The sequence below is a fragment of the Saccostrea echinata genome, unplaced genomic scaffold, assembly GCF_033153115.1.
Source record: "Saccostrea echinata isolate AGI-Se365-2 ecotype Australia unplaced genomic scaffold, CSIRO_AGI_Sech_v1 ptg000011l, whole genome shotgun sequence".
NCBI classification, from domain to species: Eukaryota; Metazoa; Mollusca; class Bivalvia; order Ostreida; family Ostreidae; genus Saccostrea; species Saccostrea echinata.
In genome coordinates this window covers 815,001-880,581 of record NW_026889760.1, presented here as the reverse complement: position 1 = coordinate 880,581, position 65,581 = coordinate 815,001, and the positions used below count along the sequence as shown (strand labels likewise).

The 65,581-nt window shown below is 32.3% G+C and overlaps 1 protein-coding gene across 1 annotated transcript; it reads right to left on the bottom strand.

Moving 5' to 3' along the window:
• Positions 1–30,470: 30,470 nt before the first annotated feature.
• LOC133184788 (neuroglian-like) lies at positions 30,471–53,916 on the bottom strand. Its single transcript, XM_061319847.1, has 17 exons — positions 53,847–53,916; positions 51,879–52,002; positions 51,113–51,289; positions 48,093–48,283; positions 43,551–43,679; positions 43,002–43,104; positions 42,523–42,707; positions 42,083–42,214; positions 41,782–41,940; positions 41,370–41,551; positions 40,925–41,015; positions 40,420–40,707; positions 35,538–35,911; positions 34,271–34,508; positions 31,736–31,875; positions 31,247–31,478; positions 30,471–30,646 (listed from the first exon to the last, which is right to left on the bottom strand). Exons 1-16 carry the CDS (start codon positions 53,905–53,907, stop codon positions 31,248–31,250), a joined length of 2,805 nt encoding a protein of 934 aa, XP_061175831.1. The 5' UTR covers positions 53,908–53,916; the 3' UTR covers positions 30,471–30,646; position 31,247.
• Positions 53,917–65,581: the final 11,665 nt, after the last annotated feature.

Genomic DNA, 65,581 nt, shown 5'->3' with positions numbered 1-65,581 from the left:
TAGCAAAACTTACCTTCTTTTGGCTGATAATTTCCAGGTTCGCAAAATTTGCAAGAATCTATGGATAACAGAATATAAAGTATTAGCCCAACCTTTGACAAATCTATAGTTAGATACATGTGTAATAAAATGTAGTTATACTGACTTTCAAATACAAATTGTATATAAATGAAAAAGAACAATGATTAATCTTTATTGGGGATGAAGTGAATTAATCTGTGAAATCCGAGGCACAAAAAAAAATAACAAATGACCAACCTTCATTTCCTGTATGGTGAATGTTTTGATTTTGTTTCTTACTGTTGATGTAGTTGGCCTGTTTATTTTAGGTTATATAAGTAATTGCAAACGTAAATCGTAGTCGTTATCATGAAGTAGCTCTAACAGTACATGCACTAGTATTTCTATTAGTGCAGAACTGTAGAACTGTAGCTCTCTGGTTGAAAAAATGAATAGACAAACCAGGGAGCTACAAATCAATGCATTGTAAAACCCTTCGATTTGTGACAAAAATGTCTTTTTTAGTATGGGGGGTTAACGTTGCAGCCATTACAGAAAAAAAAGATTACAGTAACCGTTTACTTTTATTTTTTCTGCAACAGCTGCAACATAAATTCCCATACCAACAACCAAAGAAAGCATTTTATTGTATAAATTTATCACCCGGGCTTTATTGGTGATGCATTGATAAATCATTATAATCATTGATAATATGCATGTATATACCAGCAATTTTGCAATTCTCGATATTGGTTTTAATTAAAATTGTATAATTATTTAACAATGAAATGTGGAGGTAATGAACAGTAAGCAAGCTCAAAAGTCTATCGGGTGCCATGAAGGAGTAAGCATCCTCCGTCGACTGGTCACACTCGCCGTGTGCTCCTTGTTATGATAGGGCAACAGAAAAATCCGTAGACAATACAGTATCTAAATAACGGCCTAACAATTATGAAAAGCGTCAGTCAGCATTCGATAGACTGTGCTAGCTGACAAGGTCATTGTATCGACCATAGAACTTGCTAAATCATGACTTTTGATATTCTCTTTTCATCAACTTGTTTTTCAATAGTTTGCCTCGTTTTAGAAATTGTTCGTAGAGCATGCCCTTGCGTTGCTGATCAACTGGGAGAACTCCATGTACAGGTGAAAGGTATATTGCTACATAAATAAGGGAAGCTGCCGATCACGTTTATCAAAAAATTTTGTTGTTATGTTACCAATAACGCCTTTTTCTAGTAAAATATCCAAGTATGAAATAGATGTGTCAGACTCTGTGGTATCTTTTTTTTTTCAAGTTCACTGGGATATATCGAGTCAATATATGTTATTGAATGGAAGCAACTATTGTGAATTGATAATACGTAGTCGATATATCTAAATGTCGAGTTGAAGGCCACAGAAGGTGTCTTCTTCTTCTCATGTATAGTTTTTGAATAAATTCTGCTTCATACAAATGCAAAAACAGGTCTGCTTATATGGGGGCGAAATTGGTACCCTGAGAATTCCGACAAATTATTGGAAGACTAGATCACCAAAAACTACATACATGTAGATATTGTCAATCAGAAACTCATGCATCTTTTGAATATCAACTTCAGAGTACCTGTATTTTCAATCAGAATGTTTTTAACAAAATAAATGTGCAAATGACCAATGACAAGGTAAGTAAATTTACGAGTTCCATATTTTATTGAAAAGCAGCTGTCTATGATGTCAAAAAGTCTGGACTTTAATTTATCGGGGGTGTGGGCGTGTGATTGTATGATGTGTTGAAAAGTCGTACCTTTTGATGTTATTGATTTTGGTAAAATTTTGTGATTTCAAATTTTCCAACAGTTCCTTGGAGTTTTTATGTATCCACACACTTCTCAAATATATTGTTGCACAGTACTCCTAAAGTTTCTCTTTCATTGCTGTTAATATTTTAGTGAGTAGTAAAGAAAGAGGCTTAATTGGTAGAACATCTATTGGAACCCGCTGTGTAACTTTGTTTGTAAGGATTTTTATGTAGTTTAGGAAACCAGTATATGTATGGTAATTCAAATTCAATTTGATTGATCGGAATATTGAAAATATTTAAAACTAATGTATGATTTTGAAGAATTCCTCCTTAGAAAGGGAGCTCAGGTATATATTGGGTTACAACCTGCAGAATTAAACCTCAACTCTTCCAGAATACAATTAAAATAATGATCCTTACAAACAAACACAATGTTGTTACGTGCTTTGTCAGCTGGGATCAGTACAGAATGATAGTTTAATCTATCTAATTTTTTTAACACACTTGCGAGTTATTGAAGACAGAAGGATAGATGATTATCATATTGTCGCTCAATCGCTTAATGCGATTTCAACATCCATCTGATACTTTTAATACATTCTGACAAAGTGTTAAGGTCTTCTTTTCATGTGGGCCCATCGCCTGGCATAATCTTTCACATGATTTATAATGTTAATAAAATTATGACGCCATTTTGGAAGATCGGAGTTCCCATAAATTTTGGTCCTTTTAAAATACGTGAAATTTAAGGTCCTCGTTAATAAATATCTTTACGTCACCAGTAATGACGTGTCCAACGGAACTATATAGTATAAGTGTAAAGAAGAACATGAACAATCGGAGAAAATATGTTTTAACAAATAAATACATGTATCTTGAATGTAAAATCAAACATGACAAATGACCTGCAGTTTCCTCTTCGTAATTAAGTTGATAGGTTCCAGCAGGACAAAGTTTGCAATGGCTCGATCCCGTTGCATCCTGATAAGTCCCAGGAGGACATTCAAGACACTGCCAACTACCACTTTCTGCACTATACCGACCAACAGGACAGGACAGACACTAGGAAAAAGAATTCAGTGCATGCATGGTTACATGTAGAGTTTATTTTGAAACTAAAGTGAAAGTAAGCTTACAGTTGTCTCCCCTTCATCAGGTTGATAAGTGCCAGAACCACAGGATTTACAGTCACTTGATCCCGGTTGATCCTGGAAGGTCCCTTTTGGGCATACAACACAAAACTGCATGCCAGTTTGGTTGTTATAATGACCAATAGGACAAGATGTACACTAGAAGAAAAAAGAAAAGTGTTAGAGAAAATAGTTCAAGTTTAATGTCTAAGTGTCGCCTACATGTAGATATGCATCTATCGTAAGTGATATTCCTAATTTCCTTGTATTATGGTTAGGAATTACAAAGCATTGTTATAAACAAAATGATATGGTTGTAAAACGTAATTATACCCTCAAAAGTTAATGCAGAGTATAATATCCAAACACATGCGCACGCGCGTTAACGTTTTAAGACTAGCACATTTTGCATATATACAGTACAAACAGGCTGTTTGGACAAACAATGTTTTGTCTTATTAAGCTTAAGGTGCAATATATAAAATATTCATCATTTAACAGCGGGAGTTTTCACTTAAATGTTTTTATACTTAAAGTTTCACAATATCTTTTCTAGCTTTGTTTATCTTTGTTTTATTTATTGGTTCAATCGTTTTACTAGTACATGTATTTTATACGTTTCTAGAACAGCCACGAACATAAGTTCTATATCACTGATGTGAATACCGCGCCCAGAATTGAAGGTTCATTGCTTTTAAGTCATGATCATATCAAGTTGTAATAAATATTATAGAATCAATAGAAATAAAAAAAAAAACAATTTTAATCAAATATGCAATGAAATACTTTTGTGTATGCATAAAATGATTGTTTGATTGATTATTGTTGTTTTACGCCAAGTCAGCAATATTTCAGCCATATTTCGGCGGAAAATGAAATATACTGCAAAATGTTCGTATACCTTGCAAAAAATATAATATCGTGTGGTGTGCAGTGAAATACCGCCAACGACAAGTTTTTAGTTTGCCATGCAGTACTGAGTCAAACTCTCCAATTTTGTGAGCTACAGTATAATGATATGCAATGGCATAGAGGAAAAAATAAAATAATAAAAATAAATCATATTAAAGGGGCATATTGTATCATGAAAATGTGTGCACAGTTTTTAGATCCTATACCAGCGTATAAGATTGATTGATTGTATATTGTTTAACGTCCAATTCGAGAATTTTTCACTTATATAGAGGCGTCATCGTGTGTCGGTGAATGGCTTCAAATTTAGGCCTATACTCGGCACTCAGGGCCATTGAGCTGTGAGGGTTCTTTATCGTGCCAACGCCTACCGTGACACGGTACCCACGTTTTTAAGGTCATATCCGAAAGACCCGTGACTTTCACTTCTAAGGCCGGGCACTTGGCGAAGGAACAGTCACTACCTATGTTTACGTCTTAGATTTGACGCGGCGCGGCGAACAGGAATCGAACCCAGGCCTCTCGATCACGAAGCGAATGCCCTACAACTAGGCTACCGTGATCGGTACCAGCGTATAAGGAAAGCAATCCTAAAACAGAATTCCAAGCAAGTAAACATCAATTAATGAATGTTAAAGTGCAATATTGAATGCATTTGTGCATGTTACAATATAACTTACAGTCGTTTGTCCTTGTTTAGTTTGAAAAGTCCCAGTGGGACAGGGCTGACAATAGCCTGACCCAAGCTGATCTTGATAGGTTCCTGGCTGACACATCAAACACCACTGCATGCCACTTCCGGTGCTGTACTGACCAACTGGACAAGGTACACACTGACCATCCTTACCATATGTTCCTGCTACACAATCTTTCCAAAGAGGATAAATAAGACTTCGTTCATGAACGTAAACTTGATATTATAGAAATCTTTTGAAACTACATACATGTATAACATCAGTGTATCTGGACATGTAAAGATTTCGTCCAGCAAGGTTAAGGAAATAAGTATAAAGCAATACTGCAATTCCAAACTTTCATTACGAATTAACATATGAATTTGTTTAAGAAGATTAAGTTTCTCATAGAATTGTAATTGTTAATGAATTTTATTATTTTGTTTAAACTCATTTTAAAGAGATATGACTAAACACATTTTATACTGTATAGTGTATTGCGATCACATTGCCCTGTGATCCTATTTTTTGCAGTTTTATATTCTCAATAATTTTGAAATATATCATGATTTATTTATTTTTTTTTAATTCAATTTATTCGGATTTATTATTAAAATAATTCTACCGAATTGCTTTTAGAATGATGTTAAATAATAAAGTTATCATAAAAGTCGAATTTTTTGAATGACCCTCGTACATGTATGCTTACATGACTATGGTGTGGTATTTATGTAATTTTGATATTGTCACAAAGTTGTGTGTTAATAAGACTTTAGTGTTATCTATTTACATGTATATCTGTTATTTTATCTAATAATTAATACTATGCTGTGATACTTCACTTATTCGTCATAATTATAAGCTTATATAATTATGATTATTATAATTATAAGCTTATATATATTTATATTCTTTCATCTAATTTCAAAAACGCACGATTAATAAAGGTTAATTCTAGTTGAGCTGCCAGACATTATTACAGTAACCCTTTGTATACTGTTTTCAGAGTTCTACATGTTTGGACTTGATTAAAACAAAATTAACCAGAAAGAATATAAATACATGTACTAATATCAGAAAATATGATAAATGTGTTACCTGTAGATAAACACGTGGCACTGTCGTGTGTATTTACACACTTGAATAAGGATGGACATATGGAATCCATACATTTTCCCAAAGTTACCTACATTTGTATCAAATAGAAATACAAACTTACCATCATTTTTTAGCAAAGTATCCAAGAATATAAATTTTAAACTATTTAAGATACATGCATGAATCATTGAGAAAGATACAACACAGTTTAGATGAGGGATTCTGTTCACGTCGTTAATGAATGACTGATTTTACATCAAACAATACGATAAACTGTATATATAGTTAACTAGTAAATTCCTCGGCTCCGCTCAAGAATTTTGACATTACCACAAATTTCCACAAAATTTGAACAATCCCGGATATTACCTCTTATAAGGTTTACCACTTAATATGTTTATACACACGGGTATGTTAAGGCTACACCCAGAGATATCCTACTTGCTTTTACAATATGACGTCATAGTAAGCTGTATGACCTGAACTTTAGATATAATGATTTCTTAATATCTATCTTCAAAGTCTAATTTCAGGTCCAAGAAAAGAATGGAATCACTCAAAACATAATATAAACTAAATATTGTCGTTTTTGGGTGGTATAAATAGCTAATTATTTAGTACGGGGGTTAAATACCAAACCCATGACGTCATAACTATTGATCAAATATTTGCCGAGTGAAATTAAAGTTGGCGAGAATTCATGTAAACAAATATATGAAATGGGAGTTTTAAGGCATATAACATGAATGTTATGTGTGATTCATAAGGAATTAAAGATTAAGAATCAGGTACGCTGATATATTCTTAGCATGTTTTCTTATAATGAACAGAGGCAGTGTTTTGAAATCCCGATCAGTCTTTCCTCTGTCGTTCTATAACAACAAAGATGCAAAAATTCAACACTACGCCGCATACTTTGAAATATAATTTTTGTTTGTATCGAAAGCTTGTATTCTATAGTACTTGGAAAGTGCTGCTAGAATCGTGTGGTTAACATGAATTGATAAAAATTCCTTGATCGTATGTATAAAATGTAAAAATTTTGGTAAGGTTTCATGCGAAACTTTGGAATATTTTTTTCTGTGTCCGGAGAGTAGGATTCTAGCAGCACTTTTCATGGCCCAGTGATGTTTTTACACAATTATTTTCACTAAGACAAATGAATTATCTCCGGGGTAGTGTTGAACTTTTCACTTTTCCATTAAGGCAATTTTTCTATTTATAGACGTCACGTGATGACGTCGCAGTGGAGTGCTTCTTTTAGCCTAAGACTCAATGACGTCTATACAATGGATAATAATAGTAAATGTTTTATCTATGGTTTTTCCGATTTATCAATGTTACATTTTACGAAAAAAGTCTAAATTCGCCGAAATATGATCTGGGTACTGCCTTAACATACCTGCGCAGATTAATAATACTGCAAATTAAAATTTGTTCTTGGATAACTTTTTATAAATTACACTACTGAACAAAGTCAAATAAAAAAAAATCATCTTGGTATGACTTACGTTATACCATTTTCATATCAAAGTTATAAAAAAATACTAGATGCAAATAATAAACTTTAACCATTTTCACAAGCACAAAATCAATGAAAAATTACCTCGGAAGAATTCACAACATTGGCGAAAATGTAATCAGTATGCAGAGCCCCTTCCACACTTATTTCAGCCGATTCAGTATTAATTTCGCATGAAAACTGTTTTTTATTATAATTGATAGATTGGCAGTGTTTGCGTAACAGACAATCTTTAATACAGGCATGTACGCCGATATTTGGTAACTTCTCGGTAGTAAAACCATCCAGACGGTAACCATCAAATAAGTTCTCAGAACAACACTGAACAGAGAAGACAACAAACCCAATCACGAAGAGCATAAGTGTTATCATCATCTTTCTCTTATTTTAAGACTTTCTTAATTTGAGTGCGTTTTAAAGAGTTTTTACCGACGATAATTATCCCACAGTTGAGCATACCTGATAGTCGATATGCTTTTAGCATCTGTAAATAAAGAAGGGTATTTTATGTTATAAAAAATATTTGAGTTTTATCAAATAAGCACTTATAGCACAAACGAGTTAAAGTTAAGCAGGGGGTACAGATTGATTTTGTTTTTTAATCGTAAGTAGTGGCTTTTACTCAAAAAGGCTTTGCTTATCTAAAACGATGCTTTTTAATCGATTTTCTAACCTACTCATCAAAGAAAATGTACCGAAACAAATAGGAAAGAGAGCATTTATAGAAACAAAAACCTGTTTTCATTGAAAACCTTGTTTTTAAGTTTATTAAACTTATCAAACTAACATTTATCTTTGCAAACAATGACGAAAATAATAATACATGTACGAAATTTCAGAGACAAGATGATTGACGCAAAAACGGGAAAATTGACAAAAGTAGAAATTATTGCATGGACCATGCAATTTTTTTTCAATTCCTAAAAGTAAAAGGTTTCATGAAATTATAGGTCTCGGAATCTAAAAAAGACTTATTTTTATGGAGAAAAAAAATTATTTGGCCCAAAATGAAAATATTGTTTCACTCCTGCCTTCTTATTGTTCAATTGGGTAGAAAAATGTAACAAGTTACCACCATCTCAAGTCTAAAAAAGTGGTATGTTGGTAGACCAAGAAATTTGATAAAACCTTAATGATAGTTAGAAGGTATTACATTTTTTTAAAAATATTTTTGCATGCTTCAATTCAATGTCGTCTACGAGTTTTACACTAGATATAAATTAAAGTTGGGTAACCTTGACATGGACAATAACAATTACAAGGTGCAGTAGGTACAACCTTTGTTTTTTTTCTGGCACATATCTTTTGCACTCTTTACTCTCTCCCTTTACATTGTAAAATTCGCTAAGCTTCCATTATTTTATAAAAGTTTTGATTCATGAAACAAATAACATAAAGGTAATACATTATTTTGACTGAATAAAATGTCGCATTAAACTTTAGGGTAACAAAGGTAAGAATTCGAAAGATTCATGGAAATTTTCCATTGACATACCTTCAACTTTTAGAGAAAAACCGGCCGGTTGAAGATATATCAGAATAGCTTTGTAAGAAAATCATACGCTTATGTTCAAGATACATGGATATGAGATATTGAGAAAAAGGGTTTTCAACGTAAGAATTATATCAGAAAAATAAATTATTATTAATCTATAGTACGTAAATGATTCTACTTCCACTTAAGGTAGTATGAGTGTGAGATCAAAGTAATGGAAAACAAATGATTTTGGTATCAATGGATACACATATGTATAAAGAATGCTTGATTATAAAATAAATTGAAAAAGTGTAGCCGTTTGCCATCTAGGGGTTGTCAAACTAAGGGAGGTAATTCTGTGTAATTTATTCCTTAAAAATATAGTCCGTATATCAATTTAAATAAATAAGTCAAAGATGACGTAAAATTTTAAAATATTTATTTTTAGTAAACATGTAAAATCTGTTCTAACATTTAAAACAATAAAAAGAAATTATAACAAATTCTACACTTTACTTGCAGCGCCACCTATGATGTCTAATTTTTAACAGCAAAATACATAAATTGTGGATCTTAATCAAATTGTAAAGCACAGACAGAGTAATGGAAATAGAAAAAGCGATTTATTTTCATAAAATATAATAACAATCAATCAATGTGTCCAAATTTCAGAAAAAAGAGTGGAGCCATTTTTAAAATATTCAGCCCGAATTTCCTCTGAACAGCTTTCTCTGCAAAATTTTCATGTTTACCACTGTTCTAAATTTGTCTTCAATTACAATTCAATAAAAACAAATTAAATGGAAAATGAACTTAGTGCAATATTTCGAGAACTATATTACCTGAACAACTTTCATTTGTAACATTTTAAAAAAGCCAATGTTTCATAATGTCCTCACAACGCCACCTATATAGTCCATTGACTCACAATGAAATATGGAAAATGTAAATAGTTATCTCATATTTTACAACATACAGAATAATGGAAATAATAAAAGCATATTTTATTTTTATAAAATACAATCAATCAATGTGTCCAAATTTCAGAAAAAAGAGTGGGGCCATTTTGAAAATATTCAGCCCGAATTTCCTCTAAACAGCTTTTCTCTGCAAAATTTTCATGCTTACGATTTACAGTAAAATGATTCCATTTACATTTCCAGATTATACATATATGTTTTGAAAATGAACATGGAACAAATTGTATGAAATAAATATTATACCTAAACTTTCATTTCAAGCAATATAAGTTCAATTATTTCATGTTGTATGATGAGCTTAGGCAGCATTAACTTTTTTCGAATATATTTTATGCAAAATATAACAAGTGTGAGTCAAAACCAAGTTTGACAACAGAGTAGTGGAAACATTAAAAATAACTAATATCAGCAATTTCACATATGATACGTATCCCAAGTTACATACCAAATTGGGTTAAAGAGGATAACAATTTAACAATTGTCTAACATATTTGACAGACCACACTCCAATGAAAAGTGAAACAGTTCCGTAGCTCAGTTGGTAGAACGTCAGCTCGGTAAGTGAGAGGCCTGGGTTCGATCCATGGAACGTGACGTACATAAAGCATGTGTTAGGTAGCAACTGTTCCTTCTGCAGACACTCAGCATTTGAAGTGAAAGTTGTGGGATTGTTCGGATGAGACCATTATCCTCGAACATCTACATTATAAAAATAGGTCATGTGTCACAATATATGCTGGCTCAAAGAAGAATTCGGAGAATATTTTACTCTAATGGAGATGTCACTGAATTAATTAATACACACCAGAAGCAAGCTTAACGTTTGCATCCCAAATTCTGTCATACCTCTTCCCGGTTTGTATATTGTTTACCAGTTTGCAGGATGTATTACTGCAAGGTATCTGCAATTGAACAATATTGCATTCAATATTACACTACGAGTGCTCAATGAATGGAAATAATATATACATGTATATATATATATATATATATATATATATATATATATATATATATATATATATATATATATATATATATATAGAAAGCAAGAAGAAATTCACTTTTATAAGGATACCCACTTCCGCCCCAGCCCGGGGTTGAACTCTCGACCTACGGAATCTGTCTCCTAGCAGTACAGGAACAGCGCGCTAGACCGCTCGGCTATCTAGGCAAGTCAAAAAAACTTGCTTTCGATGCCGATGGAATTCTCGCGGCGACACTACACGCTCATTGAGAATGGAAGTGAGATACAGTTATAGGACATTAGTTTTATTAGAGGATCGTTACCAATACACGTTGTAATGAAATTAATTTTTATTTATAAAGCACATTTTTCAACAACTCTTAAACTAACATAACTGCCCTAGTGAAGAAATATGAGTGAAGAAAGAATGAAGATATGAAGAAAGAAAGTGAATGAAATTAACTGCTAGGAGACAGATTCCGTAGGTCGAGAGTTCAACCCCGGGCTGGGGCGGAAGTGGGTATCCTTATAAAAGTGAATTTCTTTGTGCTTTCTGTATTAATATTTCTTCACTTAGGGCAGTTATGTTAGTTTAAGAGTTGTTGTAAAATGTGCTTTATATATATATATATATATATATATATATATATATATATATATATATATATATATATATATATATATATATATATATATATATATATATATATATGTCATTTTATTTCTCATATCAACATTTCATACTAAAACCATAATAATAACAAGAGGCCCAATGGCCTCCCCAGTCACCTGCCTACCACTTGCCCAAGGGGCAAGAAAATTACTACAGCTTTCAAATCACCTACAACCATTTCAAAACTATTCAAAACTTATACATTTTTTTTGTAATCAATATAATTGAACAAATAATTCACTGTAAATTGAGTTTTATTTCCTCTAAAAATGTAGTTAGATTTTTCTGTATTAAAAAAATTCTTGATAATATCCCTTTAAAAGTGGAGCTACTGTGAAGCTACTGCTTAATTTAGACAAAATTGAATCCCTTCGACCTTATAAGGATGCTTTGTGGCAAGTTTCAGTTTGGTTGAAATTGGCCACATAGTTTTGGAGAAGTTATGAATGGACGACGCACACACCTACAGAAATCGGTTACCTGAGTAACACAGGTGACCTAAAAATTCTAGATTCTTATCTATGCCCACATTTATTTGTCTTTGCTTTAGTTTTTATTTATATGTTTTCAAATAACTAGAAATAGCGTTGAACTAAAATTAGGCATCTTCGCAAGCCAAGGGTTTCCAATCCGAAATCTACTCTACAACCCTTGCTAGCGAAGATGAAATTAGGAGATATCCATATTCTGTGGGATATTGGTTTCATGATGAACATTCTTTGATCACTGCTAGTTATGCTGTTTTTCGGTGTTTCACTAGTACATTATTAAATAAAATGTACGTTCAATTCCAATTAATTACAATAAATGTCCAAATGCTAGAGCAAGTTTTGTAAGACTATAAACAGACTTGTAAGGCAAACTAAACAGCCAATTTGTTTTAACTTGTTATGTAAGGCAAACCTTACTATGTGTACCGGCTTATATGGATAAATATAAACAAAATAAAAATCTATACTTATAAATTAATAAATTTTGCAAATAAACTCCGAAACGGGTGCACCAGAGTTCTTAATTACTCCTCTTACAATACACAAGATACAAGATGATGTCCGTAAACTATATTTAGATTTCACTCGCATAGTAAGAATCGTACATTAAATTAAAAGTCTACTTTTATTTTCTAAAAACAGCCATGAAATAGCAAAAACTTGAGTACGGTGGCGTTTCCGGTTGGCGGATCTAAGTTACTGGCAATTTTTAATGAAACTGACAACAAGCAATCGTTATTTATTTCATAAAACGTCATCACTGAATTATTCAATCAAAACTTGATTTAAATTATATAAAAGAAATAAGTTGTGATAACCGATTAAAAAGGGAAATATGCAAATTATTTTCGTCATTCACCGATCTTAATATTGACGGAAGCTTCTAGAACATCATACAGCATCGAGTCCGATGTAAAAAAAACAAAAAAAAAAAAAACAGAGGCGCTTATAGCTGCGTAACATAAAAAAACTTTTCTGTGATTGGTCATTGAAATCATCATGGTAAATCATTGATAACACTATAAGTTGTGAATATATTTATATATCGAAAGACCATTACATATATATACATGTGTGTAGTAGGTTTTCCTAATAAATTTGTCGGTAAAATTTGTATATATTCCTTACTTAGAGCGTCGTGGCAACGAACCCGAAGTACAATTTGTACTTCGTAATAAACTTGCTTACATGTAAAGAGAAAATTAATGAATAAGGTATTGCTCAAAAACAATTAAAGATGTAAAATTTTGTGCTTTAATCAATACATTTCATTTTTTTTTTTTTGAAAACAGTCTTTTATATCAAATACTCGGCCTATTTATAGGGCATTAAAAACTAATTTTACACAGGTACTTGAGTCTTGGTTTATAAATATGTACGTACCTTATTGATATGTAAAAAAGTATAGTACATTATTTACATATCAGTAAGGTACAAACATATTTATAAACCAAGACCCAAGTACCTGTGAATTTTGACCCCCCCCCCAATCAATTTATCAGTAAAATGTGCAGATTCAGTGCTTTTATCCTTGACGGAAATGAAATAAGAGCATCTGAAGTACAATATCCATAACATAATATAACAGATTTCACAATAAACGTCAAGTTTTTACAAAGGGGGGTGGGGGGTGGAGACGTATCTTTACTTCTAGCGAGATTTTGAACAAAGTATTAAGCCTGTAGGCTGTCAGTAGAAACTACAAAATATTTTCTGTCGGTAGTAGTATAGATTCAATTCCCCGCGCTTGCGCGGGATTTCATCTAGTACCTTTAAAATGACGGAGAGATCGTATGTTTGAATTGTGGTTGAAAGCGCCAACTGAAGAGGGAGACCACACTTCTTGCAGGCTCATAAGACACCAAGCTCCACAATTCTCCGACCCTCTGTCCATCCAATGCTTTTGTATGAGCTGGTACAATCTCTTCATGATCCACAACTTGAAAACTGGGAGTGCCACACCCTTCATCTTTTGAACATTTATTTAAAAACAAACTTGAAAGTACTTTTTAAGATTTGAGAATTTTTTTCAAATGTAATTTGTATATAAAACTAAAATTGTATGCATTTATTAGCTCAAGATTTGATACTTAACTGCATGATACTGATACAGAACTGGTTATCTTTTTTCTTACTTGTATGTACAATTATCTGTAATGAATGTAATATATAAATATTTTAACATTAAGTTTCTTGCCGTTTGACCCAAAGTATACTGATATGACCTCGAATGTGATCCTGACTTTCACTATGAATTGACTTTGAATTTTTTTTTACTTTCCATTCAAACTTTCCATGGAAGTTATTAATAAATCACAAGAAACTGTGTTGTCAAATGATCTTGAAATAAGACCCCTTAACGTAATATATATATATATATATAACATCACTTTTTTCATATGTACATTTGTATCCCTTATCAATCCTCACAGTGTATATAAACAAAGATAAAGGAATTAATCTGAAAATAGCAATATTAAAATCCTTTTGCAATGCAAGTTTAACTTTGATGGTCAATTAAAGTTTAACATTTGACTTGTCTACCAATTTTGCACTGCACTGCATGCCCATGGTCTTGACCCATGCAGTATTGATATGTTTTTTTTGTTCGAAGTTTTCTACACAATTTGAATTAATATTATGAATCAAATTCATTCAATTTTAAAGGCATGTTTTCCAACAGAAAATCTCTCCTATTTATACTTGGGTCTGAACTTACAAGTGTATGAGTTGACCGCTAGTGCTACCCAAATTGGGGGGGGGGGGGGGTAGCTCAACGAAGAATCTTGGTTTCTGATGATATCACTTGGCGTTTAATAGTTTATCAACTTGCACAAATATTGATTAATTCAATAAAAATATACATCTCCGAACTTTATAGATCACAGGTACTTGGGTCTTGGTTTATAAATATGTATGTACCTTATTGATATCAATAAGGTATCAGTAAGGTACATACATATTTATAAACCAAGACCCAAGTACCTGTGTTACAAATTAGTTTCCTTGCAATCTCCGGGCATTTTGTTTCCATAAATGCCGGGGCTACGTATCATTAATTCTCATTATATCGCGGGTTCCATTGTATCGCGGTATTTTCCAAAAATTAGGATACATAGGTCAAACACAACGCCCTACCAGGGCCCAGACTCAGTTCTTCAATACACAATCTATTCAAAGATACATATGAAAGAAGAGCAAAAATATTTAACATGCATAACAGCTAGGTTATTTGGTCAATAGCATTTTAAAAAAGAATGAACTAAACAATAGCACATACTATGTACATTAAAACTTAATTTAAACCAAAGAAAACCATAGGAATTACTAATAATACTAAGAATGAGGTTGTATTTGGAGAACTGTTCTTATTGTGTCAAACACAACGCCCTACCAGGGCCCAGTCTCAGTTCCCCAATACACAATCTTTTTCAAAGATATATAAAACTTAGTATACATGTACTTTTAGATATTTTTGTCACAAATCAGTTCTATAAGGAAGTAACACAGATAGATGGGTGGTTAAGGTCACAAATCACTCAAGTCATTATCAGTCTTTTTGTTACAAATTGATCACAGATCTTTATGTTTCTGTCACAAATTGTTCACATATGGGTAAAGTCATTATCATGTGAATTTCATTTTAAAAGAGAGAAAGGAAGAACAGTTTTAAAATAACCCTGGATGTAACATGTCTCCCTAATGATCAAAAATTTCATTTGTAAGCTAATTTATTTCATTTTACTTGCCAATTGAATCTGAGGAAAAATCTTCATTGCTTCTGTGTTCAAGTTCATCCCATCGTTCTGCCAAATGTTCTTATTTGTTCTCATTAAACCCCTGCTTTTCCAGAAAATAACAGTTTTTGATTCACCATAGATCATTTCAAGACTGTTATCAATTTTATTTACTATGTAATTATATTTCCCTGGAGGCATATTCCCACTTATAATTTGCCGAAATAAACTTCCAATGAAAATTTTCTGAACAGATATGATGCTCAACAGTTTTTGTTCTAATTGTTTTATTCCCAGTATTGAATCTGATTCTGTAAAATGAGAACTAATGTCATGTTCCCCTATTTGTAAGAAAACTTTGATGGGAAGAAATTCAACTGCATTTTGAAAGCAAGGGCTGTGAATTAAAGATTAGTAGTTGTCCCTCTTTGACTGAAACACCTGCTTACATAATTGTTTGGAAAATTTAAACTTACACTACCCTTTGATATATTTTCCTCAAGTTGTGAAATATGAGTATGACCTATAATGTTACGCGTTCTGTTATCTGTTGAGGATGAGGAATAGCTGTAGTTGTCTGAATGAAGACAGATGATGGGACGGTGACAGAAGCTGTTGTTGATGTCAATGATGAAGTCAATGAGGATGTATTTTTTGAGTCTGAAGTGGACACTGTTGGTTATGTTGATGATGAAGTCACTTGGGATGTATTTGTTGAGTCTGGAATTGACACTGTCGCTGATGTTGATGAAGAGGTCACTTGGGATGTATTTGTTGAGTCTGGAATTAACACTGTCGCTGATGTTGATGAAGAGGTCACTTGGGATGTATTTATTGAGTCTGGAATTGACACTGTCGCTGATGTTGATGAAGAAGTCACTTGGGATGTATTTGTTGAGTCTGGAATTGACACTGTCGCTGATGTTGATGAAGAGGTCACTTGGGAAGACACTGTTGAAGCACGAAGCGGGTAGGACCGAATTGTCTTGCCACCCAAAATAGTGGTACATGTATACCTAGGCTTAATATACAATGGTCTCAACTTCGCGCCCAGCAGGGCTATTAACAACGGTTTTGGGGAATGTTTTGTTGTGGAAGTATAAATATATATGTTTAGAGCACAAAGTTGATATTAGTTTGAGATGGCAGCTTAAATATATAAATAAATCGAGAAACAGTGCACTCTTTTGTACACTTTTTTCCATGGTTGGCAACGCAGCTCTCTGGTCGTCCATCCAATTTTTTTTTCAGACCAGCGAGCTGCAGATCTGCATCTACCACAACCTCTGTTACACCTGCTTCATATTTGGTTGTTTTAGTAGAGAAAGACATTAATTGATGGCAAATTATAATAAACGTGATTTCAACTTTTTTATGATTGCCAACTTCCCTTGTTTATGTAGCAATGTACCATGTTCACCTGTACTTGTTTCCCATGTAGTTCAGTGATTTGATAATTAAGCAAGAGCATGTGTGTGTGTGGTTGGTGCGTGTGTCCGTGGTTGTGTGTTATGAGCAATTTCTAAAACGAGGGCTAGGTAGACTACTGACAAAGAAGTTGATGAATCAAAGGTATCAACAATCTCCTTTAAAGTCAATATTTGCAAATTCCGTGGTCGATTGTTTGCAAATATTCTGTCATTAGGTTGACTGTTGACTGACGCCATTCATTAAAACATGTTTTTAAACGTCTCGTAGAGCAATACACGATAAAAGATTTAATATATCTAGTGAGGCTGATTAGCCTTATGCAGGGTTTGCATGTCTCCATGTTTGATAACGTTTGAGTACGGTAAAGAACATATTCAGATTTCTTAAACACATGGTGCAATAAAAATTTGAACAAAAAATAGATAAATCAATAAATAAATTAATACAACAACACAGAGACTTAAAAAGTCTAATATCAATTTTTCTTATAATGAAAAACAAAACTCAACTGTTACAACATTTTTCTCATTGAATTGGTAATCTGTTCAACTGCCTCAAACAACTCCATACATAACCGAAAGAATTAATTCTGTGTGTCGTTATAAAATTGAACATTTATTTAGTTTATTTTTTCAACCATCCTATTTTAACTTAGTGATGCAATTCTTTTATTTCATCAGAGCAATGATCAAAAATACGGAAGCCCGTTGAGGCCAGTTCAGAGAAAGAAATATTTTTTATTGCGTTTAAACGCAATAAGTATTGCGTTTAAACGCAAAACATTGCGTTTAATCGCAATAATCATTGCGTTTAAACGCAAAAGATTGCGATTTGCGGTTAAACGCAAAAGATTGCGATTAAACGCATTTAAATGCAAAGATTATTATTTAATCGCAATAATTTTTGCGTTTAAACGCAATTATATTTTTGCGTTTAAACGTAATAATTTTTGCGTTTAAACGCAATAACTTTTGCGATTAAATAATAATCTTTGCATTTAAATGCAATAATCTTTCCTTATAAGGATTTATTTTGCATTTAAACACAATGATACTGTAGTTTCAAAATCAAACATGAATTAGTCAAAGCTTATAATTACATGTTCATGTACTAGGATCCGACACTTCAATTTTAAGAAGATCCGATTTGTTCTGTGTCTTTTTGCAAAATTTTCCAGTTTTTGAAAATTGTAGTAACACAATGGCATCCTAACAACCTGAATGTCTTAAACATATCAGAACCCAAAACTCTTAATGAAGTCTCTAATTGCTTACGTATATCACAAATTATAGAGAATGTTTCAGTTGTATTAATGGCACTTGTCAAAAGATTAATCTTTTGCGATTAAACGCAATATATTTTGCGTTAAAACGCAATATATATTGCGATTAAACGCAATCTTTTGAGTTTAAACGCAATGATTATTGCAATTAAACGCAATGATTTGCGTTTAAACGCAATACTTATTGCGTTTAAACGCAATAAAAAATATTTCTTTCTCTGAACTGGCCTTAACGGGTTTCCATACAAATATACTCTATTAAGAAATAAATTTGAAAAAAATATTCAATTACTAATTTGGCAATACTAGTATTCTGTTTTTATTAAATATTTGTAAATGTGATTTTTCTACCAAGCAACAGCTTGGACATAATATCATAACATGGTTAGCGCCATAACGGACTTAGACCCAGGCATGGCACGATTACTGAAAAATGTAATCGATTAATAATCGATTACTTAGAGGAATTTGTGTAATCAATTATTAATCGATTGCATTCATTTTTTTACACGATTAAGGGGTATAAAATGCACAAACGTTAAATCAAAAATTGCACGAGCAGAGGAAACTAAAACTTACAAAAACAATTTTACTGCGCATATTATTATTATGCACATAGAATATTCATTGTGTTCTTGGTTTTCTGTACTCTTTATCTCTTCATGAATGCTGGATGTAATCGAGAGAAAATGGCGTTGAAGATGACATGCATATTTGTTTGCTTCTTTATATCTTTGCTGAAACTCGATCTGATTTCTAGCTAATGCCAATCGAACGAATGAAGTGTTTTCTTTTGAAGTGAGTGAGAAAAATTTAATAGCTGTTCGGAGATATTAATAATATTTTTCTTATATTGACCGAGATTCTAGCCAAAATATGGAGGTATTATATGATTCCGGACATAAATTGTGACGTCGACAAGAAAGGAATCGCATGTTTGTGCTGTAATGCGGGGGAGAAAAGTACCCGACTCCGAACTAAAAGTAATATTCAAAGACAAAACACAGCAAACTCTAAATTCCTAACGATAAACAGTACGGCTGACTATGATCTTGATTCTTAAAAAAATGATAGAATTACACATGTGTATTTAGGTGTGTGTGTGTGTGTGTGTTTTAAAATAAACGCTCCGTGACCTTTGGGGATTCTCTAACTTATAGATACAACTTTAACGAGAAGTACTTATATAAAATAAAATTAACACATGCCTGATAAAACGATTAATAAAATGGATTCTTCATAAAAATGATGACAGAATTATTTTGATTATAATCCTTAAATCGTAGAATTTATTTTGGTACTTTTCATTTGTACTAATTATGAATTTATTTGGGCAGATTTTTTTTTTTCGTTTAGGAATAGGAAATTATTCAGTTGGTTGGATATATTTTTTTTTCCAAAAAGCTTAAGAAGTGGGGATAACCAGACCTTAGATATACACATTATGTATTTTAAAGTCAAACATAACAAAATATTTTATTTCTAATCATACATATACATGTATCGATACTTATAAAATATGAGGATATCAGTTTGGTTGGATATCTGTAGCCTACACTGTTATGAATTCCTTCCATGATATCGTATATTTTCAGTCATAAACTACTCAATAAAAAACAGACATTCTTAAGGGTAAGCGTTACCCTCATTCGTAATGGCCATTACTTGATAAATGTTTTCACTTTTAATAAAAAGGACCAGGTAAAGGGTAATATATATACTTTATGAGCTTGATGTACATGCGGTTTTGTTACTTAGAATTTGTCCAAATGAAATAACAAAACTCTACTCAAATGATCCTGGCACCGAGAAAACACGTTTAGTGGCGGATCTGGTTTGTGGATCGATTGGAGCCACAACATTTGAATCTATGTATCTATTAAAGTTTCAAATCGTTGGACCATAATGACACATCAGAAATGTTAAAACATATTGAATTACTAAATACATCTACGTACAATGTTACAAATAAGAAAATGGGAATGGATATGATAATAAATAAAAAGAACATAGAACGTGTTTTATCACTCCTGAAAAATGCAAATAAATCATGTTCTTTATGGAACTCGAGGTTTAACAAATATTTTCCAATATAACAAATTCTCTTTACATTTCAAATTCGTATGCATAAAATTTTAATTATTTTCCAAATACTAAGTTTCTTGAATAACATCTATGCCCATTATAAAAAGAACCTGACTGTATAAGTATAAAATGAAAATAATCGTCAATAACATTCAGAGAACATATTTGATACAAGATCCACTCTTTGAAAGATTATTCATGTGCATATCTAACACTTTTGAAAATTCAGATTATGAGTAAAAAAGCCTAATCTATGCAATATGAATTTTGTACGTATATAAAAGGTTTGCTTTATAGCAATATTGTACATGTGTATCAATGGCATCAACCAGGTCTTGTTTTAAACTTCGAGCATGACTACGAATAAATATAAGAAAACATTTGATGAATATAAACCTCAAGAAATCTTTGTTTTACTACCATGTGCAAATTTATTATTGTCAAAATCTGCATTGAAAATAAATATACATGTGTAGCCAAGACCCAGCTTATTAAGTTCATTTTGTATGTCTTCTGAAATTTGGTCTTACAATATCGTTACAGTTCAGTTGAATTGCAATCCTGATTTCGATAGACTATTTGATGTACCCTTAAATTCTTAGAAAATATTTCAAGCTGTAACATAAAGAGAGGCCTGTCCCCCTCCCCCACTTTTTTCCCAAACACAACCTACTTCTATTGTAAATGTTCACTGAAAAACTAGTTGCCCCACCCATCCCTCACTTTTTGTTGAAGGAGAGTTTAATTCAAAGTAATTTGGTAATATGTTTCGAAAAGAAGGTGGAAGGTGGACCCCTCTCCCAACACGAAATAAGATTTTCGAGTTTGGACTCTTTTTTTTTTTTTTGCTTGTCAAGTTTTTTTCAGATATTATCAAAAAAATTCTGCCCCCCCCCCCCCTTTTCAAAAACGATACTACATGCCTGTATTTTCTAATTTTAACTCCTCTATATGTATTTTACCTATTGAAAATAGACTAAATTTAAAAAAAAAACAACCATGAATTAAGCTTTAATTCACATAAATAAAAGGACTGTATAATTTTTCTACATTTTCATGGAGCTTTATGAAATCACCACACATTTTCCAACAGTTTAGACTACATGTATTACTTTGTTATATACCTATATCAAAAAGTGAAATATGTACGGAAGCCCAGTAGTGCAAACCAAAAAAAAAAAAAAATAAAAAATAAAAACAAAATCATGAAATAAAGGAAACGAAATTATTAGATAAAAAACGAAATTATTAAATAAAGAAAACGAAATCATTGAATAAAGAAAACGAAATTATTAAATAAAAAACAAACAAAATTATGAAATAAAGAAAGCGAAATTATTAAATAAAGAAACGAAATTATAAAATAAAGAAAACGAAATTATTAAATAAAAAACTGAAACTAAAATAACGAATTTATAGATGTGCATGGTAAGGGCCTGAACCCATGAATCATTCCATTCTATGACCTGATTGGTTTCGACATTAAAACAAGTGTGATATTTGCATTTACACTCAGCTATTCCCGTATCGATAACATAACCAGTTGGATGAGACAATCACAATACATGAATAGGAAAGAATTTTACCTTTGGTTATCCAATATGCTTAGATCTATGTTCTTACATTAACATGATTAATGTGAACTTTGACCAGTCTGATGAATTGGCCAGTGATGACAAGTTTACGTTAACATTAGCTTTCTTAAACCCTCAGATCAGAAGGTCTAATTATCAGCATACAATGAATCTGGACAAGAAACATCAAGGAGATTATGCTCATAAATCGCACAAATATTTAAGATATACATGTCTGTTAAGATTCCGTTGTTTACAACTGCTGAACTTTGTAACATTTAGGAAATTCCGTTTTAATTTCGTTTTTTTATTTAATAATTTCGTTTTCCTTTATTTATTTTTGGTTTGCACTATTGGGCTTCCGTAGATATGCGTTTTAGTATAAAAATTAAAATTCCAAAAACATTTGCTCGACTTTCTTTAAAATTGACTTCCAAAACAGTTTCGGTCAAATTCCACAACCCAGATGATCGCAACTTTGCTTCAAAACCTTTGTTTGAAATGCTAGTAATCTTTAATCAAAAGGTATTAATGGTGTGTCAAATAGCTATAAATCGATTACCGTAAAGGTGTCTTCCGTTCCAGAACCAGCAGGGAGGGACCTCTGTATGAAAACGTCACGCATGCACATCCTTGATTATTACCAAAAGTACACACAGTGGGTGGTGGAGGAGAAGAGTTTGATCTGTTGTTTACTCTCCTGTATTATATCACATTTTTATTTATTTTTTTTTTTATTTTATTAGTTTTTATTTTTATTTAGGCCGATATGTCATTGTTTTAAACTTTCAAAGGAAATTGCTATATAGAGGAATGACATACTTAAAATTAATCCAACAATTAAACACACAACTGGTAATATGCAATATCCCCTTTTTTACGTTATCTATACAAGTATTCTGTGTAGAATGTTTTTTAATCTGGCGTTTTCATGTACTACTTAAGATTGTGTGGCTGTCAATAATATACGTTGTACGTATTCTTGAGAGTCTAGCGGAATTTTAAAAGAATCTTTTTAAAAAAAAAATGATTACTAACACCCCAGCAGGCACGCAACGTTGTTTCAACGTTGAAAGTAGGTGGAATATAGGTTGCAACGTTGAGCAACTAAAGTTCAACATTGTTTCAACGTTGAGGTTTCAACGTTGAATCCTCAACCTTTTTACAACGTTGAAACAACGTTGAAGATGCAACATATTTTCAACGTTGAATGTTCGTCGATATTTCAACGTTGAAACAACGTTGAAGATTCATCATTTTTTCAGCGTTGAATCCTTAACCTTTTTACAACGTTGAAAACAACGTTGAAGATTCAACGTTGTTTCAATGTTGAATTTTCGTCGATATTTCAACATTGAAACAACGTTGAAGATTCAACATATTTTCAACGTTAAATATTTCCTGTTATTTTAAGGTTGAAGCGATGTTAAAAATGCAGCATATTTTTCAACTTTGAATGTTCGTTAATATTTTTATCAATTTTATAAAATATTTTATATTATATTTTTATATTATATAATTAATTTTGTACCATTTATTTTGTCTTATTTTTATCAATTTCTTCTGAATATACACATGTATATATTTATTTTTCAATGATATTAACTAATATTTACTTGTAAATGTATGACATTAACCTTGTATTATTGAAAGGAATTATACAGGCAGCTAGTGCCTGTTGTTCAACCTTATTATGATTATACATAATAAAATATTGTTTGAATTAATCAGCGTGAAATGCACATCCTTAGTTCGTGTATTTATGTGTTTGGTTGATATTCATTTGCACATGAAATTAAAATATAGTATACAATTTAATTGCAGTTGGCCGTAAGGTTCCATCAACCACTGGCGGCTTTGATGCCCTGATTGGATGAGATTCATCGCCCGTGAAAATTACAAAGGAATGCAACATTGTGTATGTACACCTCCATGTTTTTAACATTTTTCTTCAGTAATAATTATTTATAATTATACTGTTACAGTTATGAATTTTAACATGAGGGCAAATATAATTCTTTTCATTAATTCCAAGTATAAGAACATGTTCTTTTGTCTGTTTTTTTTTTTATTATTTATGTATATTTTTATCATTTGAAATAACAAGTTATCAAATAAATGACTTTCATATCATTATTTCTTTTGGTAATAGGTTTTGCATTAGAGGATGGAGCTTCCTGTTCATTTCTTTCCGACTGAAGAGTCATTTTGTGAAACTGACATGTAGCTATGCGCGTGATTTAAAATCAATGGATCCGCCACTATGTGGAACTTAGTTTTAGACAGATGCATGATATGATGAACCTGGATATGCTTACTGTGACCCCTTTTCACTATGAAGATAAATTTTGTTAAACAGTGATTTTTGAGATTCAGTGATTGGATCCTGGATTTATCTTTGTTTTTAAAATATAGTTTAAAATAGATTTACTCAGCATCTTAATACTGAATTACAACTTACATATTTCGCAACTTGAATAAAACCTTTTATTAGAATGTGAAATGTATTTGTTTATAAAGCAAAACTCAGTATGACCTCAACGTGATTTCAACCAAATATCAACATTTGTACAACCAAAAAATTTCAACCAAAAGTCAACCTAATTTCAACCAATGTTCAACCTTTTTCAATGTTGATATTTGACGTTGAAACAACGTTGAAGTTTCAACTTTGCCTCAACTTTCATTTGCAACCAAAATTCAACTATAAATCAACCAAAGTTCAACCCATTTTCAACGTCTATTTAACGTTGAAAAATGACGTTGAAACAACGTTGATGTCTCAACGTTGCCTCAACTTTTATATGCAACCAAAATTCAACGTTGATTCAAAGTTGAAGTGCAACGTTGAAATGCCTGCTGGGGTACATTTGTACGTTACTCCTCCTTTTGTATTTATAATATATTTCAAGCATCCAAGTCACATTGAGCTGTTCTGTAATGAATATTAATGAAATGTGCACAATGAGGATGCGTTGCATATTATGTCGATGTTGTATTCTCAATCGTGCAGTTTTCGTTTTTACGTTTGTGTAATTTCCTCACCATATCATGTAAATATTTTGTTGATTGTGCAGTTTTTCTATAGTTTGTGTTAATTTCAATAACTTTGTGTGTATTTTTCTCACTTTGTGTAAGTTTTTACTTACTCGTGTAATTTTTGTTTAAGGTCGTGCAGAAAATAATTTTGAAGCAATCGGCGTGCCATAGACAGCTTCTTTACCAAAACTTGGGGAAATCTGAACTGCAAATTTTCTAATGTTGCCTACGGAATAGATTGTACCCTTTGTGGGCTCATATATGTTGGTAAAACCAAGAGTTCATCTAATAAAAGAATATTGGGACATAGATTTCAATTTAACAACTGAGGACATCAGCTTCTATACACGCACTGTAATTTACCTAATCATTCTTTTTTGTCAATGAAAGTTAGAATTCTAGAAAATATTTACCATCATACTAGTAGCCATCATTGAGTACACCTTTCTGTAGACAACGAGAAGACTACTATATTAGAAAACTAGGCACGGCCTTTTCGTAAGGTAGCAATGACAATGTCGATAGTGTTGGAAATCTTTCAAGTCCACAATGTAGCAATGTGAAAGTGATGGGACTTTTCAACAACACATAGAGACGTAAGCTTAGTCATGTACATCGGTCTTTCAATAAACCTATTTACACGATGTCTCCTTTGATTCATTACTACCTTATGTAAACAAGAAAACATTGATGTAACCATCAATTGTCGCCCGGGAAATAAATAAAGTAAACAAGTATTAGCTTTCTTAAAAAGCTTGTCTGACGTGAGCAAATTTATTATTATACGAAGAATTAATAAAGAAAAGTTGAGTCCAGCGTATTCAACATTATCCTGAATCCAGAAAAAAAATTATTTCACTAAGAAACAAAAAAGTTCAATCCTGTAACATCAACATGAAATGAAACTCAATTATGTATTTATCCTATATATACTGACAGGTATTACTTGTAATTTTCTTTTTTTTTCATGGACATAGGAACTAGGGACCCCCCCCCCCTCCGTATTTTGCTGATATATATATACCTGTAATTGTATACTTTAAAACACTTTTGCTACTTTATGCTTGTTTCCCATACATGTAACTCAAGTAAATAATAACGTATGAAATTCATGATAACCTTTTTGCTTGATATTAATGATAAGGAATTTTTCCTTGATAGTGCCCCTTCCATTGAAATGTTTGGTTGTTGATTATCTCCCCATGAAATTTCTTCCGACTGCCTTTTCCTAGATGCATAAATATCACCGGTGCTTTTGAAAGAAAAAAGATATAACAAATTATTTTAAAATCTAAACATCAGTTGGTGAACAGTTGGGAGAATTATTTTTTTTTAAATTCATCAACTTGTTTTAAATGAGCAAACGTCAGAAAGACGGTATGTATTAGTTAATCAGATAATGATATACGGCATACGTGTTGACCTGATCGACCAGCTTCATTCCTGCTGTTTTGCTGGACGTACATATGTACATGAATGATTGTAATACATAAGAGAGTGGGAAAATGTTATGTTACGTGTAATGTATAATGTGATAATAATTAGGTCCAATGCTTTGGCTTGTTTGGATGTTTAGCCATTAATTCCCATGCTCTCAAAATTGATAGTTAAGATAGAATGAAGTTTCCAAGATCGAGTTATTACAATAATTCTATTGAACGACTTGGTCAATAAGCCTTGGCTAAATCTAGTACTGTCTGACGCCATGACGTCAGACAACATGATCATCAAACCGCTTCGATATGTGTGAAAAAGGCATGCGTCTAAATGATGGAGACGATAGTCGAGAATATTTTGAAAACTTATAGTCGGATGAAAATCGAACAAAAACGATACCCTTTTAAACTTTATCAATTCCTCAAGTAAATGTTGGCTGCATAAAATATAATTTGAAACCAGACATATGCATCACCTATTTTCAAAAATGTCTTTCACTTAAAGAATATAAAACACGAACTGTGTAAAGTACTTTTTTACGTTTTTATGCGATAAGTAAAATTCGATGTTCTAAAAAAAGGGACCTGTCGTTTTTTCGATAGTAAATGATAAGCAACTTTATATATTAAATATGAAAAACATATATATTTTTACAGATTCACTTTATGGAAGTAAATATATTGTGTATCTCGTAATTTATAAAGGGAAAGAACATTCTGATTAACAATCTTTCTAATGTTTAGAAAACCTTTAATTCTGAATAACTTCTCCCACCTCAATCCCCATATACCAACACTTAAACTTATATGTATATAGCAGCCCGGTCCTCCGGACTGCAATAAACAGTTAGGTCTTCATCACATTTGCACCAAACTTTACTTTGTCCCTTGAGAGTTTTAAAAAGTGTTCTTGAAAAAAGTCAAGGAAAGTACATATTTGGTTTCCTCGCCACCAGAATACAGGCTCGGATCTGTCATTATGGATATTGCAAATCATAGGCTTTTTAAACCGCCACGTTTTACAGAAGAAAATACTGCTCAAACAACCCGTTTGTTCCGTAAACTTCAATATGTCAACAAAGGAAATATCGCACTTAATATAAGTAATATTCTTAATCACAAAAGGATCCAGTTTTGTATTCCACCATATTTCAAGTCGAAGTCCTCGCCTTGAATTTCTTACAAATATACATCGACTATACAATTAATTAATTACAAAAAAATCTCTACAGTGCCTAGATATCGAACAACTGAAACATAATCCTCCAACATGTTCATGTTCTTCTTCACCCTACAACTATAGTCCTGCTGGACACGTCATTACTGGTGGCGTAATATAGTTAATAATGAGAACATTAAATCACTTACCGGTATTTTTTAAGGGCCAACATTTAGGAACTGGCTTCATAATTTCATAAATATTTTGAATTCTGTGGAAGATTACGCCAGGCGATGGGCCAAACATGAAAACGGAGACCTTGACACGTTGTCAGAATGGATTAAATGTATCAGATGGATGTTAAAATCTAGCATTAAGGGGCAATGCGAAAACCATCTATCCTGTTTCAATAATTCAGAAGTGAAAAATGAATTAGATTACAGGATCAGAATTACTGGTCCCAGCTGACAAAGCAGGTAACAGCATTGACTTTGTTTGTAAGGCTCATTATTTTAATTGTATTTTAGAGGATCTGGGATTTAATTCTGCTGGCGGTAATCTAACTTATGCCCATAGCTCCCTTTCTAAGGAGGAAATTTTTCATAATCATATGTCAGTTTTAAATATTTTCAATATTCCAAACAATCAAAATGAATTTGAATTACCACACCTACACTGGATTCCTAAACTTCATAAAATTCCACGTAAACAAAGACACATAACGGGTTCCAGCAGATGTTCTTCCAAGCCTTTTTCTTTACTTCTCACCGAAATAGTAACAGCAATGGAGGAGAAATTTCAGTACTGTACAACAATATACTAGTATTCGAGAGGTAAATCGGATGTGGATAAATAAAAACTCCAAGGGAATTTTAGAAAATTTGAAATTACAATATTTTACAAAAATCAATAACATCAAAACGTACGACTTTGCAAACACTGTATACAACCATTCCTCACGATAAATTAAAATCCAGATTTTTTCACATCATAGACATCTTTTTCAATAAAAATTGAACTCGTAAATTTACATACCTTGTCATTGGTCATTTGCAAAATTATCTTCTGTCTTCTGACAATCTGTCGGAATTCCCACGGTACCAATTACGCCCCGTTATTAGCAGATCTATTTTTATATTCATATGAAGCAGAATTTAATCAGAAACTTGTAAATGAGAAGAAGAAAACGCTTGCTGTGGCCTTCATATGTGGACTCGATATATCCTAATGAACTTGAAATAAAAGTTTTCCGTTTTCCAAGGGCTGTAAGAACCAAAATGTCAGCATTTTTTCAATTGTAAAAATATAGCTGCCTTTTAAATTGTATTAACATCAATGTTTGCAAAGAATATTTGTAAAACTTGATATAACATCAAAATGGAGTTAATACGCTCAATAGACCGTTAAGCAGAATCTATGTGGTTTACCATGATAAATAAGTGCTTTTATTAACCTTAGTTAATAGGCTTTAGATAATACCCTAAATATTCTTAAAGATGGCATGTTGACTATTTAGATTTAGATTAACAGAAATTTTTAAAAGCCCCGAGTTGGAAAAAAACGGTTTCTAACCAGCGCAGGTTATGGCAACTGTTTCTTCCACTATACAAATTATACAAACATGGACAGGTGCATTTTGGGTTTACTTTGAAATGCACAGATTAAACCTGACAATCAGAATCGTCCTAGGTGTTTCATAATTTGTTTCTTTTGTATGAATAGGAGAAAAGAACAACTGGGCGGGAGTGGTGAAACACAGATAATACCTGGAGAAAATGAATTACCTAATCTGTATATCATAAGTTTAACATGTTTTACTCTGAACAAATAACTTAAAACAGCATACCAACATTATTCAATATTATGTACAACCAATGTACCACCGATTAATAACTATTTAGAAAATACAACGTTCTTGCGGAAGAACTATTAAGAGCCATTTTCTGTAAGCAATTAGCCTATTGTGGTGCGCATGATCTTGGATTTACTTGAAACTTCCTGCAAAGTAGGCCTTCAACCTGCAAACTTTAGCTAATGATAATTTCATTGCTATGGATTTCTGAATCCAAGGCAACAGGCCTAAAAGTTGAAAAAAGATTTTCCTGCTTTTTTGAATCCTCAGTTTGGCTTTCTGATACAAAGAATGTAATTAACTACATATTTAGGAATGACTGCTTAAGGTGGTAAAGAGAATTTTTTGAAAATCCACATGAAATAGGTCGTAAGAAAATATAGAGATAACGAATAGTATTCAAGCTCAAAGTCCAAAATTATAAACAATACAAATCAGGAGCAGAGCAAACACGGACTTCCAAAAATATCAGAGGTGGGATCAGGTGCCATGGAGGAGTGAGCATCCCCTGCCGAGCGGTCGAACCCGCCGTGAGCTCATTGTCATGATCGGGAAAAACGGGAAAATCCGTAGACAATTCAGTGTGTAAATAATAGCCTAACAAGTAGGAAAAACGTCAGTCAGCATTTGACTTAATAATAGGTTTTATTTGCTGACAAGGTCATTGTATCGACCAGAGAACTTGCGAAAGGATGACTTCAAACGAGATTGTTGATATCCTTGTTTCATCAACTTGTTTTCATTAGCTTGCTTCGTTTTAAATATTGTTCATACGTAGATCATGCTCTTGCGTATCAAATCAACTGAGAGACATAAACCCTATATGCAGATGATAAGGGTATATTGCTACATAAGTAAGGGAAATTGACAATTGTTGCAAGAATATTCAGTCCTGTTAGGTAACAAAATTGTCAAAAAATCGCATTTTTCAACTTTAAGATCATTGCCATGGAAACCAGTCATCCGAGTATTTCCCAAAATTACTTTTATAATAAAGCCTTTATGCCATGTAAAGTTTGAAGGAAATCTCTGATCATGTGTGCCACACTGCTTTTACGAAAGTGCAAATTATTACAAAAATCGCTTCTTATAGAGAAATTTTGTCCTCAAATGTCATGTTTTTCAACAAAAGCTGAAAGCTGCCACGTATGTCCCATAGGGAGATACATTTCAATGTACTAATAATTAGTTTATTCTGAACAAGATTATCGAAATTGAATGAGTATAATTCGCATTAAAAATTTTTGTCGAAGAGATTGCATCGTAACATAGGGTATAAAATATTATCGACTTCTAAGGTACCTTCCTCACTGTCCCATACGAAGATTCCTCACTGCCTAGGAACTGCAACAGACAACGGTTATCTTCTTTAAAGTCAAATATGGCGTATTTTTGATAAGTTCAGACTAACTAATATTGAAAAGATCTTTCTATTTGTTTCATTACTTTATATAAAAATAGGACTTTCCTACAAATTACACAACTTAAATCAATCGCGTTTCACAGATATTAGAAATTTAAAAACAATAACAGATTTATTTACCGACTCCACATTTAAATATCAGACACAATTTAAAGTCAATTTAACTATAGAAACGTGGGGTTATTCAAGTTCAAAATCGGTGAAAATTTTAATTTGGAAGTAAATAACAAATATGTTCATCTACACTCAGTCTCGTATTTTTATTATTTTAGCTAAGATACGCCATATATAGCTTTAAATTACGTCATGTCAACACTAAAGTTCAAAAGTCCACGTTAAGATTTAATGCGTGACGTCCATCAGTAATAAAGAATTTTCTATCAGTTAAAAACACATTTATTTATCTACCATTTTGAACTTCACCAAAGTTTAACAAAGAATATCGTTTATTAGTTGAAAAAAAAAGATACAATACCGGTTGTAAATTTTGTCAAATTATATCAACGACTAATGAAACAAACCTCACAGAGTTGTCCTGAATGACACAACATCACTAGGGGGTCCTTTATAATACGTGTTCATTACCCTCATCTGGGCCTCGTAGTCCTGGTTTCCCAGGAGCCCCTCTAAGATAAATTTATACGACTGGATGGCTCGCTTCTTTCTTCTTTCGTATCGGAGAGTAAGTTCACTGACTGGGATCTCTGCCTCTTGGAATGTTTGTTCTTTCTGACCTCTGACCCAGTACTGAATCTGATTTACTTAGTACAATTATTTATCATAATTATATTATCATTAATGATAACTTTAAAATGAATATTTGATATTTTATTTAGAAGAGAGGCAATTTAACTAAAAATTTCTGACAACTAACTTTGATTATTGTGTTAAAATTTCCATTAAAAATCTCATGCAATTCTTTCAGATAATAAATACCTGTAATTAAATTACATTTGTTTTCCTTTGTTCAAAATTTCTTTGGAAATATATTAAACTTAAATATCCATTACCTTAAATCCCCTGAAGATTCCGTTCACTGGGGTGCCTGACTGTGGGGTGTTGAGATTCTCATCCCAGTCCCAGTAGAAGATGACAGAGGATTCTGTGACAGTTGAGTCTATGGTTAGGTCTGACACAGTGAGAGTGGGAGCTGAAAATTATGTTATCAATGGATGTCTTACACGATGCACAATAGGTACAATCACTTCAATTAGTCAGAGATAATGATGTTATTCTCCTCTCAGTATTATTTCACTCAGTGATCAAATAACTGAGGTTATAAGCGTGCAATATATATTCAAATGGATATTTCTCTTACACATATTTATAGTGTATTAACATTTAAAGTGTATTTACATTTACAGTGTATTTACGAGGGTTGTCCATAAATTTCGTAGACAAATGCTATAATATTTTAATAATGACCACACTACCCAATATTATTTTGAAACAGACCATGATTTAGTAAATGTATAAAAACTAAGACAATACACTCTTTTAGGAAAGTTACAGGTGTAAATCGATTGTATATGCAAGCAACAGCTCCTACTCTGACGTTAAGCTAGTTTCGAGATAACGCCAAAAACATGGATATTGAACTTTTATTATATATTTGTTATAAAATAAGGGATTTTTGCATCCCTGTTATGAATACAGGCACGCACCTTGTATAACACACCCTGTATCAGCACCCATTATTTATTTCACCCTTTATAACCCCCTTTATTACACCTTTCCGGAACATCTCTGTATTTTTCATTCGGAGTACCTCGGATCTTTTTCTATTGTTTATGAAGTTTATTTAAATTGTATTTTTCATCAGATATTTTATGCTATTCAAAATAATTATTTGTTAAATTTCTAATTATTTCATTTCTTATCGCTGAATACATAACCTTTGGAAAAAATAATGAGAAACAGAAATTCATCAAAAACAGAAAACATTCAATTATTGAAAAATTCAGTAATTAATCTACAAGTTCATATATGGTTTTTTTGACATTATTTTCAAATATATGATAAAACAAAAGCCCTCGGGCTGATTTTGGATTTTCGGGTTGAAATGGGGTGTGATACAGATTTTGCAATGTATTATTCTCTATTTATCAAACATTCGTGGACAGTCGCTATTATTTGTCCCCCGCTTTCAGTGAAAATGGGTGATATTAACTAGAGTCTGTCTGTATAACTAGCCGTTATTCTGTCTGTGTGAAACACTTTCGTTTCCTGACGATATCTGAAGAAGCCTTTGAGCTTTTGCAATGAAATTATATACCTCAAATCCGTATGGCCGAAAGAAGACCCCTATTGATTTTGAGGTCAAAAGACGAAAGGTCAAGGTCATAAATCCATACATTCTTTTTGTGTGTAACAATTTCGTTTCCTGACGATATCCCAAGAAGCCTTTGAGCTTTTTCAATTAAATTTTATACCTTAACTCCGTATGGCCGAAAAAATACCCCTTTTGATTTTGAGGTCAAAAAGGTGAAAGGTCAATGTCATAAATTCATACATTCTCTTTCTGAGTAACGATTCCGTTTCCAGACGATATCTCAAGAAGCCTTTGATCTTTCGCAATGAAATTATTTATCACAACTTCCTATGGCCTAAAGAATACCCCTTTTGATTTTTAGGTCAAAGGTCAAGGTCATAGATTCATGCATTCTGTTTGTGTGTAACACTTTCGTTTCCTGACGATATCTCAAGAACTTTTGAGCTTTTGTAATGAAATTTATACCACAACACGCCACGGCAAAAAGATGCCCCTATCGATTTTGAGGTCAAAAGTCAAGGTATTAAATTAATACATTCTGTTTGTAAGTAACACTTTCGTTTCCGGGAGATATCTTAAAAAATTCTTCAAGGATTTGCAATAAAATTACATATCACAACTCCTTATGGCCTAAAGAAGACCCCTTTTGATTTTGAGGTCAAAAGGTCAAAGGTCATAAATTCATCATTGCAAATAACTTTTTCAAGATGTTGAGTTTAGTTTTCTTTGAGCTGCCTTCAATAAAATTTAATATCATAATTCCATACGGAGGGCCGACGTTGCTTTATCTGTCACTTTTTGAAACATATTTCTTGCGGTTTTTTCTTAATATTTTCACTATCTTTCCAATAATCGATACTAAAGATATCAGAAAATGACAACAACAGCTTCATTTGAGAAAAATTGAATTTTTTTTTTAAGTTATGTCTTGTTTTATGAAGAAAAAATAATTTTAGCAGAATAATTTATAACAAACGTTTATGACATTTTAACCAACCCCGAGCCGTTTGCACTATCTGTGACCCTAAAAGACCGCGATTTTTCTTTTTTTTTCTTTTTTTTTTTTTTAACAAAAAAAAAATAAGTTAAATAACCAAAATCAAACTATTCTGACTTGGATGTTCATAACAAATATTTTGGTATACAATAAGTATGTCTAGGACAATTTGTCCACGAAAGTTATAGACAACCCTCGCACATTAAATAGCTCACAGTTATTGACATTCTAGAATGCCATTAAAATATTATGCTGATGTGCATTTAAATTACTTACTTCCCTCCGCTGAATAACCTTTGACCTCTTGTACTGGTGCTGTTGAGTCGCCAAGTTCATTGCTTGCTCTGATTGTGATAATGTACGGCACGAAAATGTCATTGGTTCGTTGCTCCCAGTGAGATGTCTTCCAGTCTAAGATGCTGGACACATAGATGCCATTAAAGCCAGATCCTTCTCTTTGAATGGTCAAGATGTATCTAAACTGACGACCATTGTGCTCAATGGGGGGCATAGGCTGATCAAAATGAAACAAAATGGAATAAAACACTACGAAAACTATTAAAATGAAAATACTAAAAAGTACGTGTATCTCAAACAGTGCGTGAAATTTGCACTGTATAATCAAGTAGGTGAAAAGGTTTAACTTGACAACTTTGTCATAGTAAAAAATATGGTAAATACATGCAAAATCTTGTAATTTATAGAGAGTCATTTTTTGTAGATTTTCAACAATTTTACAGATGTGTGAAGGGACGTTATTTCGTGGAAAAACATCTTGTTCAAAACGTCATATCTTTATTCAAAATTGATTGAGGATGTGAATTTGTGGTCAAGGGCCGGTCTCACAAAATATAAACTCTACCACGAAATATTTTATGGTTTTAACACGGTAATCCTTCTATAACCACAGAAGAAAAATTGAAAATGATTTTTTTTTACTTATAAATATTATGAAATCTTTAATTCATTGACATATTAAATAGGTTGTTTCTCTTCAATATACATTTACAGATTCTGACATATTAAATATTATGTGTCTCTTCAGTATGTATGTACATGTACATAATGTTCATGCCATATCAATTTCGTGAAATTGCAGTTTCAAATATACATGTAGACCATTGTGGAAAACATAAATTACTTTTTAGGTCTGTCGACACATTCTTCAAATATTCATTCCTCAAATATTTGTTTTTATATCTTTGCATAACATACTAAAATTAATTATAATTTTATTATCTTGTGATTTCCAAATTTTTCAAAAGATTTCTAAAAAATTAATATACTTCTTATATCAGCCATTCAAGTGATTTGTAGTATGATTGTATAGGAAATACCAACCTCTGGAATCTTCCAAAATGCCTGGTAAGGTACTTAAATTTTTTGAGGAAATGTCTTAAATCAGCAATAGTACTTCAATCACATTTTTGGGGAAAATTATAATTATTGAGGAACGTGTCGTCTAACCTTAACAACATTGAGTAACAATCAATTATTCTTCATTCATTACTTTGAAATGATGATATATCTTCACAAAACATACCGTCCATTCAATTATCAGATAGTTTTTCTTGTTTCCAATGGTGCGGACATTCTCTGGATTTTTAGATGGCCTGGCTTCCATAGTCGAACAGGGAAAAATTGTGTGAAGGCTAGGTTTACTGGTACCAATCTCATTTGTAGCCAAAACACGGAAAGTGTAATTAGCCCAAGGCGAAAGAAGGACACGTGCGGTATTCTGAGTTGCCGAGATATTATTTGCTCCAATGAACCATTCGTCAGGACTAAAGGATGTGTTGAACTGAATTGTAAAATACCTAATCGGATCATTGTTAGATGCACCTTTGGTCCAACCAATTTCTGCCCATGTATTCATGCACACTTTTATAAACACTTCTCTCGGTGGCTCTGGTTTATCTGTAAATGGACACTAAAGACAGAGAATTATAATTATATTTAATATGTGCATTCTGCTACAGTGTCGTGGACTTTCCCTGCAAAATCTGTGTTACTGGAGATGACACATGTATACTCCTCTCTCTTTCTCTGAATATATATATATATATATATATATATATATATATATATATATATATATATATATATATATATATATATATATATATATATATATATATATTTGCAAATGTTTTCTTTTATTTAACACTATTAAAAGCAACGCGTATCTATATGGATCCAAATAAACACGGGTTCCTCGCATCATAAACTTTCGACGTAATTTCTCAGTGACGTCATAAAGGGTCGACGAGCAATCAATGGATCAAATACGTGCCGTTGAGTTTGAAAAATAAAACATTTCACGCGTTAAAGATTATAATCAGGAAAACATAAAATATGAATAAGTCATAAATGTAAATATAAGTAATAATGTATCATTTTTAAACATCTATCGGGATATAAATACGGGTTGGTACGAGATCAAATTTACCATAAAGTCCTTCGGGCTTTATGGAATTTGATCTCGTGACCAACCCGTATTTGTATCTTGATAGATGTTTAAAAATGGTACATAATTTCTTAAATATATATATATATATATATATATATATATATATATATATATATATATATATATATATATATATATATATATATATATATATATATATATATATATATATATATATATATATATATAGGATCTCCCATGATTTGTAGTTGGATATGATTTTTATCCAACGAGTTGTGTGTTTTTTATCCCCGAGCCTTGGCGAGGGGATAAAAACACACAACGAGTTGGATAAAAGTCATATCCAACTACAAATCATGGGAGATTCTTTTTATCCCATGTTAAATACTTCACATCCAATGTTTTACACTGTTTTATATAGGACTCCACTTTATTTTACTTCATCGCGTTAACGCAAAAACCATTGTGACGTCACAACTGTGGATTATGAAGAATTTATCCAATGAGTCATATCCACGGGATAAAGAGGTAAACATGGGATAAATATATATATATATATATATATATATATATATATATATATATATATATATATATATATATATATATATATATATATATACTCAGCTATGTTAAGGTAGGTCGCGGGTTAGCTTTTGTCATCAATTTTGGTACACAATTTCGAAGATTCGAGGGGTTGTTTTGTGCACATTTGATTATGACGTCAGTTACGTCACAAAGGCGACGTTGCGTTGTTTCCCGTATAATTCTCTGAAATAATTTCATAAATAGTCTACAGGTACGAATCAAGTAGATTTATTCAAAGTGCATGCTATTGTACCTTAACCACGTACATGCATGAACCAAGATCGGGTATTATTAAATGACAGTCTGAATTCTGATGTGATTATGTGTAATGTCTTAGAGCAAACTAAATACGATACCAAATGCAAGGAATAATTTATATTGTAAGTGTTACTAAACGGCTAAAAGTCAATCAAAAGAGTAAGCGTAAAAGTTATGGTATGCAAAAAGAAAATTATCCTAAATTTCTTTGCTAAAAACTTGAAGGTTTGTATGTGCGTACGTAATTTGCACTTCAAAGGGGCTCAAGTGCGTATTACACCATGTTTGCCGGGGCGAAACTTTTTCAGGATGAAATCAATCCTCAACACTAAAAACGGATGAAATTGAATTACAGTACATGTATTTTCCTGTTATTTATTATTATTATTTCAATAATCATAATTGTTATTTGTTTATTTTGTATTTGAATCTCGTATAGTCGCTATGTATATGCAGGCTAACAAATTGTGAAATGCATTTAAAAAATAAATTTAAACAAACACTCGGACCATCAGACCTATATGACACTGTAAACAATTTACAAGTATCAAGTACATTTTTTTTCTATATAAGAAAAGCTTTCTGTGTATAAGCTAAATGCAAGTGTTTTACATTTTGCTTATGGAAATTTGATTGAGAGAATTCGGAATTAAGAAATGTTTGAGAGTAAGGGCTATATACCAGCTTCGAACTGATATAGAAAGAACATTGTCGGTAACCAACCCAACCCTGCCAACCCCCCATTTTTCTCAGTATCGGGATTTTTTTTTTCTTCACCGTTTTCGAATGGAGTGATCAAAATCATGTGTTATGCTTGAAATCTTACTGAACATGTATTATGCTTGAAATCTTACTGAACATGAACATCCTAAAAATACATGAATTAATATTTTATCACTCGCCGTGTTGCCGCTGCATGTTAATTCTAATACACGAGAATGTTTAATATACCGTTCATTCTGACTTTGTGGGCAGAATACGAATTTCACAATACGAGTGTAAATAAGTTGCTGGTCATCCTAACATGTTTCCGCAATAATAAAATGATATTTTGCAACTATGTCACCTTTTAGATCTTGCATATTCCAAATGTAAAATATTTATTCTCGTATGTAAACGTGATTACGTTCAACACATGACGTTGAAGTCATAAATAACGCCATAAACGCAACATTTTGGCAATATAAAAGCAAACTTTGAAATTATTTAGCAAAAAAACTAGCGAGAAGACATATTGATTTTTTTTATCTCAATAGTTTTAATTTTACCTCATCTGGATATTTTGAAATTCCTGACTAATTCGTCTACGTCTTTAAAAAGTTATCCAACCTTTTTTAAAGAAACTCTTTCCGCAAAATTGGCTTAAAAACGTCATTTTTCTATATATTTCAATAGTAAAGCGTAAAAATAATACTAAAAACTATACCGCGTTTACAGTAATACAGCATTAAAACTACGTAGACAAATTTAATAAAAATTACAGGTAAAATGCTATAAATTCTAAGGAACATTATATCAAATTTTCAGGATATGTTTTCTCTTAAGAATTTTTAAGCAGTAAACCTACCTTAAAGAAGGCCTGAGTTCACATTTGTAATGCACCGTATGGGAAGTTTCATTGTGACGTCATTAAAAAATTTCACAAGCGACAAAAATTAACAAAACTACATGATAATGCGTAAATGACCACTTGCATTCATTTATTTTATTAATTATTTATAAAAGCATGTAAAATCACAACATTTGATAACAATACTGCCAAGTAATTAGAAGCAAATCTTATGTCATAAATGACGTCACTAGCCTTGACTTGACGCAGTACAAGTGATCCAGAGGAGTGGATCTATTGGTTTAATAATTACAAAAATGCTTAAATAAATATTAAACCATCGACAATGTCTAAATCTAATCAATAAAAATGAAAGGAAATAATTTATTTAAAACAGTTATGTAGATTATCAATTTATCTAGGTGCTATGGAGCTGCACAGCGACAGAGAATGTAAAGAATATCGCTAAGACGATAAGTGTATTCCTGATTAACCTCAAAAGTGCAAGGGCATAGACTAGACTGTTTGAGCTGAAATACGGAATATCAATTACTTATATCATGTATATTTTAAAAAGTGCTGGGAGCTGATTCTGGTCAGGGTAACATTATTTTTATTCATGACGGAATTTAAGCGAAGTGGGAATTTTCAGCTATTGTACGCATTTTCAGCAAAACTACGAGTATTTCCGAAACAGTTCAAACTAGCTCCCAGCACTTTTCGGGTAGCCGATTTAATTTTTTTTTAATGTGTAACAATTTTTCTCTCCAAAAACATGCGTATGCCCTTGCACTAGGGTCATTTTCTACATTCAGCCTAACATTTCTATTTTTATACCAGTCACGTGACACACAGCTGATACATGCGATGTAAATGGTACCGTGTGCGGACCCAAACCTATCCATTATGGATATCTATATTACCTTTCCTCCATGTAAACAGTTACTTTGTTATAAAGTTTTTAAAAATAATACATTTTAAGAAGGTACTTAGATCCCGTTTTCCATATCCTTCCTTAACATAGCTGAGTATATATATATATATATATATATATATATATATATATATATATATATATATATATATATATATATATATATATATATATATATATATATATATATATATATATAATGTTTACTGCTTTATACAGTGGGTATAGCTCATGGGATATCGTTTTCATATCCACGGTTTTGACGTTACAATGGTTTTTGCGTGAATTTGAATGTCATATTAAATGGATTTTACATATATAAATCAGTGTAAAACATGAAATAACTATGTGTTGGACATGTGATAAAAGAAGTTTGCTTTTATATTGCTTAGATCTGATTTTTTATCAAACTCGTTTTGTGTTTTTTATCCCCTCGCCAAGGCTCGGGAATAAAAACGCACAACTCCTTGGATAAAAAAAATCATATCTAACTAGAGACCATTGGAGATCCTATATTTATTAAATATCAAATCGGATTTATTATCAAAACTTGAAACGAGATTTGCATCAGTTTCAAGGGACACTATACATCACAAAATCTGTAGCTAAACAATTTATTCAAAAAACCTACTATTTCAGAAAATTATCAGTAAGCCAGGATTTACCCTTTACTATCAAATTGGCTCCCACTGTAGCATTATCTAATCCATTGGAGATCACGCAAGTGTATGTTCCAGAGTCTTGGACAATGGTGCCATTTATGATCAGCGAGCCATCCTGAAAATTCTGCCTTATTCGCGGGTGATTTGCTTTGAGTGGATTGTTATTCTTCAACCAAGAAGTTTTCAGATTTTTAATCTCAGCCAAATCCGTAGTTCCCGAGCAGGTAAATTTAGCGTCGCTTCCTGCAGTCACGTCCAACCCTTTAGGACTCTTGACAATCCTGGTTTTAGCTGCAAAAGGTATTTTTTAAAAAAAGAAACTCTAAAGGTTTGAATTTGAAAATTATGAATGTAAGAACTAGATTTTACTCTTTAAAGTACATTCTGAACAATAAGCTAAAGAGACAAGAATTTGCATTTCAAATTTATACTCTCTCACCAGTTAGAACATAGCAGTTCTTGCACTAAACATGACAATTACAGGAAAAAAAACATATTGACCAAGTACCTCGGACGATCAGAACTCCCCAGGCTTCATCAAAGTTAAATTTATTATAGGTATGGCAGGTATAATTACCAGCGTCGGAAAACAACACACTCTGTAAACCAGAAAATGACAGAAAATACAAAAAACACTCAAGTTAAACAAGGATATGGGATACTACATACAAGTCTGTATACTAGTATTGACCGTAATTTTATATCTTTGGATGACAAAATCTAATATGGATAGATTTTCAGTAACGCATCCGAACAACTTTTAATAAACAACTAGTATGTACTTAATACTCTCCAATAAGCTGGGAGAGCGAAATCAAAAATTGTCATGTATTGTCGTTTCCTATCTTTTATTTGAAAATTAAAATGTGTACATATATTCGTGTACCTATTTCAATTTTCAAATAAAAATCAGTAAACGATAGTATGACATGTGGGGGTTCATATAGATTTACCTCTATGTGAAGGTTTCCGTTCGGTTGAATTTGGTGTCTTCCCCCAGCTATCTGCTCCCCCTCTTTTCTCCAGGTGGTTCTGGGTTTTGGTTGTCCACGTGCTATACAGGTCAGCTCAATGTTTTGACCTTCTGCGACCTTAAGCTCACGAGCTGGTGGGACAATGATAGCAGGTTCTTCTTCTGATATATAAAGATAGTATAAATTGTATTTTAATGTTGTTGGTCACATCTTTTTTTTTAGAATTTTTAAATCTCTTGTCTTTCACAATAATAACTAGCTAAACGTTCCATAAAGAGATTTAGACTGTAAAACTTGTATGGCATGACAAAGATTGATATTGAAATATTAATTTCTCATTAAAAAAATGACTCCCCAAATGTCTATTGTCATATAAGCATAAATCGCCTACCCGAAACATTTAAATAGACATCAGAAAACACATAACCGTGGATGTTGGAGGCATTACATTGTATAACCATGTGATCATTTTTGTTCAGGTTCATAAAGGTCAAGTTGTTGGCATCAGGTTTCAAGAACCTGTCACTTTGAAAGATTGGCACTGTAGATTCTTTAAATACAGAATGTTAGGTATATTTTTATATAACTTTAAAAATATTTTACAGCATTATCGTAAAAGAAGGCATCTCATACAAATTAATAGAAATAACATTTATTGAAATAGTTATTCATTCACTTCTAAGGCATATTACCTTCCAGCTTAATTCCATTAATAAGCCATAGTACTTTTGGTTCAGGGCTACCATTGGGCTTGCAGATGAAGGTCACAGATGTCCCAGGACTAGTCTCAACATCTTTTGGTTCAACTTCCCAATATGGCTTTGCTAATGTAAAATTTATTTCACATGACAATTTGATTTTAAAAATGTAATACATGTATATAAGTATTTCATCAGTTTTACACCTAAATGTACAAAAACATTCTTTTAACTGAATCAATAAAATTCAAATTTCCTTCAATATTGTTTTGATGAAATACTCAATTTAAATACCATGCAATGACTCGAATAATCTAAAAAAAAAGTTAAAGGAACGATATAATTCCAATTTGAATATACATGTATGTTTCTGAAAATTTATCTGTTTTTCTTAATCAAGTATTAGGGATTAATTTACATAGTGAATAGCTTACATTCTACTCTGATGACAAAATTTCTGAAGGCTCGTGGTCCTTGGGTGTTCGTGCCATAACACCCGTAGGACCCGGCATCTTCCTCCCTAAGGTTAGGAATCGTCAGTTCCTGTCCCCCAATTGAGACTTCGTAATAATTAGGGAGGGTTTTCTGATCTTTCAACCAGAATACTTCTGGAGTGGGACTTAGTAATACAAAAAACCATCTTTGTTTACACATCACTAAATGTCAATGATGGTTAAAATATAGAGATTTAATGGAAAATTGATTTCACTAACCTAGTACAATAATTTATTCCTTCAACATTTGTAATTATTATTCCTGGTGAAATAAAGGGTATGGTAAATAGTTTTTGCTTGATTTAAATATTTAAAAAAGTTTGATCTAAAAGACATTCAAATTTATAAAAGAACACTATTTTAAGTAAACAATTACAATGTTATCTAGATTAAATGAAATATATACCTGCTTAACTTACTTTCCACTGAATATACATTTAAGTTTAAATGTTTCGCCCTTTAGACCAATTTGCTCAGAGGGTGAGGCCCATAGATATTCAGCAGGTCTTTTAACTTGTGACACTACAATCAGAAAAAACGTGAACCATCGTTCTATACTGAAGACATATTTAATTTAGCGGTAATCAGCTAAGATATGTACAAAAACAAGTCAATGACAATACATATTGAAGCCTTGCTGCAAATGCGCTTATCTATGATTATGCTAATCAATTGATGAAGAATGTACTAAACTTTGAGTTCTCTAATTTATTAACATTTAGAGAATTTTACAATTTCCCAAACAGACATATTTCAACGAAGCCGAAGTTAAAAAATTAGTGAAAAACTTTTTTTGGTAAAAATTCTAATATCTAGCAAATACAACAAACAAGAAAATATAGGTAAATTCAGCTGCAATATGAAAGCAAACACAAAATAACAGATGTAGTCAACCAATGTTAATGATTGTAAACTATATACAAAGTTAAAAATTTGATAAAAAAATCCATCCTAATTTTTTTTCTTACTTCCACGAGGGATGATGTAGTGAGCCTTATCAAACGTGTTCTTCCTCAAGACGTAATTAATGGCCATACAGATATAGCCTTTTCCTTCTCTATAGTCCTCTTCTTGAACGTTGGTAATGTATAGTCGTCCTGCAAAGGTGGAAAATACACCTTCATTCTTGTTTTCCGGGTTCACTGATAAGTGATAAATACATGTAATTTCAAGTTTCTTTTAAATTAAGGTAAACCACTTCTTACACTGGTTATTCCAAAGACTTTTTTTGCTTAGAAGTTTACTTTGCATAATCTAAACATATAGCATAACTGTACATCGAATAGAAAATTGGGGGTAAGTATGCATATTACAAAGCAAAAGGTACAGTTATCTTGATCATTTTGCTCTTAATCTGTAACTTCTTTGTTACTTTCACTTCAATTATTTTTCATCAAATGCATTCGTGACAGTAAGTACCTCTTTTTATTATACATGTATGTTGAATAGTTTAAATAACATATGATATTGAAAAAAATGCCAATTAAAATATATTTTGGGTAGAAAAATCTATAAAGTATGTTCTTTCATCAAGCTTTTTATGAATGTGGTGTTCAAAAGTTAACAGTATAATTAAAACTATTATAAAAGTTGGGACCAGATATGTGCAAATTTCAGACTAATACCAATATTAGTTTCACTGTGATTTTTTTCTTCAGTATATCTGCAAATTTTGGCAAAGTATGTTAACATATGAAGAAATGATCTAAATGTATCACTTAGTACATACAGCGAATACTTCTAGCAAAATCAAGTTTAGAATTTCAATAAGTAAAAATTAAGTAGCTCCAAAGTTCCAACATATTGAATCAAATATATGGAGATAACGAAAAGTATTCAAGCTCAAAAGTCCATTAAACAATACAAATTTTGGAGCAGAGAAAACACGGACCTCTAAAACGTCAGAGGTGGGATCAGGTGCCATGGAGGAGTGAGCATCCCCTGCCGACCTGGTCACATCCTCCGTGTGCTCCCTGTCACGGTCGCAAAATAACGGAAAAATCCGTCGACAATTCAAAGTATAAATAACCTAATAATTAGTATGAAAAACGTCAGTCAGCATTTGACTCAATGATAAATTGTATTTGCTGACAAAGTCATTTTATCGACCATAGAACTTACGAAATGACGACTTTAAACTAGACTGCTGATATTCTTGTTTCATCAACTTGTTTGTCAATAACTTACCTCGTTTTAGAAATTGTTCATACGAAGAGCATGCTCTTGTGTATCGAATCAACTGAGAGATATAAACCCCGTATGCAGGTGATGAAGGTATATTGCTGCATAAGTAAGGGACAATTGAAAATTTAAAGTCATCAAGTTTATCATAAAGCTTGGTTGTTAGATTACCATTAACGTCTCTTTCTAGTAAAATATCCAAATATGAAACAAATACGTGTTTTCGTCTTAATATATCTTAGCGCTCGCTCTTTGATCGGAAGTTCGTGGGTTCAAATCCCGACAGCGACTGAACTTAGTCGATAAAATAGGCTGCAGCTGTTCCTTCGCCAAGCGCTCGGAAATTTGAAGTGAAAGTTGCGGGTCTTTCGGATGAGACCTTAAAAACCGACACCCCGTGTCACGGCAGGCGTTGGAACAATAAAGATCCCTCACTGCTCAATGGCCCTGTGTGCCGAGTAAACATCTATATTTGAAGCCCTTCACCGGTATATGATGTCATCTCTAAATGATTGAAAAATTCTCGAATGGGACGTCAACAACATACAATCAATCAATCAATCTTTGTCATATTTCCTGTACAAAAAATAATCCTACGTAAATGTTATTTCTAATCGATTTTTGTAATTTTTTTTAATAGAATGTTATACAAATTGCATTGCTGAATTCAAACAAGACATAAAAATTATATTGTTTTTGATACTTGTAATATTAGTGGTTCTAACCAAACTTCTGATATACATTAAGTACCCTCTATGCATTACAGCATAATGTTTTTGTTCATATTGAATTGAACTATTTCATATTCAACCTATGGTACCTGTGATTTACCCCAAGGAAAAATATTCAGAGACAACAAAGTATTGATGAACAGAAGTCAATGTTGTTAACTTCAGTAGGAGAAATACAATTAACAAGCATTCTGAGAGTATTGCATTAGCAATACTAGTCCCCTACCGGCAAGTGTAATCTGGTTCCCGTTAAAAATTGAAAATGCCATAATTCCGTCAAAAATCAATGAAGCGGGACGAAATGCAAACTTGATCTATAACTAATCAAGGTAAAGTCACATACCAAAAATCAGCTCAATATTCGAAAGCGTTTAGAAGAAAATTGCGGAAAACCCTTAGAAATTGAAAAGGCCGTAATTCCGTCAAAAATCAATGAAGCGAAACGAAATGCAAACTTGATCTGTAACTCATCAAGATACACTTACATACCAAAAATCAGCTCAATATCTGCAAGCGTTTAGAAGAAAAGTGTGGAAAACCAAGTGGGACAGACTGACAGACAGACAGAGGGACAGACGGACAGACGGACGGACAGACAGACAGACGGACGGACAGACTCAGAGGAAACCTATAGTCCCCTCCGGTTTCACCGGTAGGGGACTAATAAAGGACACTTGCTACAAAAAGAAATGGATGCATCATGGATAAGTATATATTTCTGGTCGTTTTGGGGTTGAATGCAAATTATCAAATATCAAATATCTAAGTCAAAATATCAGATATCAAATTCTTATTTTCCTAATTTTCTATGATATTCAAAATTTCCGCTTTTTGCCTTTCTCATAACAAAATCATTATCGAAATCAAAATCGCTATCATTAGGTCAAATGCTGACTGACGTTTTTCATACTGATTGTTAGGCCATTAATTACACACTGAAACTTCTACGGATTTTTTTTCGTTTACCCGATCATGACAAGGAGCACATGGCGTGTGTGACCGGTGATGTTTACTCCACCATGTCACCTGATCCCACCTCTGATGTTTTATGGAGGTCCGTTTTTGCTCTGCTCCGGATTTGTATTGTTTAAATGGAATATGATCTTGAATATTGTTCGTTATCTCCATTTTTCACTTAAGTTACCCCTTGTTAATCTGTAAAAAAATTAATCACTTTATAGAAAATTCTTGAAAAATCTTGAGGAAAAAAACTCTATGTAACCAGATTTATTCACTATGCTTATATAAACATAGTTTTGGGTCTATTTTGATGAATTTTGAAAAAAAAAAAATTGTTAGTACAAATGACCTTAAAGTGATCAACTCATTTATCTAGTGCGCAATGTACAGAGTAGACTTAAATTAAACTAATAATTATAATTGAATTTCTCTTGTGATGTCACTTTTTTGTTTGAGCGATCTATTATTTTTTCGGGAATTTAGTGTTGGAAACAGTTTACACGGATACAGACACGTTTTGTATTATGTCTTAATTTTTCCATCCTATACCCCTATTGGTGTTATGCTTGTTAGAACTTGGAAAAGATGCTCTCTCTCTCTCTCTCTCTCTCTCTCTCTCTCTCTCTCTCTATATATATATATATATATATATATATATATATATAAGGTTAAGGTGAGTATCAAACCCAGTACCCTTGATATTATCCAGACTGAGCTACATTGTATGGAGACCGCTGTCGAAACTACACAACACTTTCTTTGCAGTACTAGAAACTAATACATGTAACACTACATAATTTAACACTTAACGTGTCTTTTTTCATATTTAGACCCTAATTATATGAGCATTGAATACAATTGATACTAAGTGGGTCAAAATCCTCATACTTTTCCATTCCTTAAAAGCTGTGGGCGTCCGCCTGTTCGGGGCTTTGGCTACATTACTTTGAAGGAATAGAGAGACATTCAGCAATTGAGCCATATACGAGAACCATTCGATTAAATACCAATGCTACAGTATCCCAAGATTATTTATGCGCTTTGGATATTTCAAACTTGTTTTCAATTGATCTTGTCAAAAAATGACCTTCATTCATATATTTTTTTTTAAATTCATATTTTGTTGTTTCTTGTTATTTAATTTTAATCGCCAAAATGAGTTTTAATGTACAATTAGAGTGTATAAATGTTTCTTAGTTACAAAGATGTATACGCAACCTCAAGAAGTCCTTACTCTCTTTCCATAAACAATATCTTTGATAAAATCACACGACCAGCACATAGACAATCAAATAAAAGAAACTTTTGTGTTAGTACAGTTTCATGAGCATCAAATGTTCCTCAATTTCTCAATGTAGTGTCATATACAGAATTTTGATATAAATAAGCCATCATATTATTTACAGGACGACGGGATATATATACAAACCTTAACTTTTAATTTCCTTTGCATGGGTGCGGCTATCATACACTTTTAGGCATTTACTTAATAATTTTAATAAACTGATGTATATAGATGTGAGGATCGTAGTAAAGACTCTCTGGCAAAATTGCTCATGTTTGCCTTTTTAAGTTGTCATACACATTGCTTTTCTAACATAATATCATGCGCTATCTATGCATATATTTTAAACAAACCTTCTAAATCCATTGAGATTCGGTTGTCGTAGTTGATAGGTTCAATACGACCGTCAGCCGCTCTTAGCACCCATACAACATCAGCTGGAGGTATGCTGGTGGGAGGGACGCAGTTTAGAGTTACCGACTCCCCTAGTTGTGGACGATGTGTAACAGAGCTTGTTAATTCAAATTCACCAAACCTCCCCTTCCTAGAATTAATTTTTTTTCTAATTTTACAAATCAATTACTGCAGTAATTAAAGTGAAAAGATAACATTCAATAAATATATAGATCACCCTAGATTTTGTATTATATATATATTATATACATATATACGAGGGTTGTCCATAAAGTTTGTGGACAATGACGTATTTGTCAAACGCATAGTCCTAGATATACTTATTTTATACCAAAATATTGTTATGAAAATCCGAGTCAGGATAGTTTGATTTTGGTCGTGTAAATTTAATATTTTTGTAAAAATCGCGGTCTGTAAAGGTCGCAGATGGTGCGCACGGCTCAAGTTCAAAGTGTCATAAACTTTGAAACAATGTTTTTTGAATAAAATGATAATTTCTTTCATAAAACAAGCCAAAACTTAATAAAAATTTCACGTGTGTAAAATAAAGCGGTTGTCGGCATTTTCTGATAATTATAGTATCGCGTATTGGACAGCTAGTGAAAATACTAAGAAATAAAACGCTAGAAATGTGTTTCAAAAATTGACAGAAAGAGCGATGTGGACCATCTGGACAGAACAGCATCCAATTGTAAAATCATGTTTTTATATGTTTAAAAAGACGTCAGAGACAAACTAATTATTCAACTGACTGGAAATTATTGGAATATATTTAGTTCATTGATTTAAAATGGGTACATACGATTTTTGATGGATCCTTTTGAAGGATGTGTACTTTTTATGGAACACCACAAGAAGTGGAAAACTACTGATATTTGATGAAAATAGGATGTATCTAATTCATGACGTTGTTATCGATCTAGCGCAACGTCGGACTGGACTGTGCAGCCTCTGTATACAAATTGTTTATAGTGATGACGCTCGTAAATTATCGATTATTGTTTTGAATCTTAATAATTTACTTATTAATGATCTATATATAAATATCATCGCACTCACTGAGCAGTGTGGCATAATAAAGAAAAAAAAAATAATAAAGAAAAATTCGGGTCCACGAAATGTGATTATAAAAAAATCAAAATCCATATTTTGACGTTATCATGTAGAAACTAGCTTAACGTCAGACTGAGCCTTGCGGCTTGCATATAATCTAACAACCAAGCTTTATGATAAACTTGATGACTTTAACTTTTCAATCGTCAACTTCCCTTACTTATGCAGCAATATACCTTCATCACCTGCATACGGGGTTTATACCTCTCATACGATTCATTCAATACGCAAGAGCATGCTCTACGTATGTACAATTTCTAAAACGAGGTAAATTATTGACAAACAATTGATGAAACAAGAATATCAGCAGTCTCGTTTAAAGTCATCATTTCGTAAGTTCTATGGTCGATACAATGACCTTGTCAGCAAATACAATTTATCATTGAGTCAAATGCTGACTGCCGTTTTTCATACTAATTGTTAGGCCGTTATTTACACACTGAATTGTCGACGGATTTTTCCGTTTTTTCCCGATCATGACAAGGAGCACACGGAGGATGTAACCGGTCGGCAGCGGATGCTCACTCCTCCATGGCACCTGATCCCACCTCTGATGTTTTGGAGGTCCGTGTTTGCTCTGCTCCTATATTTTGTAATGTTTAATGGACTTTGGAGCTTGAATACTGTTCGTTATCTCCATATATTTCATTAATGTGCCTAATAATACAACAAATAACAGGATGTCTTTGAAAATGTATTCCTACACTAAAACCATAACATATCTGACGACAGGTGCATAATTTTGAGTGTACTCTTTTTCATAAATTCATTAATATCCGTTTAAGTAATGCTGGAGATGTTGTTCTTGGGGAAAAAGTTTAAATTGGAGATGTCTAATCGATCATTTTTCAGTAACCGATTACCTACTCAAGTACTCGATCATTATTCAAGAGACAAAAATATTAAAGATTGAATCCTACGTATTTGCACGATCGTACACTGTATATTTTTCGTTTTGATTGAGCATAATCTCAGGACTTAAATGTCGAGGTTAATTCAATTAAAGAGTGAAAAGAAAAAAAAACCAAAGTTCAAGTAATCTTATAGATATAAACACAATATTAAGTATAATAAACATTCAAGTTTGATTTAATTGAACTTTGAATTGAATATCAATTATATATATCAAACGTGAATGCATTTCCTGAATTTCAATGCTTTGTTATGTTCTCAAACTCTATCTGTCAACTATCTGGCTCTCTTTATATATCATTAGAATAATCGAAAGTTTAAAAAAAAAACAACTTGTATCTTTGGTATCTATTTAATTGTCCCTCACATGTAAGTAAAACCTGCTGTACATAATTGACATTTTCTAGATTTAAAATTGCCGGTTTATTTAAAATATTCACAGACATAATAGGGTGGAAGCATTTTTGCTACGAATAAAAGAGTTTAGGGTATATTTTTATTAATTCAAACTGTGATTTCCAATCATTATATGTCCCTCGCCATAAACAAAAACTATGCACTCTCACTGACTTGGGTGCTAATTACTTTAAGTGTTGTCAAAACATAGCAGGGTCTTAAATTCAGACTAGGCGACAGTATAAAGGAACAACAATCTCTGAAAGTAGAATGTGCTTGATAAATAAAAGTGCCAATAAACACATATTACACGGTTTGATTTTTTCTCAATTACTTAATACTGATTTTGTTATTCGATACTCGGATTTTTCGACGAATACTCGAGTAACCGGTTACTGGTTGACAACTCTTCTTTAAATATTTCACCTACATATACAAATCATTTCCCTGCAAAAATTGTGATCTAGGGATTTTCGAGAAAGAGTATTGTGTACATACCTATAAGATTAAAAAAAAATAAAGCACAAAAATGTATTACCTCACGTTAACATTTATGGACACTGACGTCCCAAAATCGTTTTCAGCAATACATTGATAAATGCCCTCTACATCAAACCGTGCCTCATTTGTAAAGATGCTTCCGTCGTCTATCGTGAACCCGAGGTACGGGTTATCGTAATCATCCAAGTCAACGCCATTCCTTTTCCATCTGTATCTGTTCAGATACAAAAATATAAGAATAAATCAACTGTTTTGATATACCGTATAAGCAGAATTTTTAACGAGGATTCAATTTTGGCATTATTAACGAGGATTCTGAGGTCGCTAAAATTGAATATCGCTAACAATTTATTCCGTATAGGTTGTTATAGATATCTCTCTTGACATAATAAAATCGCTAAAATTACTTCTCGCAATGTATAGCATTTGTTTTAGGATAAATCGCTGAATTTGCGTCTCGCTAAAAATTCCAAGGTAAGACACGGACGTGTAGTAAAACAATTTTTTAGGTTATTTCTTTTCCCTCTCAGTTAGATCAAGTGGATTAAGTTGAACCCTTTGATACATAGGTAGGGAGAAACGAGAAAAAAAAACTTCAGTCCTAAATAATAATATGAAATTTTCAAAATCACAGCAGGAGAGTTGTGACCAAAAAAAAATGTTTAAAAGACCTAGTTATTCTATTCACAAAAACAATAATGAATATGCTTATTTCATAAATTGCAAAGAGAAAAAAAAATCTTTATATTTGCCTTTAAAACAAACAAAAATTCAATATTTGTCACTCAAATCAAATGACTTACGTTGGTTTTGGTGCTCCATCTGCCTGGCACGGCAGTCGCAGAAATTCAAAATCCTTATAATAAACATCAATGTATGGCTGTATATAAATACCTGGAGGTCTATTTCGTGTGACATTTTGTTGTCCTGTTTTAGAAAAGTTAAAATTATAATATATAGTTAAGCCATTACACGTTTCGTCAATGTTTTACCGTCCTCGACGTTGAGGTGATTAAGTATATACCGGTAATAAACACTAAGAAATCCAAATTTGCAAATATTTGCAACGCAATTAACTATAAGAATTTGTATCTTATTTTTTTTAACATCATTTTTAAACTTTTATTTCAAAGATGTGAATTTTAATATGCTCTTTTTTAATTTTATATTATTATTATTATTTATTTAATTATTTTGTTACAATCTGAAGAAATAACGTTTCTAATAATGTTTCTTTTTCTGGACGTTAAACATAGAAAAAATGAATGGATTTATTTTGCCAGCCAGTCAGATACAGTGTATCTTTTAGGGCTTTCCATACTACGGCTTTCCATATTTAGGTTTACAAAAGGACTATATACGCCACTCTGATCACTGGTAATTTGTATATGAGCGTAGATTTATAGTTATTTAAGAAGAACTAATTAAGACATAAACAAATACTCCAGAGTTCTTCAAACTGTTTTCTTCTCTTTTCCCCGTTTGATTGTTAATACGTCTAATTATGTATTTCATTGTACATTGCATGAACTAATCAAAGTTGATTCATGTTAGTGTTGATTGAATCATATCAAAATGTGTGTGTTAACTTTTTAAAGAAATTTTCTTGTTCATCTTCGTCAAATTCATGCAAATTATAAAGCGGTTCTCTGATTTGTATACAAACATCAGGAAATCAAACGTTGAGCAATTCATATGAAAAATATCAAAAAATTTGCCTTGCCATTTGAATCAATATAGAGAAAAAAAAACCCATATAAGGTGATAGTGGAATGTTGCTATTTAAGTAAGGGAAGTTAACAATAGAATAATCCTCTTTTATCATAAAGCTTATTTGTTTGTTTCCCTTCAATATCTATATCTTGTGAAATATCCAAATATGAAACAGCTACATGTAGATACGTTCAGGCTCTGTTGTATTTTTTTTAAATTTCAAATTCAGTCGAACGAATGTAAATAAACATTATTGATTGATAAAACAAATGAATTTCAAATTCAGTGGAACGAATGTAAATAAACATTTTTAACTGATAAAACAATCATTTTTGATATACCTAGATAATATCGAGTTGAAGGTCAAGCAATGGACTTCTTCTTTATGTGAAATTTTTTGAGTAAATTTTGATTCAAAAGAATACAAAATAAAAATATGGGCTTTCTATGTAGGCATTTTTACTATTTCTTGACATCATGATTAAAGATAATATTTATAAGATGACAATTTTTTAAAGGTCTGTAGAATTAAATCCTTAAAGTGAACCCCAAGATGCTTCTGCTTGTTGGAATGTAGAACTAACGCTTTTTAAATCACATCCCTTTTCCCGTTTTCTTGAATTTGAAAATTTTAGGGAGGGGCGCTTGGTGCTTCCCCTTTAAACACGCCATAGACCACATCTGATTAAGGCAACTTCTCAAATATGTTGTAGCACAATATTTCGGAAGTTTTCCTTCACTGCTAGTAATATTTGAAAGAGAGAGAGGGGGTGATAAAACATTTATTGGATTCTGCTATACATCTTTGTTTAGAAGGGTTCATCGAGGCATGATACTTCACTTAACAGTACTTCTAATTATGGATAAATTCATATACTTGTATTGTTAAGTGTGAATTATCAAATATTTGTAATGTCGATCATTATCTTTTGATATAAATAACATATGCACATTGTAGAAATATAATGAATAGAACAATAAATGAAAAACAATATTACATCAGTTCTAAAGAAGAGGATACTGATACTAATGTTTGTATTATTGAATTAAACCCTTACCCAAACATGTTGTACTTAAAAAGCTGAACAGAATGACTAAGATGTTCTTGAAGGCTCTCATTACTTTATTTTTCTCTGCAAATAAATATAGGTAAATTTTTGTAAATTCGTACAGGCAGAAAATTATTTGCCAGTCATTCAAATGATACATAATCAATTCTAATTCTCAGGACTAGGACCTATATGAGTCAATCCGGCTGCAAATGAAACGCTTAAAAACAACACACATTTGCACAACAATCATATATCAACGAACTGTATTAAAAATAATAGGCCTGAGGGCCACAACCTTTACATGAGTTATCTAGACCTGATATCGTTAGGATCTTTTAACGTAGATATTTTCCCTCTACATTCCCGAAAATAAAATTAACCCCATATCGTGGCCCTATCCTAACTTAACCCCAAGGGATCATAACGTAGCCAAAATTGAATTCGCACGTTATGGCGATTCTCCTATAATATGACATGGCTTTGCTCTTCTGAAAAAGATTTTTGAAAAAGATTTTTCCCCTATATGCTTGTATTATCAAGGTAAATTTTGATCCGAGTTTTTGGCATCGCCCTAACCCCAGTGCCCGCCATAAATTGAATCTACACAACGTTGGAATGTTTGTACGAAAGCCTAGAAGGGTCAAATAAGAAAATAAAAAAAAAATTAAAAAGTCGTAATAACGAGATAAAAAGTCGTTATTACGAGATAAAAAGTCGTAATTACGACTCAAGAAAGTCGTAATAACGAGATAAAAAGTCGTTATTACGACTTACGAAAGTCGTAATAACGAGATAAAAAGTCGTTATTACGACTTATGAAAGTCGTAATAACGACTTTTTATCTCGTTACTACGACTTTTTATCCTGTTATTACGACTTAAGATTCTTAAGTCGTAATAACGACTTTTTATCTCGTAATAACGACTTTTTATCTTGTAATAACGACTTTTATAAGTCGTAATAACGACTTTCTTAAGTCGTAATTACGACTTTTTATCTCGTAATAACGACTTTTTATCTCGTTATTACGACTTTTTAAATTTTTTTTTATTTTCTTATTTGACCCTTCTAGGCTTTCGTATGTTTGCATACATGTATCATATGATTTAAATTCGAATTCTTTTTTGATTTCATGCATATTCCAAAGAAAATGTTTAAGACTTATTTTAGTCATAAACAGCTACAGTACTAAACAATGATATCATCTTCATGCCAGCAAGTCACCGAAGAATAGACGAAATAATCACACAGATATAAAATGCTTTAATATGCTCAAAAATTTTTATATTTTCGTGGGGTCAAGTTTCCGTGGTTTAAGGGAAAAGTATGGGTTCGTGGGGATTTGATTTCGTGGATGAAGAATTGTTGGGTAGTTATGTATATGACATTTTATATTTCGTGGTGGTCATGAATTCGTTAGTCTATTCATACCTCGAAAACAACGAAGTTTCCCCTACAATAATTAGTGATTCCACGGTACATGAACAATAGAACTGTGAAGAAATGTTTTTTAATACTACCAAAGAGGGTAAATGCAGACGATTCTCTGGCAAAAGCAGAAACGCTAAAAAAAAAAAAAAACAAACAAACAAAAAAAAAACACTGTTTAAGGGGAGGGGGGGGGGAGATTCTTTTTACAGTGTTAAACAATTGGCAAGCAACTCTAACAGATTTTACAGCCGAATGTTTTGGATGAACAGGGTGGGTGTGATATGTTCTTTTTATGTTGAATATGTTTGAAGAGATCTGAAATTCAGACAGAGAGGTGCGCAAATGAAAAAAAAGTAAAAAAAAGTTTCGTCAAAGTTACTTGAAGTAGTTCCCTTTTACATTTAAAATATCAGTCTATAGATGAAAATTTGAAGTACATTACGTATCAAGTAGGATATAACACAGTTAATGACCACATCTGGTAGGTAATTTTTGAATTTCTGTTATTAATAGCTTCATGGTTATGACAGCACCACAATTTGTGAACGTTCTTTGTTCTGCATCACTCCCGCGTATAAATATTCAGGTCACACATTATTAAAGTTAGCAATTTGTCGCTTACAGTACCCGCATCGTTATTCTTTACAATTCTATCGTGTCCTATCGTGCGTTGAATGTCATACACCTCGGCCCAACGACACCTCGGCCCAACGACATCTCGGCCCATTGACACCTCGGCCCCGACGGGTCGGCCCAAGATTTGAGACACCTCGGCTCACGAAAAAGACACCTCGGCACAAACAAAAATGTATTATTTTAAACATATTTATTTAATACATTCTGAAGTATTTTATCATTATAGGGACTAAATACGACGGATTATATTATTATATATCCATGAAATAAAAAAGAAAATAAATGAATAATCTTCCGAGAGTAAATATTGACGGTAATTAAAAAAAAATGTCCATCCCAAAGTGCTAATCGTTTAACAAACAAGAAGACACGGCGCATCCTTTGGCGTCTCAAGCGCGTGTCATATGGGGTGGTGACAATTAGGAGTTAATTACGAGCAGGCTAAATTAATCCAATTGTTGGGTACAAACCACATATCTACCTTGGTTGGTTTAGGGAAATATATCCATTATGCTCTAATATTACGCAACGAAGATCTATCAGGTTAACGTAATTTCTATCTGTGAGGTTAATATGTGTACAATACGCCCCTACTACAAAGCGATTTTTAAGTAAAAGAATTCTTATCATTATGAAATGAATAAAGTTGCATTTCATAAGCAACAAAATAAATAAATAGACCTTCTATCTCCCACTCAATAGATACAGCAGCTGACATAGATCTATATGTCATTAATCTATTTTGAAATTATTTGCCCCTGTTTATCGTATACATATCGTCATTATAAACATACATATATTTATATTACCAAAGTGAATACAGATAATAATTCTGAAAAAAAATTCCTTGGGCAGAGGTGTCTTCAGTATGGGCCGAGGTGTCAATAATTTTGGGCCGACCTGTCAGGGCCGAGGTGTCAAACGTGACGGGCCGAGGTGTCGTTGGGCCGAGGTGTCTGTCTACCCGTGCGTTTATCCTACCGTATCGTGCGTGTATCCTGTCGTATCGTGCGTGTATCCTATCGTATCCTATCGTATCGTGTTTTCCGTTTATCAGGTTTTGCGTTTTCTATCGTGTTTTCCGTTTATCAGGTTTATCGTTTATCGTGAAGATCGTTTATCAGGTTCTATCGTGTATCGTGTTTTGCGTTTATCGTGTGCATTCGGAAACCCTCGCTTTTTATCTTTACCTTGAGAAGAAACACCCGAGATATCCCGAGTTCATTTTTCGTTTTGTTATTTTATTTACGATCCATTTAATTGTTGAAGAGAGAGATAGAGAAATTAATAACTTATCTGATTCTCTGGTATATAAATTTAAGAAAATAAATAAATAAATTACTAAATAAATAAATAAATAAATAAATACATAAATAAATAAATAAATAACAAAAAACGTCAAGTACCGGCCGTAACCAAGCAGAGAGCGTAAATCGAAAGTTAAGTCTATTTAGCACATAAAATAATCGGTCTACAAGTCAATCGTTTTATTTATTTTTTTTTTTTAATTCAGATTGTAGATTTGTAAGAAATACTATTTGTCAAAAATAGAAATATTATAATTTCTTTAAATAGTCAGAGTCACCAAAAGGTAGATCATTATTAACTTTCTTTTGATAATTATAGAAACATAAAACAGTAGGTATGTGTGCAAAAATAAATAAATTGAAAAAATATCAGCATCTATATAAGGCCTATCTTTTTTTTATCAATAATGGAATTAATCAATAACAAGTTATTCATTTTTCAGAAACACTAGTAGAAGCACTTTTTTTTTTATTAATATTTGAAAAGCATCGTTTGGTAACACACATGTACATGTAGTTAAATTTTTATGCCTCTATTCTAAATGTATGCACAATCAATTATCTAAAGGATTGTTTCCAAATGATTAATAAAGGCATATACAATGTAATGCATGATCTTGATAACATTTACAAATTTTGTCTGTACGTGCAAGTATGTACATGTACATGTAGTTCATATTTATTTTTTTTTTTCTATTTATTTGTTTCTCTTATGTGTCTAAGTAAAAAATAAATTACAATTTATAATGCATGAGCATGTTCTATTCAATTCACCATAATTATAATTATATATTATAATGTAGATGTTTAACCATTTTTACTTACTACTGCCTTTAGAAAATCGAAAAAAAAATCAGTATACATCTTACCTATTTCGGCGTGGAAATGAACTGAGTATATACTGTACACTGACAGACGGAAGCGCTCCAGTACTTAAAGAACTGACACCTATATGTACCTGTCTAATCAGTACACTGTCTTCCTGTCAGGTCAAGACCCAACCCCCTACCCCTACATGACACCTTAGCCCGTGTGTATTCAACGTCAACATACCTGAACTGCTCTCTCACCTGGTGTCAAATATATTTACCTTGAACCCTTCTGGGTATAAATTTATGCAAAAATTTATATGGAATCGCCCTGTTTTGCTTCGATACACAAGACATGTAAATGCCTTGAATTTAATTTCCTAAGTGTTTATCAATTACATATAATACTTGACTATATTCAAGAAGTCAATATATATTTTAATTTTTTTTTTTGAATCGGATCTTTTTTTTTTTTTATTTTAGTGGTTAGTGCCCCCCCTCCCCCCCGCTGACTGTGCGTGGGATTAAGACTTTCATAATTTACAAAGTTTTGTTTTATTTTGCCGATATAGCCATAAATAAGATAAGTTTAGTAACAAATAATACAGAGTCTAATAGAAATGATTTACAGTTATTCAGTCCGAAAATCTGCTTGTCATGTTGTGGAAATTTATTTTACATAATTATTTATTTGTGTGTGAATCAGCTTAGCATACGGTTAGCTATGGTAGATATAAATTCTGTTAATGTGAATATTTATAACCAGCTTTTCCGCGAAAAGAATCCTGCTTTTCCGCGACAAATTACATTGCTTTTCCGCGATTATATTTTTTGCTTTTCTGGGATTTAATTTAGCACATATCCTTTCTGTAAGTCAGGTAAATACTCTTTCTCCCTGCTATCAACCGGCTTCAACCTTTTTTTTTTTTGTCTTTACTGAGATTTTTGTCAGTATTCTTTTTGTTTCTATCTCGGCAATTTGTAATTGTGGCTTTGCATATTTTATCTTTATCGGTAAGACACATCGCCATTATTTAAAACATTGACCTTTCTATACGTAAATCCATCGTTTGTAATATATATTTGTTACCACGAGTTGGTTCGTTGTGAACAATTTCCAAGGCTCCTAAAACATCACCGACCAGTGTAATATGTGATTCATTCAATTTTTATCACAGTGTGGTACTTTCGAGTAGAACTTTACAGGGAGATACATGATAATCCGGTAAATATCGGCAACAGTTTGATGTAAAGTGCTTACCGTAACAATTTAAAAATCGCGAAAAGGAAGTATCGAAAAAAGGAGAAAACATACAACTTATAGTAAAATTCAATCGCGGAAAAGCAGTATAGGGTAGTCGCGGAAACGCAGACAGGTTGCAAAATAAAATCGCGGAAAAGCAGGTGGGCGAGGCTTGTGTAGAAACAATTTTCATTTCTTTAGGGGCGGGGGTGGGAGGGGGGGTCTAAAAAGAAATGTTTTGACAAGAAAACAAAAGAGGCTAAAGACATTATTGTTGATGGGCGATATTATATAAGCATTATATTTTACTCTATACTAAACATGTTGGTACACTGTAACAATTTTAGGTACACGACTGCGTTCTCCCCTCTGGGTCCTATACAGGCCTATGACATTGGAAATACCAGAGAATAAATACAAAAGAATGGAAATGCGATATTCTTTTCGGATACTAGATGATCTAGTGACGTTTATAAATTTTGTTAAATTCGATTTCTTTCAGCCGTTATCCTTCTTCATATATATACATATACAATGTATGTACTTGGAATATGTAAATGATTAATTTTCGTTCTTCCGGATATATACTCAATATTTGATAATAAATTTATAAGGTTTCATTTGTTAAAATCTGAATATATTTATAGCGTTTCATGAATTATTGCACCTGGTTTTAAAACTTCGATTGACTCCGGAATTTTTGAGCCACCATCATTAAAATCTCTGTTTTTAAACGACTAAAATTCAAATTTAACGATTCGAGGGAATTTCGACATTTGAATTATTATACAAGCAATCGCATAATTCCCACCAAAGAGTGCAATTTACCTAAAATAATTACAGTTTGAATTTTGTGACGAACCATTATTGACAAAAAAAAAAAACAAAAACAAAACATATTTCTTGTACAAAGCATAGTTACCTCAAATGTTTAATCATAATACATTTAATATATTTAAGCATTTAGATTTGCGGCTTTGTAAGTAATTAAAATCATCATACTAAAGTGTATCTAAAAAGGAAACAATTCGTCTTGTCAAAATACGTTTCGCATTTTGAAACAATCCTATCAGGTTTTCCGTTTATCCTATCGTGAAGATCGTTTATCAGGTCTATCGTGTTTTGCGTTTATCGTATTTTGCGTTTATCGTGTTTTGCGTTTATCGTGTTTTGCGTTTATCCTATCGTGCGTGTATCCGGTCCTGTCGTGCGTGTATCCTATCGTATCGTGCGTTTATCCTATCGTATCGTGCGTGTATCCTATCGTATCATGTATCCTGTAAAGAATAACGATGCGGGTACTGTAGGCATACTTGAATCATGCTGAAAATTCCAATGAAACAATACAAATCGTGAGCAGAGCAAACATGGACCAATGAAAACATCAGAGGTGGGATCAGGTGAGTTGGAGGAGTAAGCATCCGCTGTCATTTCTCACGTTTAAAATCAGCATTTTGCAAAGTCTATATGGTCGATCCAATGACCTTGTTTGCAAATACAGTCTTTTATTAGATTGAATATTGACTAACGTCCTTTATAGGAATTGTAATGTCATTATTTTTAAAACTGAATAATTATTCTACGGATTTCTTTTCGTTACCCAATCATTACAGGGACACGGGGGAGGGGGGGGGGGTAACCGACGGACAGGGTATGCTTTCTCCTCAATGGTACTAAATCCCATCTTTCTGAACATGATTACTCTTTGTTATCTTCAAATTTCATATGAATATTGAATTCAATGCCACAAGAAGACACTTTTTTCATATCAAATTATTAAAAGACAAATATTAAATTTTAAGAATTAAATCTTTTTATACAAATAATTTAGCTGAAAGACCATTGCTTTGTAAAAAAAAAAAAAAAAAAATACACAACTTTAAGCCCCGAGGCGCAAATTCTTTCATAGAGTGGTTTGACATAATAATATATACAAACATTCTACCATCTTCGCTAGGAAAGTTTTTTATCCCCCCCCCCCCACCCCACCCCCAATCCTCACAAAAGCTTCATTGGAGAAATGTAGCGGGCCACACACACTAAATCAAAGAAGACATTCTATACAATCCTTTTATATTCTTCAGTTACTGATAAACATTATTTTTTCTAACCAACTACATGAACTACGAGGAGCCGTTTTGTAAAGGTTTGTAATGAACTTTCAAAAAGAATTTTAAAAAAAATGTACTATAACAACTTACCGATGAATGTTCGTCCCGTTGTTCATGACAAATCGCACTTATCTATCCATCATTTATATATGACAAGCAATATGCTCCTGTTTGCATGATTACGGTATGGTATTTTCCAGTATTTTCAAATATGTTTAACATTTGATTTAATGGCAACTTAATACCTAATTATACCTATATGATTGTGGATGAATTTAAATATGAAGGCATTTATAATTATAACATTAAAAACAAAATCTGATAAGTCAACCCTGTATTAAGCAGTCACCTACGGGATCCATTAAAAGTGACCTTTATACAGAGGTGACCTTTGGATAGAGGTTCATCTATTTTTAAGGAATTTCTATACAAATATGTCGGTTCTGTGTTTCAAATATTACATTATAGAATATAAAAGAAAGATGTTGGACATCAGTGGTCTCATTTTTTTTTACTGTTATTTGAGGATGAGTTCAAACTAAATTTAATGAATCCAAGAAAATATTACAGGGTGTTGCATTATCCTCCATTAAAATAAAACAGCAAATTCTTTATGTAAGGAAAGATTATTTATGCAATGAATAAAATGTACTGTATTTTATCTAAACTGAATCTTAAAAAAAATGTTCAAATTCGTAAAATTAACCACTGTATATTTATGTTTTAAAAAAGATAATACATAAATCGCTGCATACTAAACAGACAAGTCACTGATGTACTCGCGGTTGATCAAAGAGGTGCACAGGTGTCCTGAGTAATGAAGCGTTACTAATCCCCAAAGGTCGTTTTTCTTTTGTGAAATTCACGACATAATCAAGCCACATTGTGTACACAAATAGTAATTATGGTTTCTACAAATGATACAAGTTTCCTAGGTGTGAAAAACTGCCTATCATGCGTTCTAACACTGTTACAGCTCTTGGTGCTGGGCATGCGATATCGTACTAGTAAGCTTATAAATAGGAAACATAAAATTATCATATCCATTAATAGATAAATATGGTTGTGTTGTTCTTAATATCACTCTAGATTTTTTAAACTTGATTCCAAATCCATAAGTCCTCATAATCATGACAATGTTCGTTTTTCCTGTCAACTTTTTCGGTCATTCATAGCACTGTTGTTAGCGTTTTCTAAGATATTAGAATTTAGTTTGTTAAATAATTTATATGCTTATCCAATAATATAATTGGTTTTAAATTTAGACCAGTTATTATTTTTTCATGATCCGGCAACGCTTGATCAATTATTATTACCGTCTTCCTTGGAAGACGGTATACAGAGTTGAAGTATTTTACAGTCTTCGGACTATACACTTCCTCTCTTTTGTGATTGTTAGAAATTGCATGATGAAAAATTTTTCAATTATTTCATTGGTTGAAATGCTGTTCATGGCAAGGGAGATAATTTTCTGATGATCTAATTTTCGTACGACTTAACAATTTATCAAGATTTTCAATCGTAAAAAATATGACAAAACGAACAGTGGAAATTGGCAGTAATTAATTCGAAATAACATGCTAGTTTTTTAAAAACAATTACCGAAAAAAAATTCTATATTTTCATTGTTAACAGAATTGATCTTTATTGCATGCAAGCTTTACAGCTTATATGTATCTTTTTCCCTTTGTTTTTCACTGTCTTTCTAATCTCTGCAGCACTTGGCAACATCTCGGCCGATTCGTACCTCATCTACATATCACAAAGGGGATGGAATCAGCCGAGGTTTGCCGAATGATCTCGGAAGCAGAGTCAATGTTTACGGAGACAGTCGAGCATCTGTTAACTTTTCACTTGGTAGGGTTTATGTCAGAAAAAAAAACGTATGAAGAAATACAAAGCCAAGTAATTTTCAAGAATTATACGGCCGGATAGGTTTAGGTCAGTTTACTGTTTAAGGTTGTTGCTATAGACGGTACTATAAAGCTTTTTGAAAAAGCTCTACTTGTTTACATTAGTAACAAAAAATTGGGAATCAGCTGACTTCAGATCAGATCGCGTGATTGGACAAAATGGCCGCTATAGACGGGGGAAAATGGCGATTTCGTAAGAAATTTATTGACCGCCGACCGCATTAAGCAGGTGACCACTTAATACAGTTATTTTATACAGGAAATTTCATTGGGAGGAAATAAAATGACCGCATAGGACAGGTGACCGCTGGATAGAGATGACCGCTATGACAAGTTTGACTGTACCGGTCTGCTCAACATGCACAATTCTCTGTTCACTCAAATGTCAATTGTTTCTAGGAAAATTATGTTCGAATAAGGTCCTAACATATACATAATCGTTCTTGATGGCATCGAAGATCATGAGAAATACGTGAAGTTGATAAACATTACAGTGGTAAAGTACTGCATATTTTTAGCTCACCTGAACCAAAGGCTCAGCTAAGCTTCTCTGTTCAACGTTTGTCCGTCCGTTTATATATATATTAAATATTAATTATAGCTCTGATGGAAGGGTGCACCACTTTAGGAAATCATTTTTTTTAATACTTTTGGAAAAATATACTTATTTTTTTTAAATCCTCTCTTTATTTACAGTAAGAGTATAATGATAAATCATTTCACTATGCACGAAACCTAAGTTCAGATTCAAGTTTGATAGAATTTTGGTCTCGGAGTTATGGTAGGGCCAACGCAGCTATGTTAAGGCTGTCCGAAGGCTTAATATGCATTAGAAACAATCTTTTACATGTGTATTTCGAGAAAGGTTTTGATTTCAATTTGAAAACTATGTATAAGACATGTAAAGCCAATATGCAAAGAGAGTTTTATCAGGTATTATAATAAAGCATATTTGTGATGTAACATGCCTTTGTTGATCACGTGACGGACGGACACATAAGTTTTCCTCAATGTTGCACAAAAATCGAATCGGCACAAATGTTAAACAAAATTTTTGTGAACCTTTTGTTACACAAAATAAATAATCAAATCAATCAATCGTATTCTATTGCATATAGAAAGTGCTATGGGGGTAAATCTGAATTTTACTTATTAAGTAAATATTTCATGAGAACTTCAACTTACCCAAACGCATCAGGGCATTTTACACTCTTCATCGCAATTTAATATACAAAATAGGCTATATTACATACAATCCCCTAGCAAGATTCTGTTAGAGGACAAAAATGTCTTACAGATTCAAGCAGAAGATCTTCAATTTATCCTTATTAATCACTTGTGCCAGTTTAATATATAAATATCTTTTTGCACTATATAAAACTGATGTACAAAAATAACCAGATTGGTTGAATTCATTTTTTGTTTCAAATTATAGACCCTGGAGTTGGAATGGGGCTAAAATCAAATAATACAAGTATAGACTATAGACAGAACTATAAATATATCCATAGAATATGAGTGCACCACTCAAGGTTCATTTATATTGCAACATGAAAAGAAATGCACCTTTCTTTTTCGGTCAGAAATAAAAGTAAAATATAAAAGTAGAATAATATTAATAAATTTTTTTCTTATACAGACCCGATATCCTCAATACAGTTGCTGTCCTTTATAACATGGTGTGTCGTGTTGATTTATCCTATCTATCATATTCTAGCTAAATGATTGATTGGTTGTTGAATTATATCTCATTCGTGATTTTTTACGCATATACAGATGTCCCCATATACCGGTGAAGGGCTTCAAATTAAACCTATACTCAGGGCCTTTAAGAAGTGAGGGTTCTTTATCGTGCCAACGCCAACCTTGACACTGTAGCTCGGTTTTCAAGGTCCGGTTACTTTCATTCCTAATTCCGGGCGCTTTGCTAAGGAACAGTCACTACCTATGTTAACGTCATAGGTCTGACGCGTAGTGGCGAACGAGAATTGAACCCGGGACTCCCGATCACGAAACGAACATCCTACCACTAGGCTACCTTCACCGGTAACAGCTAATTGAAATATCATCGTGTTAAGTACATTCTCTCATATTTTGACTTTTTTTGTATGATCTCAAATATTTATTGTTAAAATTCTCTTTAGGCCTAAAAAAAAATTGTGTGTTTCGGGTAGCCCTACCTAACCTATAAAAATGTGCCGATCCTAGCTTTTTTTCGATGTCCGTTTTTATCCGATTAAAATTCCTATTATTTCTATGTAAAATCCGTTTTTATCAGAATATTTTTTTCT

What these genes read in the sequence shown, in the direction of transcription:
- LOC133184788 (XM_061319847.1), bottom strand. Translation starts at nt 53,907, where the DNA reads ATGAGAGCCTTCAAGAACATCTTAGTCATTCTGTTCAGCTTTTTAAGT. An exon ending in AATCTCAATGGATTTAGAAG is followed by an intron (nt 43,680 to 48,092) that starts GTTTGTTTAAAA and finishes CCACCTTTGCAG; the next exon opens with GACGACTATACATTACCAAC. An exon ending in TTTTGTCATCAGAGTAGAAT is followed by an intron (nt 42,215 to 42,522) that starts GTAAGCTATTCA and finishes ATTTTACATTAG; the next exon opens with CAAAGCCATATTGGGAAGTT.